At 41.7% G+C, this 72,089-nt stretch overlaps 1 protein-coding gene across 1 annotated transcript; it reads left to right on the forward strand.

Moving 5' to 3' along the window:
• Positions 1-25,588: 25,588 nt before the first annotated feature.
• PNPLA4 (patatin like domain 4, phospholipase and triacylglycerol lipase) lies at positions 25,589-36,016 on the forward strand (the record flags this gene model as incomplete). The annotated part of the gene is given in 8 exon segments (XM_079972146.1): positions 25,589-25,656; positions 26,617-26,803; positions 29,444-29,520; positions 29,522-29,530; positions 29,728-29,815; positions 29,817-29,864; positions 35,814-35,981; positions 35,984-36,016. Coding segments are annotated over 8 exon segments (678 nt in total).
• Positions 36,017-72,089: the final 36,073 nt, after the last annotated feature.

A 72,089-nucleotide genomic window follows, 5' to 3' on the forward strand; every position in this document is an offset into this window, starting at 1 on the left:
TAATAATTATAATTTTCCTTTCAACAGAGTTATCTGCTCAACTTCAGAATGACATTTGAAGATGACACTTTATTCATCGCTGCCACTATTGCACACTAATTAAACTAACTGAGGACCTCTATAACTCTACACTGAATTCAACAGGAATGACTCCCCTTGATTATTAATGATCTTTTCATTTTCAAGGAAAAGAACAAAGTTATCATCAGGAAAAAACTAGTGATTAATTGCAAGTCGATTTGCCCAGAAGCAACAGAAAAACAATAAAAGGCACCTTTGCCAGATAGCAGCAAAGCTATTCTTTTAATGGTGTCAGGAAAACAGTGAAATGAAGACTTCTGGGGCTACAGATCCTCAAATGTCCATCATTCTACTCAGTATATTATTTTTTATGCTTATATTCTAGACCTTTCACATTTACATGTATTTTGGCATTTCTGTTATACTGTGATACTATTTCTCCAAAAATGAACTATTTAAATTCACTGCTGCTCTTCTAGGGTACAAATGGTTTTTTGTCCACGAACAGCCAGCAGAACTGCAGACAGATTGGACATTGGAAGTAATTACATAATTTCTGAAATTCAGTTTTGCGGGAGGAATACAGAAAGGGCAGCCACATTAATTCCTACTTTTTAAAAGACCAACTCCATAATAAGGTACATTGTACACGGAGAATGACCACAACCCAACATAAAAGTAAGAATGTTTAAGCCCATTGTAATGAATAGACTCAAGCCTGCTTAACCCTGTATTAGACTGTGGCAAGTCCAACGCTCTGTCTCTTTTCAGTTTCCAGCTTCAGCACAGACCAAAACAAATGCTAGATCTTGGCCTATTGTTCTCCTTCCTACAAAATGACATGGTCTCCAGACAAGTTTGGAGAGCTAGGGGAAAACCTACCCGGTCATTCTGGAAGCTAGTTATTCTTATGGCAATATGGCCAACTAATGTAGATTGGGTGCTTGGCTTGGGCTATAAATTTAACAAAGAGATGATTTGACCACTTCAGCAGTCCTTTCCTCTACAAACTGCAGCCTTACAAGGGCACAGGCTTGGTTAGGACCCACAAGGCATTAGCCAAACTAATGCCCTAATCCTATAGCGCTATGAATTTAAGGTGTGATTTTATAGAAAACTTATTATAACCACTTGGGAACCTATGAAAGTCTACGTGGTCTAAAAACTTTAGGATACAAGTTCAGCCTAAAGATTGACCCAAAGTATGGTAATCTTCATTTTATAATGGATCCCTCCAGATAGGAAGATGATCAGATATTCAGTACTGAGGTGATGATCTTCACAATTATCTGCATTGATAAATAATCAAGATCATAATTTGAGCTTCAGCAGGACAGAAATGGCGAGATTTCTTACTGGATCATAGGACATACCACACAGGAGCTGTCATTCATATCCTAAGATCCTACAGATTTTCTTTTTTAAATGTTGAATGTATATAAATATATGTGAAGAAAACACTGAAAAATGGCATTCTAACCCATATAATGCAGATGTAAACATTGTAAGGCATACACTAAATCAAACCCCACTGCTTTACTGTACAGTGGTACCTCGCGTTAAGTACTTAATTCGTTCCGGAGGTCTGTTCTCAACCTGAAACTGTTCTTAACCTGAAGCATCACTTTAGCTAATGGGGGCTGCCGCGCCGCTGGAGCACAATTTCTGTTCTCATCCTGAAGCAAAGTTCTTAATCCGAGGTACAGTGGTGCCCCGCAAGACGAATGCCTCGCTAGACGAAAAATGCGCAAGACGAAAGGGTTTTTCATTTCTTGAGTTGCTTCGCAAGACGATTTTCCCTATGGGCTTGCTTCGCAAGACGAAAACGTCTTGCGGGTTTGCTTCCTTTTTCTTAAAGCCGTTAATACCCGGGGAATCCGCGCTCCGCAAGACGAAAAAATCGCAAGACGAAGCAACTCGCAGAACGAATTAATTTTGTCTTGCGAGGCACCACTGTACTATTTCTGGGTTAGCAGAGTCTGTAACCTTAAGCGTATGTAACCTGAAGCATATGTAACCCGAGGTACTACTGTATTATAGACAAAAGAGGGACACAAATATGGATACAAAGTGATCTCTCTCTCTCTCTCTCTCTCTCTCTCTCTCTCTCTCTCTCTCAACAAATTTAGTAAGGCCAAAGGGAATATGCCTGCAAGATATAAATCCTGCTTGCTACTTTGTTAGAATATACTGGTAGTTTGAAGTTCTAAAACTAGCACAAACCCATTGCTTCCAGTCCGTGAATTATGTTCACTGTTTAGCGCTTTTGTATCCCACCCCTCCTCCACACAACTCAGGGCTGTATACTTTAGGGTAATCTCCGCTGCTGAATCTCATTTTATCCCCACAACAAACCTATGAGGTAGGTTGACAGTAAGTTGCCCAAAGCTACCTAATGAGCTTCTTAGCTGAGGAGGAATTTAAATCCGGATTACTGAAGTCAAAGTTTAGCAGTCTATCATCTATATCACATTCTCTTGCAACATGTGACTTTGTAAAATTCTTCTGTCAGCTACTCAGCAGAAGCATGCTACAAGTGCTTTTTACCTGCATTTCCCATATCGTATTGATCTCTTCAAAATGTTGTCATACGGTGCTATATTTTAAGTGAAAATGCTTCATCCCTCTTCACCCAAAGGAGACTGATAGTGAAAGGCAAAACTTCATCATCACTTCATAAAGATTTGGACTATAGGTTAGCACAAGAGTCTGAAAAGTGTTTGATTCCATTGAAATAAATACAAAATCCTTAGCATGAAATAAAACCTAGCTAGATTACTCATTCCTAGGCCGCTTCTCATGATGAACCAGTAATAAAACTCGAATCTTCCCCTCATAAGAAATCAATAGAGTAGATATTTACCTAGAAGGCTTAATTTTTATATAATACAGTTTAATTTATTTTGTTTCTGTCATGTTTCAATTAAAGTGTTTATCCATTATTATTTATTTTGGTTTAATTATTCCCTTACTCAATTTAAGGTTCGTTAAGGAGTCACATCTAGTGCACTTAAAGTGGGGTTATGGACTTTTAAGAGGTTGTTCACTGGAGATTTTCAGTAAGAGGTTTTCAAGTTGCCACGTAACACTTTCTAATTCTCTCAAACAGTTGGGGATTTCTGATAAGAAAAGATAAACTGGGAATGCAGCAGCTTTAGAAAACTATGATTTGTGTGACAGATCTAGTAGGGCAAACATGATTCTCACATCTTCAGAATACTAAATTGCTGGAACTGAAAGGCTTTGAGATCAAGAAAATCCTAGTCCTAGCTCAAGGAGGGATATTATCATGTAACACATAAGGTGTGTTCAAGTGCTTACCTGAACATGTGAATGTGAATCAGGGGCGCACGCAGAACATCCTGGTGCACATCATCCTATGTGCTCAGTCTCCTGCAGGAGAAATTCTGCAGGAGACTGACCCACATCTGTCTATGCAATCTGAGAATCTGATAAAGTGTAATCCCTAGTTGTGTGAGATGTTCCTCTCACATTTAAGCAGATATGAATGGGGACGCAGAAACTTAGCAAGAGATAGCTACCTTATTCCGAGTCAGACTACTAATCTAGCTCAGGATTGTCCACAGTGATGGTTATCCAGGGTTTCAGTTTTTCTGGAGATACTGAACCTCAAACCTGAGGCCTTTTGCATGAAAAGCAGTTGCTTGAAAAGCAGTTCTTCTGCATGCAAAGCAGCTGCCAAGCTGTTGCCAAACATATTGCTCTGCTTTCCTTTGAACCACATCTGTAAGGCCGAGAGAGGGAGGTCTTGTCATCTGGGCAGCCCAGGACCTTCATACACGCTGTCCATGCTTGTGCCTGGGGTAGGTCCCTTCTGTGCTACTAACACAGCAGTTTGACTTCACCCCTGGAAGCACACTCCATTGTCTCTTGAGACAGACGGATTCCAACACCTGTAATTTCTAATGGGTGTTATTGTAAATCACCTTGAGGTGTTTTCATAATTGGCACCATATACATAGGTAAACTAATTAATTAAATAATAGATGTGATAGCCAAAAGGTATAATCTTCATGCTCAGGAAAAGTTCACACCGTTTTAGCGGAAGTCGAAATAAGCAGGGGATGGATTTTGACACTGAAGCTAAGAGGAATGCGTCAAAAAATGGTTTCCCCCTTACAAAACATGGTTGACTTCATTCTTTTAGGCTGTTGCTGTTCACATATCAGGATAAGACTGATGGCCTTTTCCCATCCCGATGTTCTACCTGCTCAGGTGATCTAGCATCCTCCTGAAAACAGTACAGCCACACAGTCAAGAAACAAGATTGATTCATGCTTCTCTCCAAATAGATCACAACACAGAATAGAGAGTAGAAAGGTGAATGGCCTCTGAGCGTCTCTTCACTACAGCTAGCAGTATAAAGTTGTGAAACATAAAAGAACTGAGAGTCAACCCTCAGTCTACACTTCTGTGTTATATTATAAAGGCATATTGCATAACCTGGAGAAAATTGCACTGCTTGGTCCCAGCATTCTTTTATTGTACTACACTGCCCTCTGCAGGAGAAATCCAGAATATGTGTCACTGAAAATACATCCGTTTCATAAGTGCCATCCTGAAATGTTTAATGCTACTCAGTTTGTGATAAAATTATTTTTATCATATATGTGCCAGCATTTCATTTTAACTTCATTGCATTTATTTATTGCATGTTACTAAATCACATGCATAAATCAAATGATAATAGCATGTGTATGTTTATATAAAATTGATAGGTCTGGATTGTGTGTGTGTGTGTTACCTGTGCTGGGAAATGCAAAATCGCTATACTCAGGTAGAAAATAAAATATTTTAATCACCACTGTATTTCTTTTGTTTCTGCAAAAATAACCTAGAATTAATTAAATTATTATTGTATTTGTACAAATATCTTATAATGGCATATTTCCCCTCGGAGTTACACGATTTAAAAATAAACAAAGAACAAGCAATACAATTAACCATTTACCAGTTCTCACCAAACTGAAGAATCTGTGCCACTATGAATTTTGATATTTCAAATGCTTAACTGCAGATAAGGGCTCACATGATGGTTGAAACCAGGAACGGGGAGCCTAGCCTGTCCCAATGATCCATGGTGCCATCTTGTTTATATAAACTATTCCCACCTGTCACCCAGATGACATCACCTAATGCCACCTGTCAATAACCACGGAGACCCCCTGTGGAACTTGATGATCTGCACCTCACTGCAGCACTTACCAGGCTACTTCACGCCTAGTTTAAACACTTGTCTCTGTCATTTAGCATTCTATGTGGAGAATGAATGAATATCTATATCTATATCTATATCTATATCTATATCTATATCTATATCTATATCTATATCTATATCTATATCTATATCTATATATCTATATCTATCTATCATCTATCTATATCTGCATGCAGTGCTTTTTTCTGGGGGGGGGGACGCAGGGGTCTGCATACCCCTAAGCATTTTGTGAATCTAAGTTTGACCTGATTAAGGGGCAATATTTCAATATGAGTAGGAAAATGAGAGTACCACTAAACATTTTTTTATAGACAAAAAGCATATATATGCATTCTGTCATGTGAGGCCCTACCACCAACTTTTATTTTTTTATAAATTTTTATTGACTTTTCACATTTTATAAAGACAAACACATACACACAGACAAAGACAACACATATGAAGTTTCATATCCTTACTTTCCTAACCCCAGTTCTTGACCTCCCCCCACCCCCCTTCATACATCCTAATTCAATTAAATTAGCTCAGCAAGTTCATATCTCTCATCCTTTACATATTATTATTGTATATATATATATTTTTAAAGAAATACTTAATTCCTTTTACTTGGCCAAATTCCAGTTTTCTTATAAATATTAAATCCTTTTCTAAGGTCGACTCGAATTCCTTCCACGAATTTCCCTTCTATCTTAAAAATAGATCATAATAATCAAACACAAAAGTCATAAACATTTTTTTAAAAATTCTTTTTCTCCCCCCCCCGCCCCGGTTTCTGTCCCTTCCCAATGTCCCCATGTCCACAAAAACAGTCTTTAGCCTGGATTCCTCACATCTGAGGCCTTTAAGTCTCTGTCAGTCTCTCTCTGCCGATTTTGTTGGTAGCCCTCTTTGTTGGTCCTCGGGTCTCGAAGGAGTTCTAGCTCAGTCTCATCAAATTTTCTTCCATCCAAAGTACTTGGTACCAGCTGCTGCGAAAGGTCAGCTAATCCATACTCAAAGAGGAAGCCCCAATCATATTTCTTGTTTCTTTTAAATTCAAATATTCCAAGTGTTCCTTTTTTAGGGGCTTCCTCCCTCCTCTTTCGCATCTTTCGCAGATTTGTAATCCAAGGGTCTTCTTCTTTGTGTTCTGACAATGTAGGCTTGTGGTTGGTACTCTCCATCTGTACTGGCCCTTGTTCACTCTCCCCCTGTTCCGAAGTTATCTCTTCCAATTCAGCTGCAGATTTTTTCCCAGTCAAGTCCATTGTGCCTTCAGCAGAGTCACTTATTTTAGAGTTCAAGGTTATAAGTTGTTTACTCATAACCGTAGTCTGCTCCTGCAACTTTCCCACAAGAAAGAACATTCTTTCTATCTCTGCCTGTAATTTTCCATCTGTAGCCATTGTAGTGTTTCAATGTTTCCCCTAGGGGGATTCTGGTTACTTATTAGTCTTTTCCCACTAGTCCGTTACCTTGTTATTTCCCTACTTTGTTTCCAACCACTTTAGTTCAAATATAACAAATTTAGCCCAGAAAGGTGTTAAATAATAAAGTTTTTAACTTTCACTGCCCATTTGACAGCTCCTTTGACAGCTGTCAAACTCCTTGTTCCTTTTTCTCCAGCTTACATAGAGGACACTCCCGGGTCTGGGGGGGTTTAAACAAAAGCTTCTAAAGTTCCACTCTTACTCTCCAGCACAAATCTTCTTCTGTCAAATTCATGAAAAATTTATCTTTTAAAAAACACCAAAAAGAAAAAACTCTCCACCTTAGTTCTCCGATCCTTGCTTTAAATTTTCTGTAAGCAGGGGGGGTGCGGAATTCCCTTTAGCACATCCCCCGGTCGTGCCGAATTCAAGGATAGAAATTTTAAAGTCCAAGTTCCAATCTACTCACGGATTAATTAAAGTCCGAATTTCAGGGAAGAAAGTCAGCGGTCTCCGGCCATGGCTCGCGGCTTCGCTCCACTGCAGTAGCGGTCTACTCACAGCACCACGCCACTCTCCGTACCCTCTCCGTAGCCTTTAAAAAGGCTCTTCGTGGGTCGGGGGGGCGCTTTAGGTGCCCGCCAAGTCACCAAGTCCGCAGGCTTCCGCGCCTGCGGTTTCTGAGGGTCCCCGCGTCGCCGTCGCGGTAGAACCCTTCTCCAGTGGAGCCGATTCCCTCCGGAGCTCGGAGGGAATCCGCCATTAACCAGATCGCGCTAACCCGGAAGTCCCTACCACCAACTTTTAAACCTGCCAATAACTGTTATATGTGCAGGAATTAGAAGCAGTGGAAAGCTTCAATTGCTGCCCCCCCCCCCGTTAAAACTGTGTTGAAAACACAGGAGCAAGCGAGGCCTTTTTTGTTTTCTGTTTTCTGGCCACCTGCAGTCAGACATAGCTTTCCTGCTTCATCTGTGATACCAAGCCTCCAGTATTACGTGTTCTTGTGCTGCACCGTTCCTCTCAAAGGTTCCCAGGGTGGCTAACTATCGAAACAAAAGTACAGTCTTAAAAAGTAACTGTTAAAAACCCGGATCCACGATAAAATACAATTGGACAGCCAGAGGCAAAGTAGCAACCACTCTCCCTAGGTCCCAAACATCTGTGAAAACAGATAAGTGGATGTAACCACTTGGCTGGCTGCATAGGATCATGTCAAGCGGTGAGGAGAATTTTACCACACAGTTGGACACAAAGTGAGGGAAGAAAGTGACAAGGTTCTCTCCACACTGGTCTTCAGCCAGTGTTCGGTGGTGTTTGTTATTAAATCAATGCTTTCTTCACAGCCCTGATTTTAAAACATGAATCACAACGCCATTTGTGATGGAACAATAATTAGGAATGGAATAACAAAACAATGGGGGGGGGGGAATCAATCAATCTTGGCTTTGTTTTTGTGGAGATCAGACCCATTGCCCTCTCTCAAAGAGTTCCATGTCCCTTAAGAGTTCTTTTGTTCACGTATGTTGTACGTACACTGGTTCATTTAAAGGTTTTTGCTGTATTGAAAGTGTAGGCTTTAATTAGAAATTAAAACTGTTCTCAGCCCTAATACTGATCATTCTTGTTGTCTCAGGGCACAGTGTTCACCCTGTGCCACCACTGGGATCCTGGCACATGAATATATTCCTTTCTGCCTCAGGACATCCAGACCTCAGCTGTGAGGGTCTTTCTGTATCTTTCTGTTTCTATCTTCCTTCCCTCCTTGTTGCCTGTAGGCTCTAGCATACCAAATCAGCATTTAAAAACACTTACATCTAATCAGAATCTGAGAGGAGATAGGAGCTTTCCCCAGGGTTTTAATTTGTCTGTTAAATAACAACATGCTTGGCAGCAGAAATGTACCCTTTTAATCTAAGTTTCCCTTGGTACCATGGGAAGTGTTAAAATTAGATTTTTTACATTTACAAAGCCAACAGGCCTTGACTTCAAACTTGCGAATAAGTGGTAATTAGCATGACGCCTAGCTGAATTCCTGGGAGGATGCTATTATTTTAATTTACTGTTCTAATTTTAAAGTTATTATTTGAACTCCCATATCAAGGCGCTGTAAACAATTAATTTGGAAACTTGCCTTTCAACTACAATGGTACCTTGGTTTATGAACTTAATCCATTCTGGAAGTCCGTTCTTAAAGCACAGCATTCTTAAACCAAGGCGTACTTTCCCATAGCAGCGGGGCACTCAATTTACTAATGGAACACACTCAACATGTTCTGCTTCCAAGGCAAAGTTCACAAATCAAAACATCTACTTTTGGGTTTGCAGCATTCTTAATCCAAGTTGTTCATAAACTAAGCTGTTCTTAAACCAAGGTAGGTACCACTGTACTTGACTGGTGCTCATGTGCAGACTGGATTTGGCTGATAGGCAGGAAGCTCTGCTGTCTCCTTCCTTGTGGTCTTTACATTAGATTTCATAGAATCATAGAATTGTAGAGATGGAAGGTATGTGTGGGTCATCTAGTCCAACCCCCTGCAGTGCAGGAATCCTGGCCATAGTTGTCCCTGGCTGGGCTCGAACCACCAACCTCCTGATTAACAGCCAGACACACTACCAGCCCTATCTGGTATGATCTGGCCTTCTGCAGGCAGCAATTTCTGGGCATCATTGCAGTGCAATAAATTGTCAATTGCTGTCAATGATTGAGTAAGTTATTATACAGTATCTTAACCCACCATGGAGGTGAAATTTGATTCCCTCCCCCAGGCCCCCAAATATCTTGGGCTGTCATACTAAAAGTATTTAATTTCACAAAATGTAATTATGTAACAGTCTGCTAAAAGTTTATTACAGCAGGCAACACCCCCCACGACGTCTACGTGATTGTGGGATGGAGAGATGTTTGCACTGTGGGGCATCTGTTTTTTCTTCCCCTCTCCAGGCTCATGCAGACCCCCAAAATCTGCTCCATAGGCTCTTCTCCCAACACTCAGGTTTTAGGTTTAAGTTGCACACTTGCACTATGTTGGACGTCACAAGGAGAGTGTAAGAAACTTCCAGGAGAGATGTTTGAAAATAACGCCAGTAAATATTGAACTACAAGAGACAATATATTTCAGGTAAAAGGCAATGTCATAAACTTTGGCAGGTAAACTGTAAGAGCAAACAGCGGCTGGATGCTCAGAGATGACAAAGAAAACAGTAAATGCACTTCCAAAAATGATGGGGAAATAAGATAAATTTAACCTGTGTCAAGAGAACCAGCCATCATGGGGAAAAGAATAGAGTTGTAAATCTGCTGCATGAATGTTGAGGAACACATGAGTATAATGTTGTTCTAATCCTATGGTTCTGCTAACCTGGCAGGTGCTATGCCACAGGTACATCAGAATTTTGTAGTCACACAAACCCAGCAGCAAAGTTTTTTTTAAAAAAAACGGGATAGGAATATAGTAGTTAAAACAAGAGCTAATGTAACAGCATCATGCTAACTGTGCCACCGTCTGCCAATTACATAATTATGCATAATTATTAATTAATAAATTAATTAAATTTGTATACCAATCTTCATCCGAAGATCCTAGGGCAATTCACAACAGAACAATACAACATGAGTATACAAAACACATTATAAAACGAAAAAACGAAAACAAACCAATAAACCCCTTCCCACAAACACATTTTAAAAGCCACAGTGTTAATCAGCCTGGTTGAAGAGAAATATTTTTACCTGGTGTCTAAAGATATGTACGCAGGACACGGGTGGTGCTGTGGGTTAAACCACAGAGTCTAGGACTTGCTGATCAGAAGGTCGGCGGTTCGAATCCCCGTGACGGGGTGAGCTCCTTTTGCTCGGTCCCAGCTCCTGCCAACCTAGCAGTTCGAAAGCATGTCAAAGTGCAAGTAGATAAATACTTGCCTACCTCCGGCAGGAAGGTAAACGGCATTTCCATGCGCTGCTCTGGTTCGCCAGAAACGGCTTAGTCATGCTGGCCACATGACCCGGAAGCTGTACGCTGGCTCCCTCAGCCAATAAAGCGAGATGAGTGCCGCAACCCCAGAGTCGGGCACGACTGGATCTAATGGTCAGGGGTCCCTTTACCTTTACCTTAAAGATATGTAACAGAGGCACCAGGCGAACCTCCCTAGGGACAGCATTCCGCAAATGGGGAGCCACCACAGAAAAGGCCCGTTCTTGTGTTGCCCCTCCAGGCCTCTCGTGGAGGAGGCACATGAAGAAGGGCCTCAGCTGATGAGTGCAGGGTCTGGGTCGGTTCATATGGGTAGAGGTGGTCCTTGAGGTATCGCAGTCCTGAGATCACAGCCAACAATTTGAATTGGGCCTGGAAACTACCCACCCCTCAGACAGCCGCTCCAGATGGATAATGGTGGATGGTATTGAAAGCCATTGAGAGGTCAAGGAGAATTAGCAGGGAAATCTCCTAGGTGCTGCCCATTTGACCTCCTAGGCTACTGACCAGGTCTAGGTTCAATCAGCTTCCACTCATAATAGGTTACGGTAGGATGTATCATTCAGGAATGCCTGAAATGGCATTGCCACCACATTTCAAGGAAAGGAAGAATATAGGTCTAAAGTTGTCATATTTATCATGATCTGAAGTTGCAAACAAGGCTTTTTCCATATTCTCTTTGGGCTCATCCAGGCTTGCCCTTCTCTTACTGCTTTCCCCCTCAAAACCCACTCTTTACTGCTGAATCAGTGCAAATGTCAATTGGATTTTCTCTAGATTGACATTTGCTCAGATTTATCACTAAAGAGTGGGGTTTGAGAGAGAAAGCAGTGAGACAAGGGCAAAACTGCTTGGACCCCATGCCCAGAAAGTGTGGGACAACTGCCTGGACCCCTGCTTTCTAGCCAAGGGACGAGCACAAATCTGGATGAGCTTGTCCATGCAGAAGAATGATTGGCACAAATAATGGGAAAATACCCAGTGCAGTTTTTCTAGAAAAAGAGGTGCTGGAACTCACCATGAGCATGTCCCTCATTCTTTTATAATGGCAATGGCCACCCCCAAGAAGTGCTGGGTTCCTGTGAGTTCCACCTGAAAAAAAGCCCAGGAAATATCAATACACAAAGCCATCTCTAATTTGCAGAGGATAGTATGGGCTTCATTTGTGTAGAGCTCTAAATTGATAGTAGAGCCCTCGTATCCAGTGCCTGCCCAAGCAAAAAGAACCTAGTTAACTACATTTTAAAAGAAAAATATTCTTTCAGATATTGTAAGCTGGAAAAAAAATGCCTTGTTACCATCTAGAGCCAGGTGGATTAAGTGGTCTGAAAAACAATCCATCATCTTTTGCCATAAGCTTATTGTTATACTATCTCATTACCTGCCATCCTGATACTGAAACAGTGGAATAATACTGAGATGGTTTTGCTGCTTAGTTGCTTATGAAACCTCAAAGGTGAAACCTGATCTAAAAATACTTCTCTCCCTGTAAACACACATTAAAATGTCAAAGGCCTTCCAGTATAATCTGCCATTTTATAGCAGTTTTTAAGTGCGGGAAACGATGCTCGGCTAGTTTTGGCAGACATTTGCATTAAGTTCATGGGACCTAAATAAGCTTAGTGCTGTAATATTTGGCCGCCAAAAGCAATGCCAAGCAGATTTTTTTTTTTTATTCCAACTTAATTCCCAAGCTCTCATTCCCGCCAGGAAGTGTTAACTATAGAAACTAGGAGTGAAATAATGGCACTGTAAAATATACCATATGTGCAGACACTAATCTCTACTGTTTGAATTATGAAAATATTTCTTTGCTGACAAGTATGGAAGGCACAAAATGAGTAGTAGTAAAATCCCATAAATAAATAAAACTAATCAAATCCTTATATTGCAATGGCTCACCTCTCCAAAAGGGTATGGGAGAATGTGATGCTAATGACCGATACCAAGGTAAAGGTTTGAAAGGCTTGCGTGTTGAGCACTCTGCTTTATGGAAGTCAACCGTGAGCAACTTATACCTGGCAGGAGTGACACCTCCATGTCTTCCACATGCACAGAATCAGGAAGATTTGAGGCATCACATGGCAGGACAGAGTCTCAAACAAAGATGTGCTCTCCCAAGCCCACATCCTCAGCATGTTCACAATCCTGTCTCAGCGATGTTTACACTGGCTTGGTCATGTTCACAGAATGGAAGATGGTAGGATCCCCAAGGATGCACTGGACAGGGAGCTGGCTTCAAGCACCAGGCGCTTTGGCCACTTTTTATTTTAAAGTTGCTGAACTAGTAATGGGAGAAATTATTTCATTTCAGAACATAGGCTGGAGGCCACACGTAGAAAGCGTGAAGAACCATAGCAGCAGATTCAGAGGAATCCTGAAATTCAGACCCAACTACCTTCCAACCTTCCCTGTCACAAAACAGATTAAAACATTGGTTTTGCATTTCAGAGACCGAGAAGGCAGTGTATTGCCAAGTGGGAACCGTGCTTTGCCAGATCTACCGTGTGCTAGATCACTGTGATGGTGATGATGATTTAAATTCAGTTACTTGGCCAGGATCATTAGATTTGTTAGAATTGTACAAAGGTGCCCAGTGGTTTAGCTAAATAAGTAGTAAATTATGATGCCTTAAATCTCGAGACTGTTGGCTCCATTTTGGACCTTGTTAGCGATGCCTTAAGAACAAATTGTAACTGACACAAATAGGCACTTGCTGTGTACAAGACCAAGGCATATTGGCATTAGATCTCTATTTTTCTCTATTTCTTGTCAGTCAAATACAGAAAACAATAAGGAGCAGGACCCTCAAACTTCCACCTTTCCTACACATAACACAGTAGTAAATCCCACTTTCCACAGTTTTGATAGTACTGCCACATCTTTTAGAACTGCTATGCCTTCAAAAGATGTTTGGCAGGCAGAAATCTTATATATGATGAGTTCCCTATAATGTGTTTCTCCAAGGAAGTTCCCATGTTGAATGGAGCCCGGTTTTTTGGAAGGTGGGGAGAGAGGCAAGGAAGGTTAAAAAATAATAATGTAATATTCTCTTTAGCATCTGTGCAGTATATTTAAAATGGCAAAATACGCATTCCCAACTATATTGTTTATGCTGCTCACGGGAATAGTTTAGTTTTGCTCTTGTAGTTTATGATTTTTAAAGTGGTACATTCTGCTCCTGAGCAATTACTTGGAAGTAAACACCATTGTGGGTAATAGCTTTCAGAATAAAGTGTTAGAGCCTCTGAGGTGCATGCAGTCCTTTACACACTTACCTAGTAGGAAGTCCCACTGAACTCCAGAGCACTTCTGAGTAGACCTGTCTAGATTGTACTGCATGTGGCTCATAATATCTGTGGCTGCTCAGGTGTGAAGCTGTCTAAGTGGACCTTTTTTTTCCCTTTCAGAGGAAGCTATCCAAGAATAAATTAAGATGGATTTTAACTTTGGTCACCTCCAAGGAATGTTGGGATGCAAATGTGATAATTCCCACTCACCTCCTCCCAATGGGTGGGAGGAGTTTGCGACACCATGCGGGGCTTGCCTGGCTGGGTGCCACCCACCTGGTAACAGGGTGTAATTGGCCCACCCCTGCCAGGCAGGCCAATGGGCTGCAGGCAGGGGTGTGGCCTGGGACAGGTACTGGGGCTGATCCTTCGACCAATGATCATTCTTCTTCCTTCTTTTTCAGGCTCACCCACCCAACCCTCCCTAAATAATAAATTTGGCTTTGTTGTCACCTTTTTATTCTTTTGCATCTTAACCTTTTGAGTTCCAGGTCAGCGGGCGCTGCTATGGTTATAAGATGGTTGCTGTATTCAGAAGTGGGAAGGAATTTTTCCTGCATTGGCAGGTTTTGCCTTCCCCGTAGCAATTCGTCACAACTTTGGTGGTTTTTAGGGCCTTGTTAGGGATCCTTTAGTCTATCTTCGAGTTTGGGGGGAGAGCATCTTATGCACCCCCATGCGGCAGCGTCTGCAGGGCCCGATAAAGGGTGATTGCGGGATTCACTGGCCCTAGAGCGGTGGCAAGTAGGGCAAACTCCCAACTTAGGTGCAGTGCGTGGGCATGCTGTGTAAGTTCTCGCTTTGCAGTTCCCTCACACGGCACCTGTTTGACCCTGTACATCCTCAGCCCCGGTGAGCTGAGAGGGATACCTTCCAAGGCCAAGACCAAGGCTAAGGCCAAGTTTCCTACATCTGAAGTTCAATAAAGTTGTGGCCTAATGTGAACCCATACCTTGGTGTCTAGTCTCTTTCTTTGGGGGGCGGGGAGGCTCCAAGGACAGGGTTTAGCGCGTGGGCTCACAAATAAAATGTATAGCTATAGCAGATGAGACAAGTGAATGTAGAAAGATGCTGAAACACATCCCAATAAAATCCCACAAAAGTGCCTGTTAATAAACATACAAGTACAGTGGTGCCCTGCAAGACGAATGCCTCGCAAGACGAAAACCTGCTAGACGAAAGGGTTTTCCATTTTGGAGGCGCTTCGCAAGACGAATTTCCCTATGGGCTTGCTTCGCAAGACGAAAATGTCTTGCGAGTTTTTCCGACTTTTTTCCCCTTCCCCCCCCCTTTTGCTAAGCCGCTAAGCCACTTATCCGCTAAGACGCTAAGCCGCTAAAAGCCGCTAAGCCGCTAATAGCGCTAAGCCGCTAAGCCGCTAATGGGCTTGCTTTGCAAGACGAAAAAACCGCTAGACGAAGAGACTCGCGGAATGGATTCTTTTTATCTTGCGGGGCACCACTGTATTCATTTCTATCAGGATTCAAAATCATTAAAATCAGCTACCTTTTATCAATGACATGTACTTGCAAATTAATGAGAGCATATCTGCGTGCATACATACCTGTCTGCATGATACTAGTATATGGATTACAATAGACTGTGTTCACCTAAATAAAATCACATAGTGTTGGGTATTTCTTATAAGAATTCTTTGTTTATGCGCAGAAAAATATTCTATTCTGATTCCCTATGAAATGATAACATTTAGGGCCATTGCAGGTGTGTATGCAACACACTGTAAAAATACTAGATGGTAAAAGTTCTGTGGCAAAACATTGTACAATAGCCCAACACAGAATACAGGCTGAAGTTTCGGGGGTAAAGAAAGCCTGTTTGCTAGGAAGCAAATTTAGCAATTTGTTGCAGCTTCAAGATTGTTGATTTTAAAAAACAAAACCCAAAACAGTTGCCTGATTGCTTTGCTATTTTTTTATTTGGTGTTCTAGGGTATTCATGACCTCTCTTACTGCATGAATAGGTCTCACACGTTCAGAATGAATGGTTGATAATGGATATGGCGATAGGTGTCTAGGCAAGGCAATGCAATCAATAACAAAACACCCAAGGGACCATGTGATGGAAGATGAGATGGAAGGTATTCAGCGAACACTGATGAAAAAGTGTGTCACTTAAAAAACAAAACTGAGATGCCCAACTTTTTAAGGACCATGGATTTTTGAGTAAGTTCCAAGGTTGCCACCTCCTCTGCTCAGTTCCGTCTCCCTTGTTCTGAATCAGCACTCCTTCCCATCCATGTGACCATTAAAACTTTGATCTGGGTAAAAGTCATCTCTAGTAGAGTTAATATGCGCCATGAAAAGTGCATAGAGTTGAAAGTGGGAAGGACTGTCAGTCTTTCAACTTCTTCCGTAGTCTCTGTGTACTTTTCAAGGCAGAAAAAGAGAACCACATCAATGATCAGCAAAAGGGTGGGGTCACAAGTTTTGTGGGCACCAGGGAAATAGTTGGCAGCCCCACAGAGGGAGAGTTAAACAAAACAAGTGCCTCAGAATTCTGCTCCCCTGCCCCCGCAAAAAAGACCTTTATTTGAAATATTGGTCCAGCCTTATCAGGCATATTTGCAGCATTTTGTGTTTTAATGGCTCTACCACGCACAACCCTACTTTGAAGTCAGTCCCAATCAGTTCAGTTAGATTTCCAGCACAATCCTATGCGTGTCTACTCAGAAGAGAGTCTCCTTGATTCACTCCAGTTATTTTTGAGTGGGATGGGATTCTGCATGGATTGGACTGTCGGGCTTTGATCCTATACAAACTTATCTTGCAGTAAATCTAACTGAATTCTATAAACCTTACTTCTAAAGGGCTTTAATTTCCTTTTGTATCTGCAAATTCTTTGGGTTTCCTCTAAGCTTCTTTTCTTTGTCTTTTAGTTGTTCCAAAATTTTATCTTTTTTCTCATTCTGTGTCTTTTTCCTAATTGAATTTTGTTGAATGAGGAATCCTCTCATTACTGCTTTGCTGGCATCCACAATAACCCTAGTTTCCATTCCCTGGTTGACATTAAGTTCAAAATAAACCTTCAGGGCTTTTTGGGCTTTATTTACAATTGGAGTACTCCTCAACAAATCATCATTCATTCTCCATCTGAAGGAACTGTAATGGGAATTGGGGTTGCTTGTGCGTAAGCCGCAAACTGCTCCAGGCTGGGTTGTCAGGCTAAACCTTTCCCTGGCTGGACAGCCCTTACACCGTGGCTGTCTCAATCACTGGCAGAATCCGTCAGTGGGCGTTCCCTGAACTTCTTCCAACATAAAAGTTCTTTGACCCCAAGTCTCCGCCTAGCCTCCCTGCGCGGAAGCTTTCTGTGCAGAGTGGGCGTCCCTAGCGGAGGTCCGGTGCTCTCCCCGCTGGTCTCGGTGGAAGAGTCTTGGAGCCCTCCCTCCGAAGCCCTCTCAGACTCCCCTTTCTTCCTGGCGTAACACTGATTTCCTTCCCCAGAGGACGTGCTCTCTCTCCCCCTGCTGGTTCCCTCTCCTGCGTCATTGCGGAGCCTTACCTCCACTCTTGGCTCTGATGGCAGTTCCCTGACAGGAACCTTGTAAGAACATTTTCAGTTCTACAAAAACTGCATTATGGTCAGAGCAAGTTTAAGGGCAAATTTCAGTTTTTAGCACTTTAGGAACCAAGAATCTGGATATCTATAGGTGGTCGATTCTCAAAAATGATTGGTTTGCCTCTGAGAAAAAGTAAAGTATTTTTCAGTTGGATTTCTAACTCTCCATATGTCTGACAAATCAAATTTGTCAGTTATATATATATATAAAAACCTTAGGTAATATAAACATTACTTCTGAATAGATATGTATAGGATTCCAGCCTATTTCCCCACCACCATTTGCAACTTGATTTCCACCCCCAGCCACATTTCATATTTTATTCAATTACCCTAGCCTAGCCGTTAATTGACTCTTTCATGTAAATTCTATGGAAGAAAAGAAAAAAAGCTGGCTCAATATGCTGGATGGGTGGTATTGAGTAACCTGTGTGGGTCATGCTTAGTTTTATACGGTAATGCAATTGTCTTGTATTTTTAGAACTTCTTCAGAGTATGCTGAAGGCAAGAAAATTAGTCTCAATAGGTTTATTAGAAGCGCTTATGTTTTAATGCATCAACGGAGTAGAAATTCAGGGCTTTGAAGGAAAGCTATTGGCAGGCTCTTATCAATGCTTGCCAAGTTTTTCTTTTTGCTGTTTCCTAGATGTTCCTTGAAATTGATCACTATTTGGAAATCCTGGAATGTTGTCCCGATGCTGTTTACTGAACATTTTTCTTCTCAATAGACAATAGCTAGCTTTTTGTGTGTGCTCAAGGTGTTTCAAATACATAATCATCTTGCAATCATAGAATCATAGACTTGTGGAATTGGAAGGTACCCCAAGGGTTATCTACCGGTAATTCAGCTCCCTGCAATGCAAGAATCTTAACTAAAGCATCCATGACAGATGACCAGTCAACCTCTACTTAAAAACCTCCAAGGACGGAGAGTCCACAACCTCCTGAGGGAGACTTTTCTACTGTTGAACAACTCTGTCAGAAAGTTCTTCCTAATGTTTAGTCCAAATCTCCTGACTAAACATCAGAACAATCCTAAGTAAAGAACAATCTGCCACCTCCAAAACCTTCCTAGTATGGGAGGCCAGGTTCCCCCACCCACACCGCTTACCTTTTAAAGAAAGGTTACATTGGCTTCAGGCTGGCACACTCAAAGAGCCCAGTACAGTTGAGGAGCAAAGGTTTGGTGGATCCAGAAAACTCTAGAACATTCCAGATTTGGCTGTGCCATGGAAGCACTGGTGGAACTATATTTTTGCCCACAGAGTTTTCATGAGAGTATTTGGAGCCTTCAAAATGACTGCTCCCTGCTGGTGGAGATGTCCCTTTGCTTCTTCATAGCTCCCCTCAGCCGACATTTGGCATGGATAGGATTGCTCTGAGAGAAAATTGTCTTGTTTAGAAATGGTGTTTTGCCAGGCAATATTGTGCTTTTGGCTGCCCTGAGTCACAGTTCAAGAGAAGTCTGCCGTTGTGGTCAAGTGATCTTTGACCTTTCTTACTCAAAAATATTTTGTTTGACTAACTTCTCTGACTGAATTCATTGGCAGAAGCTGCACTCTAGACAAGTAAATAAATATCTTTTTGAAGATGGGAATTCTCTCTTTGATGGGTATTTCAAGGAAACAAAATTAGTCCTGATCTTTGTGGTTCTGTTTTTTGTTTCATTTCGTTTATCACCTTTCATTTTGCCATGATTTACTAAGTAAATGTTGCAGTAAATCCATCCTCGTGCATTCCAAGGACAGATGGTGGACATAGTTTCTGGATTTATGATGATTTGTATGATCAAAGTATTTAGCTTCCATTTTCTAAACAAGAGCTTGAGATGCTTACTAGGAAGCAATGGGTATTCAAATGCTGGATTTGCTGGATTAGATGAAAAACCTTCAGATTCAAATGTTTCAGTTTCTCTTTCAAGTCCAATGTTCTATTTTATGTTGAAGCTGTTTTTTTTAATTTTTTAAAATTTTATTCAATAAATGTGAGCATACTGCAGTACCACAGAGTTGTTGTCAGATGTCTACATTAGTTTTCAGTTTTCTTTATTAAAATATTCTGACAGTTTGAATTCCGCCCCCACTGCACCCCCTGTATCAATGAACTTAAAATTTGTATTTCCGTACCTTGTCAAAATATTGAAGATATCAGTCAGAGTACTTCTGGAGTGAATGCAGACTGACAGAATGAAATTTTGTCTTGATTAATCTTTTTAAAAAATTGTTCTTTGCTACATTTTTGCAACAAACTGTGGCCTAGTTCACTAAACTGTGATTTAACATTATGAGGACAAGATGTGGTTAGTGCCCCCGCCCCTCAATATGAGCACAAAGAGGCACTTGGAAACTTTCACTTCCAATTTAGACTAATAGAAGCTTATTATAACATCTCAAGTGGGGGTTTATATTAGCAAGGGCTGGTGAAAACTAGTCAGCTTCATAAACTATGGTTTGATGTTGGGTTGCTTCCACCAGCCGTAGTTAAGACTAACTGCAGTTTTTCTGGATCTAGATATCACAACAAGCTGCAGTTAGTTTAAAATGTAAACAAAAGCTTCCAAGCTCTGCTAGAGTAGACAGTATGGCTGCCTTTGGTTTGCTGTGGCTTGGTCCTGTAATGCTAAACCATGGTTTTACCGTTACATGCAACTGCAGTATCCATATACAAGTCTTAGGCTTGCTGAAGCTCTTCCCTTCAGGAAAACAAGAGTGGATAAACTTTTTCAGCTTGAGGGCTACATTCCATTCTAGGAGGTCACATGCCAGAGTCTGAGGACACATTCAAACCAGGCACAAACACTCAAGGAGGGTACAGGACACTTATGTACATTTTTAGATGTATGGTCCTTCTTTGGGATGGATAAGCACACATGTATTGTATTTTGTATATTGTAAATTTGTGGTTATTTTTATTGATTATAATTTAGTAATGATTTATTGTAATGGTTGAGAGTGAATTTCTGTTAAATTATTATTTGCTGTTATTTTGGGAGTTAATTTAATTGTGTACTATTATATTCTAATGGACTATTGGATATTATTTTATTTGATATAAGTAGTTTATTTTATTATTATCACTTATCTGTACTGTATTGGATTGTTATAAGATGATTTACCTTTCTTGTATATTCTGTTGTTCACCTATACACAAATTGTCTTCTATATAGCATTTTCAATTCTACAGTTCTACGATTCTTTTATTATAGAAAGGTGGTATACAAATTAAAAGTGAAATGACAATGAAATGAAACTCTACAATCCTACAATCTACAATCCTGATTAATCCTGATTAATGTTGCTGCTATTGGTTCCTCTCTTCCAGGACACCACAAAAGTATTCTCAATATTTCACTTTGCAGTGGAGAGAAAGACTATTGTAGGGACACGCTTGTATCCAGCAAAGCTACCTTGTTGTTATAGGGACTTTTGCCTGCAGAACTGGGCTTCCTCTCTTTGCATGTCCTTCCCCAATCTCCCCCTGAATTGCTCCAGAGGGTTGAGGGAACCCCAGAACAGATTCTTTTGAGGGGAACAGGGAGGTGCATGAGGGAGAGGAGAGGGCAAGGGAGCCTCCTACAGGCAAAAATTATTACGCTAATGGGACGACTGTTGGACACAGCTCTATGTCCCCACCATGGCATTTCCCTCAGCTGTAATGTGAGAGAGCCAGAATAGGTTTGTGTTGTCCTGTAAAAGCAGGCAGAAGAATCTGTACTCTCAGTCAGGACAGTAGTGGCTTCAGATGTGTGTTTATCCACCCCGAGGCAGGACTGTACAGCTAAAAATATAATGTGCAAACTGAACCTTATTGACAGGTTAGCCTTTGGATATTTTTCTTGGTCTTTTTCTAACTACGGTCCGATTTACTCAGTTTGTTCGTTGACAATTCCTTTTATCTTCTTAGCTTAATAGGCTGCAGTTTGCATGCAGAGCACATCAAGTTTTAATTTGTTCCCTGTGATATTTCTGCAGTCTTTGCTTTTTTGTTTTAAAATAGGCATTTCCAATTCCTTTTTTTGGGTCTTCTTTTGTTCCCCCCTTCTGTCCACATAAAATATTCATATTATTCCATTACCTCTCTCTTACATATTGCTTTACTTGCTTGTTACATGGTTAATTTAGTCTGCAGTCTGTCTCAAGAATCATGCCTATTAACTTATAAATTATAATTTCATAAGTGTTGCTTTTCGCCCTGACTGAATATACTGCTGTTAAACGTGAAGGGGGGTGGGTGGGCAGGAGGTGATGGACTTTATCATTTCAAACTGCAGGTGGAGGAAATGAATGTTTGCATCTTCCAATTCACCACATTTTCTAAAGAAGTGGTACAGCCCAGCAACAGACACTTTTTTTGCATGGGGACTGACTGCTTGTCTGGGTTTAATTCTAGATTTCCATAGTGCATTATTGTACAACTCTGTTTAGAAAAGAGCATGCTTCCAAGTAATTGTAACTAATTAATGTCATATAAATATTTCATCTTAATTAAGCTAGGAAAATGGTGGAAACAAGCAGTGGTATTTTCTGCTCCCTGATCTCAACTGTGTTTACATGGAAGCGAGTAATGGTTCGTTTCCTTTTGGAAGCTGATCTTTCTTGGGTTATTTTACAAAAATGATAAGCGATATCAGAATTCCTTTTTTTAAAAAAAATCAACATCTGTGCTTATTTACAATGTTGCAAAATTTTTGGAAGGGTATGCTTGCTCATTACTTCAAGATGAAGTGCTTCCTGTGAATTTGGGGCACATTTTATTTTTTGATTGATTAACATTTATACGCTGCCTTCTTTCTGTAATGGAACCCAAGGCAGAGCACCTGAAGGTGCTGTCAATGGTTGTCAGCCATGCAGACCATGACTAGACCCAGACCCTTAGCTTCAGCTGGGTGTTAGCTTTGTTAGTTTCTGTTTGCCACTGAGCAGCTGCTTAGAGTCACAGGACTCTGTTTACATTCCAGAGGCAGTCCAGGCTGTTGGAAGTCTCATGGGAGAAGGGAGACGGATGTGACATTAGTGGGTTTTCTGTTCCTTTGTTCCTTTGTTGCTCAGTTGCTCTCTGCTTTCATAGAGAGAGGATGTATATTTCTTTGCTGTCTGTGTAGTAAGAAATAAAGCATAGCGATGTAGCCATAAATCTCATCACTTCTGCTGCTTTGAAACTCTGCTGAATGGGGGAACATGCCTGAGGCCTTATCAGAGGCTCAGGTCGCTAATTATTCATCGGAGGGCGATTCTGAAGGACTCGGCGGGAAGATGAGCTTTATCAGCTTGGCCGAGTGGAGATTCCAACAACCTTCACATACCCTCAGATCCTGATATCATATAGAATGTAATGGATCATGTCAGGATAAAGTCTGTAGGTTGGGACTCTTTGGGCTCCCCCCCTTTAAATGCCTTAGCCCCATCTGTACCCTTTTAACAGAGATGCTGACAAAGCTTGCCTCTCTTGGGCCTGGATATCAGCTTTGGGGTCTTAGGCCCAAGCATTGCTGAAGTTAAACAGGTCTAGTGTGGTCAATGTCTGGATGAAAGACTGCCTGGGAACCACATAGGCAACCCCCACAGGATTCCAGGTTGGAAGAAAGGTAGGCTACAAGATGTACTAAATAAATACATGCAGAATGGTCTTGTGATTCCCCAAACTCGAGTACTGTGTCTAGTTCTGCACATCACAGCTTAAGAAGGATGTTGACAAGCTGGAATGTATGCCAAGGATGGTGACCAAGATGAGAAACAGTCTGGAAACCAAGCCTTATGAGGAATGGTTGAGGAAGTTAGGGATGTTTATCCTGGAGAAGACAAGACTGAAAGCCATCTTCAAATATCTGAAGGGCAGAGAGAGCAAGCTTGTTTTCTGCTGCTCCAGTGGGTAGGATCCGAACCAATGGATTCAAATTACAAGAAAGGAGATTCCAAATAAACATCAGGATGGTAAGATGGTAAGAGCTGGACTACCTCGGAAGGTGGTGGAGTCTCCTTCACTGGAAGCATCTAAACAGAAGTGGGACGGCCATTTGCCAGGGATTCCTACATTCATCACCATTGCCTTTGACTTTATTTATGCTGGTGAGACTTGGAGAGTCATGATGTGGTTGAGCACCCACACTTGCCTAATGTTGTTAGTGTAATTCCAGACAATTAATCTTGAAAACACAGTGCAGCCCCAAATGATTAATTTCTGCATTTGTTTTATATTACTTTTGGATTTAAAAAAAATGTGCAGAAGACAGAGCGGTAAGTGGATTACATTGGGAAAATTATATATTTTTTAAAGCTTATTATTCTAGTGGATTTTGGTAATACAAGCAGCAGCTTTCGCTACAGGAAATATAAAGATATACTTAATTAGATTTACATATCTTTTGTAGACTACTAAATTCTCTGAGCTAATGGTATCTGGAGACTTAGAGAGAAGCGTAAACCAAACGCTGCCTCCCTCTCCCCCTTCCTCCCCTCTCCCATCACAGTTTATATTTTTTGCCTTAATCCAAGTTTCTTTGCTGGTAATTTGAACTCACATGAATTAGAATAGGGAATGCCAACCTTTTCATCCATCTTTTTAATCTAATGAAAAAGTACACATGCACCATTTTTTTTATATTGTAAGTTTATGTTGAGAAACATCTATGGGAATAGGGCAGTATACAAATTTAATTAATTAATTAATAGCAATACTAATAGAAATACAGTGGTACCTCGGGTTACATATGCTTCAGGTTACAGACTCCGTTAACCCAGAAATATTGCTTCAGGTTAAGAACTTTGCTTCAGGATGAGAACAGAAATTGTGCTCCGGTGGCGCGGCAACAGCAGGAGGCCCCATTAGCTAAAGTGGTGCTTCAGGTTAAGAACAGTTTCAGGTTAAGTACGGATCTCCGGAACAAATTAAGTACTTAACCCGAAGTACCACTGTAGTACTGCAAGCAAATATAGATGCTCCAACAACCTTATACTGCATATTCCTAATTCTGGAATATGCAATGACTTTATGGAGACCTACAATACTTTTGCTCAGACATTTCAGGAAATTTTCACATTTTTTTTGATGAATGTGTTGTTTTTGAACTTTCTGCTATTTTGAGTTTATCTGACCCTGCCCCCACAAAATACTCCATTTCTAGCTCTTTCTGGCCAGCCATTCAATTTTTGTTCTAAGCTAAAGTAGCGGATCTTGTGCCTTAATGAAGGCCATTCTGTGACTCCTCCTCTTATCCTAATATTTTCTGATGTGAAATGCATGATGCTTTGTCATCGCACAAATGAGTTTTCCCACTGCCACTCCACACAATTTGCTGTCCCATCTTGCTGGGTGGGAATTGAAATATGACAGCGTAACACCATGCAGTTTGTATTGGTAATCACTATCAGTAGGAAGAGAGAGGTACTTCTGGTAGCTGCCCAAAGTCTACTTCCAGCCTGTGACTTCATTTTATTTGCTGTGATCCAACTAATGTTGACTATATGTTGGCTGCTTTTCATTCTTATGAATGGACAGCCAGTACCTGCACACAAGGACATTTCACTATTGACACAGCTGAAAAGGTTAGATGTTCCATGCTGCAATGAAAATGTGAATCAAGCCTCAAATCTAGATCAGTCTTCTCAATCTGGAACCATAAAGATAAAATTCTCATCAACCCCAGAGCTAATGGCCACTGCATATGTTGTTGTTGTTTAGTCGTTTAGTCGTGTCCGACTCTTCGTGACCCCATGGACCAGAGCACGCCAGGCACTCCTGTCTTCTACTGCCTCCCGCAGTTTGGTCAGGGTCATGTTTGTAGCTTCGAGAACACTATCCAACCATCTCGTCCACTGCATATGGAGGGCACCATATTGGGGAAGGCTGATGTAGGTGGTATCTAAAATGCAGAAACCCTAAGCTGCCTTGCAAAGATCAATACATAAAGATAGAAGTGAACCTCATTGTCTTCAGATAAGTGTCACTAAGCTCACTAGGACTTGCTTCTGAGTAAACATGCTTAGTGTCTCACTGCACTGCCAGTTCATTATAATTTTGTACAAGATGCTGATGGTAGCATTTTTTAATTCAAAGAAACATTATCATGAAAATAGGGCCATGGATGAGAAGCCACATCTCTCTATAGATGTGACATTCAGCACCCTAATATGTATCTTTACTTGGAAGTAAGTCCCATTGCATTCAGTGGGGCTTACTCCCAGGAAATTTTATATGTGATTGCAGCTTTAAAGGTAAAGGTAAAGGTACCCCTGCCCGTACGGGCCAGTCTTGACAGACTCTGGGGTTGTGCACCCATCTCACTTAAGAGGCCAGGGGCCAGCGCTGTCCGGAGACACTTCCGGGTCACGTGGCCAGCGTGACATCGCTGCTCTGGCGAGCCAGAGTCGCACACGGAAACGCCGTTTACCTTCCCGCTGGTCAGCGGTCCCTATTTATCTACTTGCACCCGGAGGTGCTTTCGAACTGCTAGGTTGGCAGGCGCTGGGACCGAGCAGCGGGAGCGCACCCCGCCGCAGGGATTCGAACCGCCGACCTTTCGATCGGCAAGCCCTAGGCGCTGAGGCTTTAACCCACAGCGCCACCTGCGTCCCTGATTGCAGCTTTAGTTGTTCAATATAAATGCTTAAAAGGAATTGAATGACCAGATGAATTACTGGAGTAGCTAGGGATTGTAAGCATTTTAGCCAGCACCAATCGCTCCGAAATATTGTGGGTAATGACAGCAAGTATTTACATATTTTTTTGGTTTAAGACACCTGCTTGAATAAGCAGCTAAGTGGTTGGAGGTATGAGTAAGAACTGCTTTAGTCTTACAGTAGAATAAGAAAGTAAATTGTCAGAGTGAATTTTAAAGATAGAAAATAAAGTTACAGTTAGAGAAGTAGGAAAAAAGTAACACTTTGTTAAATTGTATTTCAAAGCACCTTTGACAAGAGCCTCAAAGGTATTAATGCAAGTTTCCAATTATTTTTGGAAGCTGAACTTAATTGTATCTTTTTAAAGATTAAAAATGCCCTGATGATTCTAAGCCTTATGTCACACACCAGAGTGGAAAATTCTTTTTTTTTGGGGGGGGTGGGGGGGTTGAAAAATATTTCACAATCCTTTCTAAACTTTCTTTCCAGAGCAAAAATGAATCACCTCAGCTTCTTCTTTGCAGCTTGTCAGTTTCTAGAGATATACCACTTGGGGGCAGCATATGCTCTTTCCAAACATGGCAAGAAATTACTTGAGTTTTTGAAGGCCTTTGCAGGAGCTTCTTCAGGATCTGTGACTGCCACTGTTCTTTTAACAGTGCCAGAAAATATAGAGGTAATTGAAAAAGAACCTGCAAATCTTTAAAAGATAGCTTAAATCTACTCATTTGGGATGCTATCAACTAAAATCATAATAATATGACCAGTATCTTGCACACCTACAGTGCAGCTACACGCTTTTGCCAGCATATTCCAAATTAAACATTTTGGAGCAGTGATAGATTTATGAAAACATACTCTTATCTTTTACTGTCACCCTTTTGCCTACATTGTGTGTTGCAAGATTATATGTGGGGAAATGGGCAGTGACGGCGAATAATTTTTTTTGACCTATATAATTACTTTTCTAATTCTTACTCGGTTACTTTGTAGTATGTATGCAGAAGTAAGTATTTGTGACGAGCGGTCATGTAGTTAGAAATGACAGTCTCTCCCCCCCCCCCCCCGCCTTTTAAAAAATTACTATAGCCTGTTTAATTTTGTGTCAAAGGCAAAATAGGCTGACATAGCTAGTGGAATTGGCAATGGCCAATGTAGGCGCAATCTGTTTGTAAAAATAATGAAAACATTATTAGTAATTAGTAATTGTAATTGCTTATTCCTGGTAATTAATGATTTGTTATTTTCAGTTTTCCTAATTGGTAGCTAGAGATAACTAAGAAAGCAAAGCTATCTATGACATATATCTTTTGATTATGATGAATATATATATATATATATATATATATATATATATATAAAATCATCATCATCAAAAGATCTCAGGGTGGATCACAGATCTTCACGGTGGTGTGAAGGTACTCAAAGAAGCCAGGAAGATTAGAAGCAGGAATGTGCAAAACCTCTCACTTCATTTCTGCAGATTCTTCTCATTTTCTGCCCCACAACCTTGCATATACAGTGGTACCTCGGGTTCAGAACTTAATTCGTTCTGGAGGTCCATTCTTAACCTGAAACTGTTCTTAACCTGAGGTACCACTTTAGCTAATGGGGCCTCCCGCTGCAGCAGCGCCGCCGCCACACAATTTATGTTCTCATCCTGAAGCAAAGTTCTTAACCCGAGGTACTATTTCTGGGTTAGCGGAGTCTGTTACCTGAAGCATATGTAACCTGAAGCGTCTGTAACCCGAGGTACCACTGTACTTGGAAGCCAGCAGGGATGGAGAGCCTGTGGCTCATCCAATATTGTTGTATTGTGGCTCCTTTTGGGTCTGATGGGAGATGTAGTCCAACTGCATCTTTAGAACCTAAGGTACCCCACTCTTGCTCTAGTGTGAACCACCAGCTGGTCCTGCAAATTGATGGAGATGATGGAGAGAAATCAACCTGCAACTGTATGGATGATGCCAGTGATCGTAGCTAGCCAACTGCTCGCTTGCACACTGTGGTGTTCCATTGACCACCACACAATGCTTGTAGTAAGGGCAGACATTGTCCTTCTCACTCAAATGCTCAGTAGCAAAGCTGCTTAACATGCTGCCCCTTGTGTATATCTTTCCCTTAAAGAACTGCGGGAAATTGCGTTTAGGCATGCCAACATGGACTCTGCCTGATAAGCTCAATGGGACGCACATCTAAAGGAACATTTCGATTCACATCCTGATAATGCGACTTCTCAGTGTAAATCTACCCTAACAATCCACCAACCCCTGGAACAGAATATAAATCTGAATGAATCTGACATGAAGTGGGTTCATGATAATTATCTGCACTAGTGGAACTTCAGTATCTGCTTCAGAAATCAGAACTGCTAAATACAGCATCTATAATTAGAAGTGTATTTTTTAACAACACAGCAATTCAGTGACTCTGTGGAACGTGCTGCTTGTAGTACGTGCTAACAATGTTTGTGACTCCGCAGTTCAAGGCAAATGCCATTTTCTTTAAATTGCAGTACAACGAAGTTTCTGTTCTTCCCCTTTCAGTTATCTCAATGCTACTGCTGCTGGTTCTCGCTGAAGCCCAACAGCAGTTTATATCTGATCAGGAGTCATCTGTTGAACCTGCCATTTGATCTAAAAAACACACTACCACCCTTGGTTCTCTGTATCATATTTTCCCCAGGCCATTGCCACTACCCTTGGTCACACCCTTTCAAAGGCTTTTGCAAGTGGTGGGAAATCACTACTGTTTAACTAATTTTCTCTTAAATTTCCACTGCCGTGGGTATTGCCCATATGCTACCTGCAGCTGTTTAAGCTGTTTTTGCATTTTAATGAGCATTCATCTTAGTAAATTACAACTCCTAGTCTGTGGCATTAAAAATAACTGAAAATTGTCACCCACAGCTTTCTGTGATTTAAATCTGCATGATTCTTTCAGTCTATTCAACGATGTTCTTTGCTTGTGAAGGATCCGATAAGAGTTTCTCATTCAGTACGTGGTCTTTTGGCTGACTAGAATTTCAGGTGTCACTAAACATTTTATTAAAACAAAGGTAGTGATTTGTAGGTAAGCATAAATGAAATTGTGTCTGTTTGCAGATTAATTTGATCATGAGAGTCCTAGGAAATGTGGATTCAATGGTAATAAAAACAAATACAAAAACTGCCTAATCTTCCCCACTCAACTAGCTTATGATGGTACAAATGTTTTTATTTCAGAAATATGTTTTGCTTTGTAGGGTTTGTAAGAAATGAATAGAAAAATAGCATTGTACATAACTATATTTTTTAGGGGGGGGGGACTTTTTCAGGAGTGTACCAAAAATACCTATGAATTTGCAGAAGATCCTAGAAAACTGCACTTTGGACCACTAACAGCAAGCTATGACAAAACTTAGGTGGGTATTTCTTTTTACAAATATCCTCTTAAATTTGGTTTCATGTAAAGCCCCAGAGAAATGCTACTGAGAGCATTCTGTGTGGATGGCGTCTTGTAATAACTGTGGAGAAACAGCGCTTTCCATCCTTCCTAAATTATTTAGATGGTGTTTAATTATTAAGGCTGACTAATGTTTATCATTCTATTTTTCTGTAGGGGCTGCATTGATTCAATTCTTCCTCCTAATGCTCATGAGATAGCAGAAAATCGGCTCTTTGTATCAGTCACTAGTGCTAAAAATGGAAAAAAATCATTTGCTTTCAAATTTTGCCTCCAGGGAGGATCTTGTTAAGGTAGGAGAGCTGCAGATCACGTCTATAAATGGAAATGAACGACTGTCTCCAGGGTCTATGTGTTTGGTTTTTTATTAACTGTGTCCTGAGAACTCGCCATTCAGTTCAGTTGAGAAACTATGTTGCTTCAAGAAGGACTGTTGACCTGTTTAAAGTAAGAACTGCATGATCTAATGCTTCTGCAATGCCCACAATTGGCCCTATTTTATTCCTTTAAAAATAATGATTCCCCCTGTGATTTTGTAAGTGCGTAAAAGAACTGGTTCTTATGTCAGAACAAAATGCTAACAAAAGGCCAAGACAGGGCTTGATAATCATTCCAAGAAAGCAAGAGACATCTACCGTATTTTTCGCTCTATAAGACGCACCAGACCATAAGACGCACCTAGTTTTTGGAGGAGAAAAACAAGAAAAAAATATTCTGAATCTCAGAAGCCAGAACAACAAGAGGGATCGCTGCGCAGCGAAAGCAACGATCCCTCTTGCTGTTCTGGCTTCTGGGATAGCTGTGCAGCTTGCATTTGCTCCATAAGACGCACACATATTTCCCCTTACTTTTTAGGAGGGAAAAGTGAGTCTTATAGAACAAAAAATATGGTATATGTATCACAATGCTCATCCAGCTTGTAGGATGTCCCTATTTTCATCAAAGAAATGTTGGAGGGCATGGAATAGGATTTCCTCACTGCTATTTTTCTAGAAAAAAGAGATGTCACGAACACACCATGAGTGCCTCCCTCTTTCTCTTAGAATGGCAATGGCACCTACCTGAGAGGTGCCAGAACTGAGTTCTGGTGATTTCCCACTGAAAAAAAGCCCTGGATGTCCCTATTTTTGCAAGAGAAATGCTGAAGGGAATGGAATAGGATGTTCCTATTTTCATTTGACAAATGTTGGAGGGTATTAAAAAAATTGTCCAGTAGCACCTTAGAGACCAACTAAGTTTGTTCTGGGTATAAGCTTTCGTGTGCATGCACACTTCTTCAGATACATTGAAACAGAAGTCACCAGACCCTTATATGCGTCAGACCAACATAGCTACCTACCTGAATCTAGAATCGTTGGAGGGTATGTTCTTCTTCCCGATTTAGTTAGGAAAAATATATAGACTACTTAATCAGAAGAGATGCCCCTTTAGCCATAGCATAACTCTTGACACCCCTGTAGCTAACCTGGCTTGCTAATCTTCAGATATGGATGGTATTTTTAAAGTGGGATTTTGTTGCAATGGTCCTCTGCAAGGCTGGAGTGCTCTGCTGAATGATGGTTTAGAGGATGAGAAAGACAGACCTTTATTCATTTACCCATCCACTTATACTTTGTGTGGTTGATGAAGCAACACCAGGCCCTCTAAAATGAATGAGCACAGCATAGTTACATAGATTTAGATACCTGAATTTACTTGCAGGTGTATATTCCATTAAGCTTAGTCTTCATGCTTCATGTGCCTCTTTTAAGTGGATTTTAACTACACCCTATTTCACAATATCGCTCCTGCTTGTAATATATGTGTGTGGATTACGAGAAATAATGTCTCAAAATCCAATAGCCTATGAATTATTAAGGAGTGCGTTTGAGGGTCTGGTGCAGCAAGAGAAAGCAGAGTAAATGTTATTTCTGGGGGGATGAGGGAGCATCTTAAATGGAGAGTTAAGCTATCCCTGCTACTGTTGCAGCCACAAATAGGGAGTTTTGAAACACCCAAGGCTGCTTTTCCCTTCTTGGGGGGTCACCCTGTCTAGTTTCAGCTGGATCCCTGCTGGCTCATTAATGCTCACCATCCCTTCCTGAAGACTTTTGAAACTTCTCCTCCTGCAGCTTTGGATCTTTAAACCTGCAGGAGGACTCTTTTCTCATTCCGCTCTGGAAGTTTTGTCCTTGATCACATGGACGTCAAGAAGCCACAGATTGTAAACAAAGAGAAGAGGCATTGGGGAGTTGTTAAGCAATCCTGATGTAGGAAATTCTGCCATTCAGCTTAGCTTATGGTGATGTGTGTGGGATAGACTGTTGCCTGTCTTGCTTATATACTGCTCCACTTAAGGCTATCTATCGAACTTTAAAGTCAAAATAACAATAAAATAAATATAAATACGACCACCATCTCTGGGCTCCGACCTCTGATTTGGACCTGTCTGTCAGTTCTAATTTTTGGCTGCCTAGGAAGTCAGTTATCTTGCTAAACTCATTATGCTTTATTGGCACTGTTGGCAACCAAATCATAAAAGCTCTTGTTACTCTCTGATGGCTCCGAGTGAATCATTCACACAGCTTGCAGCACTCAATAGGTAATAAACACTTTCAGGGGCACCTTAAGAATGGCGTTGAGAGGATGGAGAAGGGAAAGTGGGGTAAAGAAGCAAGGTGTTCTTCACACAAAAAAAGGTTCATTTGGAAGTGCAGCAAAATCTTGTATCTGATTTTCATCTCCAAAGGGAAATTTTGAAGTTTAGTGACAGCAGATCCTAGATTCATGTAATTTCAAATAAACAGTTGACTGCATGGCATGCACTTGGATGATAGATCAACAGAAGACAAGCACAAGTAGAAAAATGAGACAGAGGTTGATAGAATGTATCTGGATGGTTTTTGTTTCCCACTTCAATCAATCTGGCCCTGCCCCTCTGCTTTTTTGTTTTGTTCCTTGGCATGTGTGCAAGTATTCCTCTGCTTGGAGATGCACGTTTCTTTAGAAGATCCTAGAAATGTGCAATAATCAATGTTATCATTCTCAGTTATCATCATGCTTTTCAGGTGGGGGAGATGGGCATCATGGAATATCCATTTCAATTATTCTCATTTTTTTCTTTCACTTTTTTAAAAATACTGAGATATTGTGCAAGAGTGATATCTACCTATCTGATTAAGGCTTGCACAAGAGGGATGGAGAGGTCTTCACAAGACCTCTGTATCAAAATACTTTTTGAGCCCCATGCATGTATTTTGATTGGTGTCTTAGCTAATCCCTCACTTCTACTATGTGAAGCTCTTAAGAGCACAGCTCGGCCTAACTGGATTGCTGAAATTAGAACATGCCTTAGCAAGTTGCCACTGGTGGAAATAGACGTTTGTATTGTTTGGGCTGCAAGAAATAAAATGGCTGCAGGGAGTTTGGGTAGAAGTAGGAGTGTAGTATAAAACACCACCCACTGGAAACATCACTATACAAAGACAATGTGCTAATGAGCTTCCACCCCAACACTGACCTCAGATTTTATAACAGGTTATTTTTACTTACTGAATTTTCTGCAATAAGGGAAATCTGGAATTTTTTTTTTGTTATGCTGGCATTTTGATGTTGTTGTGGTGTTGTCACTGCAAAAAACAAGAGGCAGTACCAGTTATTCCTTATTAGTATTGTTTTATTTATTAGATTTGTATACAAAGAACTTGCATATGTGAGGCAGTACTGATTCTACCATGAACTTCCATTTGGAAGTCCCTTCAGTCACTCAGATGCTGGCACAAGGAAGATGCAAGGCTTTAGCAAATGGGAGGAAACCTGATCATGACTTGGTGTGTGGTGTTCTGAACTGTCTATATACACAGAACTGAAGTGAAATAAATCCAAAGGGTACCTAAAGCCATGAGCTGGATCCAAAAAGATCAAGAGTTTGGGCAGAAAACAATGTCTTCATCTTTGAAATATTGTTGCTATATTTGCACTCTGTATGTTCATGGCATTACAAATTTGATGTTAATTTGAAGCCAAGACGTTGCACTCACTCAAAACAACACCAGTGATTAAGGGCTGACTTTGTCTTATTAGGAACAGACTGTTCTGATTAGAAATAACAGCGACAATTAAAAAACCTAGGAGTCTAGTTATATTATAATGAAGGTTTGCCAGTGTGGTACCTATGATGCTTCTAATCTTCTGAGTCCCTGCCCACCTCACTGCTCCTTTTGTTATTAGGTGGCAAGGATGGTTAGGATTTTTTTATCCCCCATTTGAAAATACATAGAGCTGAAAGAGACACTCAGAAGACTGATTATGTTTCTACTTCCTCTTTCAACTCAGTGTGCTTTTCAAGGCTCAGACTGGGACCTGAGCTGCTAAATTGACAGCAGAGAGTTGGGGGGTGGAGGAGACACAATCTGAGATGCTGTAGGAAGGGAAATGGTCTGACTGTGGGGAGGAAGAAAGAGGAAAGAATGACTCCACCAGTCAGGAGAAAGAATGGAATACCAGATAGATAGATAGATAGATAGATAGATAGATAGATAGATAGATAGATTGATAGATGATAGATGATAGATGATAGATGATAGATGATAGATGATAGATAGATAGATAGATAGATGATAGATAGATAGATAGATAGATAGATAGATAGATGATAGATAGATTGCTAGATAGATAGATGATAGACAGACAGATGAGAGATGATAGATAGATGATAGATGATAGATAGATGATAGATGATAGATAGATAGATATAGATAGATGATAGATAGATATAGATAGATATAGACCGATGAGAGAGAGATTAAATCCATTAAAATGTGTGGGGTTTTTTTTGTTTTTTTGTTTTTGAAATTGCCTCTTTTTGCACAGATTTCACCTGCTCATCCATCATCAAATAACAGATCACATCTGCCCCCATTGACATTACTCTAAAAAGTGTAGAATTGATGCTTTCTACCAGTGCCATAGTGTAAAAACATGGATGTGAAACATGGACCTTTATAAATCAGAATTTTTACGTATGGCCTCCTGAAAACAGTCATCAGATTATAGTTCACCTCTGTCTCCACATTTATATTCTTGGTGGTTTTGTTGTCCTCCTATGTAAAACTCATGATATATGAAGATCAGTGCTTTTTTTTTTTTGGTGCTGACAAGAAGCACACCTGTGACATTTTCTTGTACTGTGTACCAGTGTAAGCTTTGATCTGATGGTGGGGAACACTTTCTAAAATCATGCAAATTTAAGAGGATCCATTTTAATCCACCAGACCCAGCTGTTACCAAGATTCCATGGTCAAGCAAATTGTGTGTTGCAAAGTGGGGGTGGGACTGAAAGAGGGAGAAGTGGCCAGGGAGAGGGGCCTAAGAGCCAACCAGAGGGGGCGGTTCTCATGGCATTCTCTTAAACATAACAAATCTTCCCATGGACCTCCAAAGGTTAGAAATCCAGGTCCAGATTCGTTTACAGTCATGACACTGGCAGATACTGATCAATTCATTAATGAGCAGGCAAATGAGGACTGTTCTGCTTTGGTGATCACTCATTGTCAGGGGTCAGGCTGGGGAGTACTACTCTGATGAGGAGTGACAGGAGCCCCTCTCTCTCCCTGCTCAGAACAAGGATCATGGGGCTCCACTTGAGCAGTACTGACCTGGTCACAGTTCGGAAGACGGGAGTTGGACAGACTCGGGAAGCGAACAACAAGAAGAGACAGAACAGGAGGAGAGAGAGTTAGCTGAATCTCCCTCGCTGGAAAGTATACAGCCTCTTAGTCCCAGGGCTAGAAGATTGGATAAGGTAACTTCTCAGAAGGCTACTTGTTTGAGAGATCGGGTAAAAAGGAGATGGGAAGACGGAAGTGACTAGAGGGAAGTGGGAGGCAGCGGTGGACCATATGCCCTTCCATGAACATGGTCATAATTGTGTGTCCATAAGTGCTTCAAAGCATCTATGGTTGGATGAGTGCAGTTGTAAATTCACAGCCCTTAGTCTTCTACTCTTAGGGTTGCTGGATTATTTTTTTTGTAATGATAACCAACATCCGTAGTATACAATCCTTAAAGTTGAAACCACCCCCATCTTTCTGGAAGGCCTGATTTTACTGTCATGCTGTTACTATGGTCACCCACTTTACTTTTAGAGGGAAATATGTGATAAAGCCCATTTGCCATGACTTGAGCTACTTGGAAGAAGGACCAGATAAATGATAATAAAACAGTAAGTGTTGGATACCGCCCTTCAAGAAAACTTACTATAGTTAAGGATATGTTACCTCAAAGGAAAACTAACTCAGACAAAAGAAATGGTCACGATCCTTCATTTGTCTTTTTCCTTAGAGAACTTCACAAGACTCCACCAGGCTCTTTTCCCACTAAGCCAGGAGAAGATGGTATCGCTATACCAGGAAGGATATGATGATGCCATACATTTTTTTTACTAAAGGAAAATTGGTTTGAATAGATTATGTGTGTCGGAAATTAACAAAGTCTGATGGCTGTCAGAGCAAAGCTACAAACGCTCCAACAGAGCCCAAGGGATTGCTGTCACAATTTCTGTTTATCTAAAATGAATGCCATAGGAATTGCATCTGTCGCTGTCAAACAAGTGTTTATACATAGGTGTATTGGATGGAATTTGTAAACAGGTTTGGATGCAATGGAATTGTGCTTGCATAGTAAGAGAATCTGTTTAATAGGGCAGTAAGAAAGAAAGAAAATCAAAGGGTTTTTATTTTTCTTGCCATGGAAATGCTCAAAAATGATTTGCTGACATTAATTAGATTTTAAATATATGTTCAGTTTGTGGCTGGAAAATATACACTTTCTACACAGAGCTGCAAACTCACGTTCTTTGCAAGTAATCCCATTAATTGACTTAATCATTTTCATTTTTATTGTTTTTTTCCTTGTGTACTCTGAAGCATGAACTCTAATTATAAAGAGGCAGTGGGATACAAAACAGCTTAATTGCATATCTTTTAATTGTTATGCATATGGATTTTGCTATTAGTACATCTTGTTCTTCAAATAAACTGCATAACTTTCTGCATTTGGATTTGCGTAGTGCAGTGCTTCAAATGACTAATCCTTGCTTTCTGTTACGTATAATTCTTTGCAGAAAAAAGGTGGCAGTTAAATTTATTTATATTTGCTAGTTAAATTTATTTATATTTGCTGACAAAGTTCCCCCAAAGGAGGGAATTTGACCAAACTGAAGTAGGAGTCATGCAGGGCTTAAGTTTCCAGTGGCAATTGTTCTCCCAGTATAATGTCAGAAGACCCGGCTTCCTGTGGTTAGCAGGGAGGGAGCCAATCAGCCTTCATGGTTGAGTGAGGCTGCCATTTTGTGACCCAGGTAGTCCTCAGGACCTGTCTCAGTGTGTTCATTGCTTCTGACCATCACATCTTTGGGGCACAACAGGAATGATTTTGCTCAGATTTATTGGATTATGAATAAGTTTCCGAGCACAATTCAAAGTGTTGGCACTGACCTTTAAAGCCCTAAACAGCCTTGATCCAGTATACCTGAAGGAGCATCTCAACCCCCATCGTTCAGCCCTGACACTGAGGTCCAGCTCTGAGGGCCTTCTGGTGGTTCCCTCACTGCGAGAAGCCAAGTTACAGGGAACCAGGCAGAGGGCCTTCTCGGAGTGGCACCTGCCCTATGGAGTGTCAAAGAGAAAACAACTACCAGACTTTTGGAAGACATCTGAAGGCAGCCCTGTTTAGGGAAGCTTTTAATGTTTGATGCATTGCTGTATTTTAATATTTTGTTGGAAGCTGCCCAGAGTGGCTGGGAAAACCCAGCCAGAATGTGCTCTGTCAATCATTCAGTTGTTTCCAATAGCTGGTTTGAATTTAAAGAACTCAATACAACTATGTTGTTTACACACTTTGGAGAATAATATGTACATCCAATGAGTAGAGCTGTGGACTGTTTTTCACTTTACATTGTAGTTTGGGTCCAGGGTTGTGTTCTCTCTCTCTCTCTCTCTCTCTCTCTCTCTCTCACACACACACACACACACACACGCTAGAGAGAGAGAGAGAGAGAGAGAGATTTCTTTTATAAATATGTATGTTAATTTCCCCCACAATTTAGCATTTTGGGAATGATAGAAATGGGACTTACTTTAGGAATATTTCGTTCCTTTCATCTCCCTGTTGTTTGCTCTGCTTCTCTTGAATGCTTGTTTAATTTCTAAAATTAATTCTAGAATTGATGCATGCATTTTTATTTTTTATTTTTGCTTAAGCTTCACCTCTTTCTTCCTGATCAAAATTCTTTGGGGTAGTGTTTTACTCAAGTTGTGATGTACCGATAAAACACCACACAAAATCTTATCATCAGATTTGGTGCAGTGTTTTAAACATGCATGGAAGGGCACATGCACAAAAAAATATACTGATGCCCATAGAAGGATTGATGAAACATTGTAAAACAGCAGTGTGCATTGATGATTAAGAGAAAAGGAGATAGACTAAGCTAGAGCAATTTCTATAGTAAGAGTATTCAGTCCCCACCCCCTAAAAAAAAAACAAGGCAAGTTTTTTTGGGGAGGGATATTTAAAGTTATTGTTGGAAGTGGTGAATTGTTTCCATGGTAGCTTTTCCCACTCCCCACACACCATTTTTTTTGTAGTAACTGCAAAACTAACTGCAGGTTTCCCCTGAATGCCACCTTGACCTGGAGTGACACTGCATTAAGAAGTTGCATCGTTCTTGGGGCAGGAAGGCCCCAAACTCTTATCGCTTTGGTTGTCGCTTTTTCCTCTGCCTTTTCCAGATCTGTGCTATATATGTTTGAAATGAAACAACCCGTGCTGTATCCTGCATTCTTAAAATGGCTGAAATGAAAACTGGTACAAAGAGAATTTTATTTGATGTAAAGGGCAAATTAATGAAATGGACTTTCTGAGGTGTGGCAGCGGTGATGTATAAAACTATGACAACTTGTGTTGAATAAGCAGTCAATAATGCCTCATGCTGCTTTGTTCTTTCAGATTTCTATTATGTAGTTGACAGTTCCATAGTTTCTAAAGAATAGTCCTAATGTGGTAGGTCATGACTTCAGTGCAAGACATTCCTTTTAAGCAGCTTGGCCTCCTTTTTAAAAAGGGTATAAAGACCTTGATTTTGACCTGATTTTCAATAGGCAGATAGCAGTGTAGGAAGATCATTGAGGTCATGCATCCTCAGTGACCTCTATTACTGAAAAGGTGACTACTGCAGTCCGAAAACAATGCTCTTCCAAGACTAGGGCATTCATTTCAAGATGGACTGCATGGAAACACTCACACCTGATTATTCACTGTCAAACTGCATGCAGTCTCTCATTGCTGAGAACTGATCTCATCAGGCTTTTTGTGTGCATTACCAAATTCACTTGAAAGAGTAAATAACAGATGGCTATTAACTGAGTATTTTTTAAAAAAATAATAATAATCCTCCAGTGATTTTATACATTTGGTACAATACCTGCTCAGTACAAAGCTTCCTGAATCCCTTCTTTTCTAGGCTGAAAAATTCCAGTTCTTTCAGCCACCTCTTTGAATTGTAGCTGCATTTTAGGTAATCACAAGAAAAGTCTTGCTGGATCAGACCAAATGCCTTTTTTTGTCCAGTTTCACACAATAACCAACCAGATGCCCCTTTTCAGGAGCTCACAAGCAGGGTGCTAATTAACTTTGTGCATGCAATTTGTACATGTTTACCTGAAAGTAACATACCCTCCAACATTTCTCTGATAAAAATAGGGATGTCCTACTCTATCATCCTCATCACCATCATCATATTTATACCCTGCCCAGCCAATGGGATGCCCCCAGCCAATTTGGGTGGCTTCCAGCATATATGAAAACATAATAAAACATTAAACATTTAAAAACTTCCCTATACAGGGCTGGCTTCAGTTGTCTTCTAAAGGTTGTATATTCTCTTATCTCCTTGGCTCCATACGCTTACCGCCTCTTTAGCTGGTAAGGGAGAAGACATTCACAACTTGTCTATAAATGGAATTGCCCATGACATGCAAAAACCTTTTCATGTAATGAAACTTCTTAGTGTAATGAACCCTATTTTTTGTTCAGTAACTGAACAGAATTTCAGTCCGTTTCACAAAGAAACCATGTTTCTCCACTTAACAACAGTCTTAGAAATGAAAACAAGAGGATGGATTTTCCTGACTACTTCATGAAAAGAATATTGTTTCTCAGCTTGCTGTGGTTCCTAAGAGCTAAGAGGTGGATGGGGGTATTTCTCCACTTGTGAAATAGATGACTTGTTTATTTCATAATCAGAACAATGCAGCTACCTCTTTCTCATCGAAGCATTTTGAGATATCAGGAAGAACACATGAAATTCCAGTTTGTTTTGTGACAAGAATGAGGAGCAAACAAAATTTGTAAAAATGCATGCAACTTATAGAGAAGATGGAGAATTGCAGATGCATTTTCAGAAGAACATCTATGCCCTGTTCCTGGTGACAAATCACTTGAAATGTGATTGTAAAACATCTGTGAATCAGTTTAAATAACTGATGGAAGCACATTTAAAACCACTGTCTTTCACACATGCACACCAGCCATGAGATTGTGGCTCCACATATTTCTCCCTTTTCTTCCTAATGTAACACTAATGTCTCAACAAATGAAACTGATCTGTAGAAAATGTAACTTGAAAAAAAAGAGATTGCACATACTTTTGTAAACCAAGAAATCTTTAATAAAAAATATTTAAATAACAACAACAATGCTGTAAGTGGCATCTGTGAGATCAGTCTTGCTCTATTTGATGAGACAGGTCAAAATCCAAAGAGACGACAAGCAAATCTAGTGGCAGCTTGGATGAAACTTTTTGTAATCATTCAAGATTGGCAGTCAATTGGAGCATCAAATTTAGTTTTTGTGCAAAGCATAATGTTGCATTTATGCATCATTTTGGCAATAAATCAGATTGTTAAACTAAAATACGGCAAGTAATCTCTTGCTCTCGAATTGCAGGCCCTCTAATGTCTATTGTTTGCCAGAGTAGGGAGAATATAGTTATGGAGGTGGAAAAATAGAAAACAAAAACATGTTCTTAATTTGTTTCCTCTAGCTGGTTTTGCTGAAATCCTGAAACTTTTACTGGGAAATTAAATTGCATAGATATTTCCCCCCTCAGTGTGCAAATAGGCCTGGATTAAATGTATAGAAAGGCCTACTCCTAGAATAAGCAGCCAAATCACAGTCTATTTTTTCCATGAATCATGTGCTTTTAGGCCTATTCGGGGGATGTGTTCATGCAAGCTTATTGGAAGATAAATTCTGTGAACATTTTTAATGACTCTGAATCTGCAATCTTGCAAAAATGAAGAATTTTTTTAAAAAAGTTTTTTTCAAAAAGCATCTCTACCTGACCCATTTCAATTTTACTATCTTATTCTTTGTAAGACATTCAAATTCCTATAAATGAACAAAGCAGTTGCAGAGATTGATCCATAGGTGCTGCTGTTTTAGACAATTAAGTGCCATGTTTGAAAGGATCTGGGTCTGGTGTCCACCAGTGATTGCCTGCCTACCCTGGTGTGCCCTACAAAGCATACCAGGAGGTAGACACCAATGAGTGGCAGCAGGAAGCAGTGGAGATTGCCAATAAATTGGCTTACACAATTGCAGCCAATACAACTAAATATCTAAAGGACTGTTACATGGAGGACGGAACAAGTTGCTTTCTCCTGCTCTGGAGGCCATGGCCCAAACCATTGGATTCAAGTTAAAAGAAATGAGATTTTGACTAAACATCAGGAATAACTTTCTGACAGTAAGCTGTTTGACAGTGGAATGGACTTCCTCAGTAGGTGGTAGATTCTCCTTAATGGAGATTTTCAGCAGAGGTTTGATGGCCACCTCTCATGTATGATCTCCTAATGCATTTCCTGGCTAGTTACCTTCCATTTGCTTGTTCAGAGACCAGAACAATCTTGGAAACCATGTGCAGTTTCTGAGTCACAGGAAGCTCATAGGTTTTTAAGGAAGCTCTGCTTTAAAAATAATAATTAAGCAGGATGAATAAATATTTGATTTTACATCCCTTTCTTTGATGAGCATTTAAAACCCTGTGTGTCACCTTTCATCTTCCAGTCATTAATCAAGGAAGAATGTTACTTGTTGCCAGCATGTTTTCTTGTCCTGGAGGAAGATGTATGCTAGCATTTTGCATAAACATATCTGAGTCTGACTCAGCAAGATGTTGGCCTCACATGCAAACAAAATCTTTAAAAAGAAAAGCAAAAACAGTAATATACCACTTATGAGGAGAAGTGTCAGGCAAATTGAAAGATTTCTGGCCAAGTTTCAGGCCTTGTCACTATCTCCTGTCAGGTTGAACCTTCCTGCTTTGAAGTGCAAAATATATTTTCTGTCACCATTTTCTGTTGTCAGAAGCTTCAGAACTCACAGTAAGGTTCCCTCCCCAAGCTTCCAGAAGACCTCTTTCATGTAGCATAGTAGGTGACCAGCCATGTTTGTCTTGTCAAATTTGTGGATGAGACACTTGGAATATGAATGAGTGTCTTGCAGAACAAAATTAACCTCCCTCAGTTTGTGAGTATATAGCTATAAAGCAAAACTGGCAAATAATTTTCCTTCATGCCAGATGTACTTAAGCTATTGTCAGTCAACTGAAGCCAAGCACAAATGATTCACAACCTAGGAACCAACTAGAGAGTTGAGGACCATTTAAAGTTCAAGGATGGATTTGAATAGAATGCCGCTGAAATTACTCCAGGCTCAATTTCAATATTTGCTTTGACACGAAACACAACCTTCAGATGGAGTTATTCCTGTGCAAAAGGATAACAGTGTTGTTACTTGTTGCTTTGTATGAAAATTATGTCAGTGCTGCAGATATGCACTGTAGCATGAATCTTTAGGGCCTAATGGCTAACCTACACCTGCAGTAGAAAAATAGGATTTTCCTGGACTGTGTTGTTCAGTCTACAGATGGGGCGGAGGTATAATGTGTCTGAATACTCCTTCACACACACACACAGAAAGATTTACTCCATAGTATATTTACTAGCCTGCATAAACTAGCCTGCTTTGACAGAAAACTCAGAAAGACCAGAGTCTGGTGATGCAGTGCAATGGGATTCCACCAGAGTAGAAGAGGTTGCAAAGTGCTGAGCTGGAAAGCTCACTCTGATTAGATAGAGCAGGTGGAGACAGCACTTTGGGAGTGAAAAGAAAAGCAGTTGAGAGTCTAGGTTAGGGTTGCCATATTTCCAAAATTGTTGAACTTTTAAAAGACAAAGTTGTTGAACCATGATTTTTCGATTGACCTGCCTAAGATCCAGGACAAAGCACTGCCTTTCTGAAATCCCGCCCCCCAGACATCAATTCCACCTTTGAAATTCCGGTAATATCCAGGAAAATCTGGACATATGGCAGGTTCTTTGTGTTCAGCTGGATAGGGATATATCTCCTGAGTGCTGTGTGTAAGATCCACTTTGTGGAAAATATCTGTAGCCAGAGAAGGAAGTCCCTGAACTTAGTTTGAAAGACAGTGATTAGTGTCTTTTGGGAGTCAGCGCAGTAGCTAGCAGTTCGGGTGCCCTGGGTGGCGCAAATGCCCTGAACCAGGGAGTGGGGCAAGCCACCCTTGAGGCAGGGCAAGAGGGGAAGAGCACGCTGTGTGGAACTCCCATGGAGTCCGCAAGCCCCATGTTGCTGTTTTGGGCAGCGCTGAGCCTACAGGTGCCCGAGGCACCACATCACTCCACAGGAAAGATGTGTGGCTCGGGCGCACTGCAGGCCAGGCCCTGCGGGCACCCCCCTCAGTGAGTGATGACACCCTGGGTGGCCTGTACCCCGCACACCCCCATTCGTACACCACTGTGGGGAGTACAGTGGTACAGTGGCACCTCAGGTTAAGAACTTAATTCATTCTGGAGGTCCATTCTTAACCTGAAACTGTTCTTAATCTGAGGTACCACTTTAGCTAATGGGGCCTCCCGTGGCAGCCCCACGATTTCTGTTCTCATCCTGAAGCAAAGTTCTTAACCCGAGGTACTATTTCTGGGTTAGCAGAGTCTGTAACCTGAAGTGTCTGTAACCTGAAGAGTCTGTAACCCGAGGTACCACTGTACCTTGGTTTAAGAACAGCTTAGTTTATGAACAACTTGGATTAAGAACGTTGCAAACCTGGAAGTAGGTGTTTTGGTTTGTGAACTTTGCTTGGAAGCAGAACATGTTCCACTTCCTGTTGAGTGTGTTCCATTTGTAAATTGAGTCCCCCACTGCTATGGGAAAGCACACCTTGGTTTCAGAACACTTTGCTTTAAGAATGGACTTCCAGAACAGATTAAGTTCGCAAGCCAAGCTATCGCTGTATACAGACAAGAGAAAAACCGGAAAGTTGAATTGGGGACAGGAGAAGTAGAGTTCTTTGGTAACACTCTACTTGGGTCTCAGTTCAGTAAGGAGGGGATCGAACAAAAAGAAGAATCCCATACCAGTTGGAGGGGTGTGGTGATCCCCTGGTCTGATATCTGTAACATCCACTAAATTGTGTGTGTATACATATTATTTAGGAACGTGGGTGGCGCTGTGGGTTAAACCACAGAGCCTAGGACTCGCCGATCAGAAGGTCGGCGGTTCAAATCCCCGTGACGGGGTGAGCTCCCATTGCTCGGTCCCTGCTCCTGCCAATCTAGCAGTTCGAAAGCACCTCAAAGTGCAAGTAGATAAATAGGTACCGCTCCGGCGGGAAGGTAAACAGCATTTCTGTGCGCTGCTCTGGTTCACCAGAAGCGGCTTAGTCATGCTGGCCACATGACCCAGCAGCTGTACGCCAGCTCCCTCGGCCAATAAAATGAGATGAGCACCGCAACCCCAGAGTTGGCCACGACTGGACCTAATGACCAGGGGTCCCTTTACCTTTTACATATTAAAGTAAAGGTAAAGTTACCCCTGCCCTTATGGGCCAGTCGTGTCCGACTCTAGGGTTGTGCGCCCATCTCACTTAAGAAGCCGGGGGCCAGTGCTGTCCGGAGACACTTCCGGGTCACGTGGCCAGCATGACGAAGCTGCTCTGGCGAGCCAGCACCAGCGCAGCACACGGAAACGCCGTTTACCTTCCCGCTATAAAGCGGTACCTATTTATCTACTTGCACTTAAGAGTGCTTTCGAACTGCTAGATGGGCAGGAGCTGGGACCGAAAGACGGGAGCTCACCCCGCCGTGGGGATTCGAACCACCGACCATGCGATCGGCAAGTCCTAGGCATATTATTTTACATATTATTTACACACAAACAAACAAACACACACAGTTTCTTGCAAGTTTTCTATCTCCTGACACATCTTTTGTTTTACCAACTTTCTTCTGTAAATTAAGACTTTTTTTTCCTGTTTAACTTCCTTAAGTCTCCAAGTAACAGAGCTTTTTTTAGAAAAAGAAGAAAAGAAAAAGAAAAAAAAGCCAGTAGTTAAGAGGAGGCACCATCTCACCTCCATATACTAGCCAGAGAGCTATATAGCCTAGAATCCTTCTCCCAAAGATGCTAGCAATCCAGTATGACTGCTTTGTTTAAGTGTGTCTTGAAAGTGAAAGATTTGTGCAAAGGTGAGAAGTAGGGCTAGTAAATAGCCACCTCATTTGAAGCAACAAGATCAGATTTAAAGCAGCAGTAACATTTAAAATGACAGTAGTCATTTTAATAGCAATAGCAATCTAATTAGTAGGGTGATGCAGAGGATATCTGATCTCATCTGAGGCCCAATTCATCTCTGCCTGCATTAAAGTCCTTAGGAAAATCTCATTGTTTGCATCCTTCATAAATTGTTCTGTATTTGTGGAAGCATAACATTAATTAATATACAGCAAGAAATGAAAAAATCAAGTGTTTGAGTAGCAAAAGCATATTAAGTGCCTCTGTGTGTGTGTTTGTCCATCACTCTGCACAGAATTAGAGAAAATTGGAAAAATATTTCTAAATATGCAGCTGTAACTTAACTTATCTTGAATAACTTAACACAGGCTTATCAAGCTGGATAATTTATCATATGAATTTTGAATTGCCCAATAAAGGAGACAGAATAACAGTCAACATCATTTTTTCCTCATCTTATCCCTTTCCTATCCCTTATAAAAATAACCATATTTCTCTGTTAGCCTAAGGCTTCTTCTCGCATACACAGACCATTTTTCTTTTTACCACCGGCAAGCTGATGAAGAACATCTTCATTCTTTCTATTAAAAGAGGAACAGATGAAACATTTTTTAAAAAAATAAAAATAAAATAAAATTGCATCTAAAAACCCTTATGTGTGTCTCCAAGGCTCTATATTTCTTTCAATCAACATAACACTTCAAGTACTGGCCCAATTTCTAAAAAATTTTACAATAACTTGTGACTGATTCATAAACAAAAACAGTGATTCACTTGATGAAAAGTGGGGGAAAGGGATGAGACTTAGAAGGAGGAATCTTGGTGTTTTGAATAGGGTTCTTTCCCTGCTCCTGCCATGCCTGGGGGAAATGGGGGGGGGAGCATAGCTTTAGTGCTGTTAACCTATCACCTTTCTTCTGCACTAAATTCAGCTTAAAATAAATGAGGCCTTGAAAACTAGTATCATCCTTTCATGCATTCAGCTCTATAAATATGTCCTCAGCTACAAAATCACAGATGTTCAGGAGTACCAATTGAATATCTAGTTTCTGTCTGTGTAAGGAAGCCAAGACGAAGCTAAGAAACAGATGGTCCAAAAGCGAATGTAATTCAGATTCTTTAACATGTGTGTCAGAGTTAAGTAAATTGCAAATAGCTTGGCTCTCTCTTTTTCCTTGAGTGTATATAAGCTCATGTAAACAGCAAACTTGTTGCAATGGTTTAGTCACAGGAGTAATGCATTGGTTCTCTCGCCGTCACTAAATTAATTCTGTTTCAAGCGCACCAGACTCATGTGAATTTGTTACCAGAGTCCTTCAGTGATGCAAAAGCTGAGCTGGATTGCATGAGAGTGTGGTTTTAAATGTTTAAATGCAAATGAAACCTACATCACTAACAAAGGAGTATTTATTGCAGCAATTCAAGGTTTAAAATTATCTCCAATGACTGCTTCAGAACTGCAGTGACCCAGAACTGGATTCAAATATCGCCTGAACAGAATTCAAAGATGCAATGGAGGAAGGTGTAATACTACAGTGGGTAATGTGTGATTCATCCTGTTATTTTGTGCAGGTACGATATATTGTCAGCTGAATCCATGATGCTGCCCAGGTGCAGCCCTGGAAACCTACAACCCCTTATGGGTGCACCTGATCTTAAGGAGCTGTTCATGATCAAGCAAATGAATATCAACCTATACTCTTCCTTTGCTTCAAACTTTCACTTCCCTGATATCACAATTCCTTTTGTTTATCTTTTACGGATGCTGTTACTTTATCTACTATCTCCTCTTCACCCATATTTTCTATTGTAGTGCTGTGTGGCAGAGAGACCTTTGTACAGTGGTACCTCAGGTTACAGACTCCGCTAACCCAGAAATAGTACCTTGGGTTAAGAACTTTGCTTCAGAATGAGAACAGAAATCATGCTCCGGTGGCGCGGCAGCAGCAAGAGGCCCCATTAGCTAAAGTGGTGCTTCAGGTTAAGAACAGTTTCAGGTTAAGACCGGACCTCCTGAACGAATTAAGTACTTAACCTGAGGTACCACTGTATTGTCATTCCTCAAAGGATTCCCATGGCAGTTTCAAAAGATGGACATGTCAGAGTAATGCGTTGGCCTAGTGACTATTTGGCACTTTATTTAACCCCAAGGGGATTATTTTCATTGACAAACCAGTGATCTTTGTTTTGCATCATAGGATAAGTTGTTTTCTCAGAAAACAGAGGTTTTTAATGTATATTTTATAATGAAATACCTCTTTAATAATCTAATCCAAAGGACCACCTTAGACTTCTACACAGGTGTAGCTTTTTGGTTTTCTCATTCTGGTTTCTGTAAGCATCTTCAGACCACATGTCTTAATGTGGCAACAGATGACTTGAACATACATTAAGCAGTATAGAGATTTATCCCCCCCCCCACTTCTACCTTTAGAAAAGTCTTCGGTTTCTTGAGTTAATGAGGAGTAGCCCGGTGAAATGCAAGGTCTTTGGAATAGTGAATGAAAAGGAGATTTCCATTCATTGCACCCAAAATGATGCACCTGACCAGTGATGACACCTGGCATAATGATGCATCAGCAGTTTAATACTCCCAAGTGAATATCCCCAAAGGGTGGCAGATGGTGCCTAAACTAGCTGTCAGATTCCAGTAAATAGAGGTCAGAACAACATCTGCCTTGGCTACTATGCTCTTGTTGACACACAATGAAGATTGTTTAAGTTTTCTGTTCATTCTGTAAGATGCTGTCTTGTGATGCAGATCAAAATCATTCATTGCGAGTGACTACTTCCTCGCCCAAATTGTGATTGTCATTGAGCATATGGCTTTTAAATGATAGAGTTGTGAATGCTGTTGGGATGTGCCGTGTCAAATAATCCAGTGCCTTCCTGTTAGTTCTCCTTAGCATCACCAGGGCTTTTTTTCAGGGGTAACTCATAGGAACTCAGTTCTGGCACCTCTCAGGTGGGCACCATTATAAGAGAACAAGGGTGACATCTATGGTGAGTTCCGGCACCCCTTTTTCTAGAAAACTAGCACTGAGCATCGCAAAGGAAATTCCAAAAGGGTGTTAATAATCAATGAATTTTTTTCTTATGTATAGAAGAGCCAAGATATCCAGTTAGATGTGTCAGCCAATGAAAACTTTTACAAATCATTATATAATTGATATTATAATCCAGCACACATACAAAGAGTGTAGGGACATAGAAAGCTATATTATATTGTGTCAGAATGGTGATCCATCTTGCTTCCCTAGTTAACAGCAGCTTTCCAGGATTTCCCTCAGAAGTCTTTTCTGGTCCTGCCTGGAGATACCGGGGCTTAACATGGTACCTTTAGCATTTAAATCATGTGCTGTAGCACTAAATATATGTAACTGGACAAATCTGTGGTCCTTGTTGGAATTAAGACTGGGCTAAGACATTTTGCTCACTGGAAGGACAGATCCTGAAGCTAAGGCTCAAATACTTTGTCCACCTCATGAGAAGAGAAGCCTCTCTGGAAAAAAAACTCTGGCGTTGGGTAAGACTGAGGGCACAAGGAGAAGGGGATGATAGAGGACAAGATATAGAAGTGACCAACTTGAATTTGATGAAACTCCGGGAGGCAGTGGAAGACAGGAGTGCCTGGCGTGCTCTGGTCCATGGGGTCACGAAGAGTCGGACATGACTAATCAACTAAACAACAACAAGAAGAAGGCATTTTGGGCCAGAGGCAGAGAAAATGCCCTCTCTGCAATTCCACAGACAGAAGAAAACCAGCAGAATTTTACTTTATGACTGTTAATGGCATGACAGCATCCTTCACTGCACCTGAAAGCAACACACTAGCACAAAGAGAGAGTGAGGGAGGCCATTGGGCTCACAGAGCTCTGCCCTTCAACATCTCACCAGTACTCCCTGCTCTCCAGTATCTGTCATTGAGGCAGCCACTGTTGATTTTGCAGAGTCCCGAGCACAGCGGAAGGATGAGGAGTACGTGCCACATACTTTACTTTCCCTTACTTTATTTACACTTCAATGCTAAGAGCTTACAATCAAGCATCTTGCTTCTGCAAGGAGCAGAGAGGCATCCTCTCCCTCTGAAGCACGGAGAGAACTGTGAAAAACAGGAAACCAGTGTACGTCACATCCAGTCTCTTTTCCCGTGGGAAAGCCCAACAGCACGCTGACTGTGGAATGTAAACACCTGTCTTGTGACAAGCACTTCGCTGCACAGTGAAGAGAGCAGAAACCAACATCCTCCCCCTTTCTGTGAACACCACTGGGCAGCGTGTTCGTACAATATCAGTACAAACCCAACTTCTGCACATAGGTACAGTGTTGATCCCTTGATACAATCTTGGACAATACATCAGCAGGAATTTCATTACCTGGCATATAGGACACCGTTACGAGTCCCTTCTGAATACGTTCCCTAGCATGTTGCAACTTCAATTGCAAGTGCTTCGTGCTTTGCTTACAACCTTCAGAATTCAGCAAAGCCAAACATGCTTTGTTGTCCTGGTAAACCTGGATTGGACATTTGACAGGAATTTTCATGTCTTTGCACAATTGTAACAACCATTCACAATCTTTGAGTGAATAAGACAGTGCATTCAGTTCAGCTTCACAAGTACTTAAGCTAACTGTTGTTTGCTTCTTGCATGACCAATCAAATAGACCCTGATTGTACATATAGCAAACTCCAGACGTACTTTTCCTGTCTGTAGTGTCACTTCCAAAACTTGCATCTGCAAATATCTCAAGACCACCAGACTTCTGATTGTTAAATCTCAGTCTGTAATGCATAGTGCCTTTCAAATAGCGTGCTATGCGTTTCAGAGCTTTCCAATCCTTAACAGTAGGATTGTTGACTTGTCTGCTTAGCAAATTACAGCTAACAGCAATGTCTGGTCTTGAACATCTGGCAATGAAGTTTAGCTTGCCTAGCACACTTCTGTACAGTGTAGTGTCAGAAAATGCTTCTTCAGTGTCATCTACCTGATAACCTGTTGTCATCGGTGTGTCTACAGGGTTAGCATCCATCAGGTTTAGTTTGTTTAATACATCAGCAATTTTCTGTGACTGGTGTACTAGAATGTTACCATCTTGATCTCTTTCTATTTCCAGAGATAGGTAGTTGTTTACCTCACCAAGATCTTTCATGTCAAAGTGCTCTTTCAGTTGAGCTAGGGCGTTATTGTACATTGTGGCATCATCCCAAAAGAATAAAAGATCATCAACATAAAACAAGCAATACAATTTCTTTTGCCCCTCCTCTTTGACAAATACACATGGATCAGCTTTTCCTTGCTTAAAACCTAGAGAAAACAATACCTCTGTGAGTTTTGTGTGCCAACACCGTGCACTTTGTTTGAGACCATAAAGGGACTTTTTCAGAGCACAAACAAATCCCTGTTTTACCTGTACGCCATCAGGTGGAAGCATATAAAGAGATTCACCTAGAGATCCGTACAGAAAAGCTGTATTCACATCGTGGTGACTAATGTGTAAATTCTCCTCTGCAGCTAGCTTGAGCATAAGCCTAATGCTCTCATACCTCACTGTGGGTGAGTAGGTCTCATGATAGTCTTCACCTGGTACCTGTGCAAAACCTCTGGCTACCAATCTGGCTTTGTGTCTGACTATCTTGCCATTTTGATCAGTCTTCGCTTTGAAGACCCATTTGCTTCCAAGCAGTTTCATTCCTGGAACTACTGGAACAAGCTCCCATGTTTTGTTCCTTTCTAAGGAATCAAGCTCAGCCTTCATGGCATTTAACCATGGCTCAGCTTCCTTTGAATCCAAATCCTGGATTTCTTGGAAACCTGAAGTTTCAAATACCTTCTTGGAGCTTTTAACAGCTGTTACTGCTATCTTAGCAAACTCATCAGCAAATCTCTTTGGAGGTCTACCTTTTGTGGCTCTTTGTGACCTACGAATTAGCCTTAAGTCTTCAACACTTTCCTCTTCCTTTTTAGGAGAAAAATGACCTATTGTGAACAATGGTTCTTCCAATTCTTGATCAGAGCTTTCAGAGGGTCGCATAGAGGCTTTCGCACTCTTGAAATCCTCTGAATCACCCGATTCAGTTTCAGACTCAGAATCAGAACCTTCATCAGTGGGTGTGGGTTGCTGTGGCTGCTTTTGACTATCCTCAGTCTCATCACTGTCATCAGGATAACATTGGAAAATTCCCACATTCTCCCCCCACTTGGCATTGTACTCAACACTTCTTGTGAGCTTAATTGTCTTAGAGTCAGTCATCATTATTCTGTAAGAACCTTTCTGATAACCTAGAAAGATACCATGCAATCCACGCTTGTCTAACTTGGAGCTTTGTGGTGAGTGAACCCACATGTCAGAACCAAAAATTTTCATGTGTTTGATGTATGGCTTCTTGCCAAACATCTTCTCATAGGGGGTACAACCAATCGCTGAAGATAACCTGTGATTATAACTGTAAGTAAAACACGAAAGAGATTCGGCCCAATAACTCTCTGGAAGATTGGCATCATGCAGCAAGGTTTTTAACCCTTGAAGCAATGTTTGATTTGCCCTCTCGCAAAGTCCATTCTGCCATGGCGAGCGAGGACTAGACAAATCGTGTTGAATTCCTTTCTCAGACAGAAAAGCTTCAAACTGCTGAGAAGTGAATTCCCCCCCGCGATCAGTGAAAAGAATTTTTATCTTCTTACCATGCACATTTTCCAACCAAGCACAGAATTCCTTGAACCTTGGAAAAGCCTCTGATTTCTGCTTGAGATTGTACACATAAATATACCTGGAAAATGCATCAATGAGAACCATGAAGTACCTGTTTCCACCCAAAGAGGGCGATAGTGGACCAACCAAATCAGCATGAACAACCTGGTATGGTTCTGTAGCTTGCCTACTAGACACCTTACCTTTCGCAGCCATTTTCACCTTGTTTGCTGCGCATGCCTTGCACTTCATGTGGTACCTGCAGGGTTTAACAGTCATACCTTCAACCAAGGCAGGCATTTTAGATACTGCCTCAAAATGCAAATGACCAAATTTTCGATGAAAATCGTGAATACATTCTGCATGCAAACTTTTGTTAGAACCTCCAATGCAACAAGTTTCATCCTGCACATCATCATCAAAATACAAAACATACAAACGATCAACATATTCAGCATGCAATACATAATCATTTTTCTTTGTGATGATGCACTTTTTGTTCTTAAAGGAAACGTCAATTTTGCGCTCATTCAGCTGTCCAACGCTGAGCCGATTATGTTTGGCATCTGGTACGTAAAGCACATCTTTTATCGATAAGTCCAAACTGTGAAGAACAACAGTTCCGTAGCCTTTACTGGGGATTGTGTGGTCATCCGCCTGGTGAATTGCACCTTCCTGCGGTGTAAAAGACACGAACAGTCGCTTATCGTTGCACATGTGGTGCGTTGCAGCCGAATCAACAACGAAGAAAGATCTAGACATCTTCTGGACCTTTGCAACCTCTGGAGTGAAGCGTGAGACCATTGCCTTGTGCTGCGTTGTCCTGGACACCGGACCTTTGCCTTTGCTCTGGCCTCTTCCACGCGATGAGCTTCTGCTGCGCTGCTCTGTCTTGGCCCTGGGATATTTGCATTCCCTCTTCATATGGCCTAGACGTCCACACGAGTAGCATTTCACTGCCTTCAAAGCTTTGGCGCCATCTGGTGGTTCCACTGCACTCTGGGATGACGTCTGTGAAGACTCCCCCTTACCCATGCAGCTATCACCCTGGCGGTCTGCTTCATTCTGAATCATGGCAGTATCACAGGCTACTGTGAGTTGAGCATTTGGCTGATTGGCATCAGATTCCCCACTTGCATCAGCCAGCCTTCTGCAGCTAGCCATCATGACTCTGGCATTAGCCTTCTGCGTCATCTCTGCTGCTTTAAATCAAGCTGCTTTATACCAGCTGCGTCACTGCTGCTTCAAACCTCATTCCAAAAGCAATTTTAAAAGGTACTTTCGGTTTCCCCCAAGCCTAGGAGCTTGTGCCTTTGAGCCTTTGCCTGTGCCCGGCAAACGGCTCTAAAAGTTCAAAGTCCAGCCATAAAGCCACTAATTAGGAGCTGGCAGGCTGCCCGGAGCATGAGCACATACCTCTCATCAATCAATTTGACGTGCAGAGATATCGTCCAATCCGTCTTTCTGTTCCTCTGCATTCCGATCCTTCGACCCCTGAATTCCATTCTCAAGATGACTGCGTTTTTCTGGGCCCCATAACCAGGAATGTTGATTTTGCAGAGTCCCGAGCACAGCGGAAGGATGAGGAGTACGTGCCACATACTTTCCTTTCCTTTACTTTATTTACACTTCAATGCTAAGAGCTTACAATCAAGCATCTTGCTTCTGCAAGGAGCAGAGAGGCATCCTCTCCCTCTGAAGCACGGAGAGAACTGTGAAAAACAGGAAACCAGTGTACGTCACATCCAGTCTCCTTTCCCGTGGGAAAGCGCAACAGCACGCTGACTGTGGAATGTAAACACCTGTCTTGTGACAAGCACTTCGCTGCACAGTGAAGAGAGCAGAAACCAACAGCCACCTCAATATGCAGAATGATATGGTCAGCCCTGCTAGGGAGCAGCTTCACACAAATGCAGTGCTCATAGAGTTCATTTTTCTGGCAGTTACCATGCCACTCAAGCTATGAACTGGGCTTTAAAGTGGTGTTGTCTAAGCTGGCGGACACCTCAATATAATTTCCAGTAGATGGGCACTTGGCACCCATTTTATGTGAACACATGGCAACTGGTGTCTTCCCTCTATAGCAGCAATTAATCAACCTCCAAAGTATTAAATGAGCAGCCATTTTATTCACTAATTGAATGTTTTGAACAATTTCCCCTGCCCAGAAGTGACACAATATCATTATATTTTTCTTCATTGTAAAATGCTTTTCAGCCATGGAAAGCACCGAGCATCTGTTTCTGTGGGAAAGTTCCATACTAATCTCCAGTTAATTGCACATCAAATATTTATTTCTCATCCAATTAATGAAGCAGGCTTGCAGTGAGGAGGGAAAAGTCATTGGCAAACACCTATAAATATATATTGGCGTGTATAACATTTTTTTGGCAGGAATCCTTTAAGGCGGAATTGTAGCGTTTCACTGGGGATAGTGTAATTCTTTAATTGCAACTTTATTTTGGGTTTCTTGATTATAATAAAGAAAACAATCACTTTTCTCTAATTATTTTCATGACATGTCATGGGTGAAATATAACTTTCAAGGATTAAAGAGATTTTGGAATGCAGTCGGTGGGCCAGTGGGGTTAGGAATGATCTGTGGTGCAAATAGTATATTGGATGGGTTTGATTTTTGTTTTGAACCTAACAAAAAATTATCTTGGGAAGGCTTAAGAACAGTCTGTTTCTTTCTTCATACTAAGCTGCCCAACTGATTGCTATGGCAGGAATGTGCTTGTGTGGTCCTATCAATCATTTGCCTTCTTTTATTTCACAATTATGTGTATCTCCGGAAAATATATTTGAGCCGAACTAGATATTATCCTCTCATCTCTTACTTATATGTCAATAGGCCAGACACATAAACAAGTATGGCTGGCCCCAACTTGTCTTGAATGCCTCTTGGTAGAACAAAAGGCTATGGACATAGGACCCATTTGCTCTATAAAACAGTAATGTGCCATTTTGAACAGTCAAAACCCAAAACAGTCAAAACCCCAAACCCAAAATTCTGGGAACAGTAGCTTGCTAAGGGTACTGAGATGTTGGAAGACACATATTCACATGAGAGCTAAAAATTCCAGAGTGGTTTAACAGATTATTCCTCTGCCTCTGCCTCCCTTGCATTTAGTATGGAAATGTTGCTCATGTCAATATCTTTCCTGAAACTCTGTGTATTCTTCAGCCAATAAAACCTTTCTTTTTTTAAAAAAAGCTGCACTGATTTAATATCTGAACAGTAGCCATGAGGCTAGAAATATGAATTTTCCTGCAAAGGGACAGATGATTTTCAGTTTCCCATTGTAACATATGACACGTGTCCTGACTTCTAAGAGGGAGAAAACGCTTAAGCTTATCAGGCTTTTAGAGGTTTGGAACTTTTATGTTGAAAGGGTACCCCCAGGTCATCTTTGGCAGTCTATTAGTTTTCATTTTTCTTTTCCTGTACAGGAGAGATAATGGTAAGTAAAGCATTTGGCATTACTCACCAAAGTAGGCCTAATATAATGGTCTCAATAAAAACCTGAGGCATGAAGCTGTGGCTTCCCTAACTGAATATTATAACTGTCCTAAAGCTACCTCAGTGAAGCCTGCAGAATACAGAAAAAGCCTACAGGAAGAAAAATGCATGTGGAATGGAGAGCACAAGTATATCGCAGGCTGTTAGTATCTGTATACGGAATGCACAGAGCAACTCTGTTTCTCCTTAGCTGAAGAGAGGTTAATATGTGAATCCTTTTCAGAGATGCTTTCCCTGAACCTTGCTTCCTTTGTAGTCCGTTGTCATGGTGATGTACTTATGAGATCTGTGCCTAATCTTACTCAGATACATGAAAACTCACTCTCGTAAAGCAGGCATTCAAGGGAACATAAAGGATATAAAGAGCAAATCAAGGCAGGCAAATAATTATATAATTACCTTTAGAAACAAAAGTGGTAGAAATCCATGAAGTACGGAAATGTTTTCATTTTAAGAGAGCTTCTGTTTTTAATCCAAAAGTGGTTTGGCGCATTTCTCTAGGATTTATTTGCCTTTCGGTTTTAAAAAACATTCTTTTTGGTACAAAACCTATCTTTTTAAGGACAGCCTTGTTTGTTTATTTGAATGGAGAAATGAAAGGTCTAATTGTAGAATGTATTTTCAGAAGCTTTTGAAAATATTTTTAAATTTATATTTAATATTGAATAAATATTTAAAATATTCTGGACAGAAGCTCATATAAGACAGTATAGGAAACTTTCTATCCTTAACCATACAAGTCCTTGTCAGTGGCAGATTTAGGGCAGTGCGAGTGGTGTAGCAGCACTGGGTGAGCAGCCATGGGGGCACCTTCTCAAAGCCCAGTATGTATTTGCCTGGCTTTGGGAAGGAGACATGAGGGCTCTGACAGGGTCCTAAAGTTCTCCTTCCTGCTTCCCAAAGCTGGGCAAGAGCTTACCAGGCTTTGATAAGGAGTAGGGAGGGCTCTAGGGCCCTGTCAAAGCCTTGCACCTCCTCCCCAAAGCTCACCAACTTTTTTTACAAGCCTTAAGCCAGCATTGCGAGGGCTGCAGGGAGGGTGTCAAAGTTGGCCTTGCCCAACATTTCTCCCTATTCCTTGTGTCTGGCCTCTTCTAAGACAGTGGAAACCGAACCATTAAGATGAATAGAACATCAACCTCAGTCACCCTCCCACTTCTCTTCCTTCTTACTTTCATCCAGTCCCAGGGGTGGAATTGGCTGTCACTTTCATCCTCCTTATCATTAGGGTTGCCACCGTATGACTCTACAGGGAGGAGAATGGGGTCAAAATGAGAATTATTTGAGCGTTTCTGTCACTAGCTCTGGCACCCCGCACTGTTGACCTCCCTCTCTTCTGCCCTTCAATTCCCAGTGTGTACTGGGCAGCACTGTGTTGTGGGCCAAACTACAACGTATATTAAATGTGTGATGTGTGAAAGAAGTGGGATGGGCTTCTTCTCACCATGCAATAGTCTTGATAAAAATCCCCCCATTGGATCCAGATTATTGCTATCAACCTATGATTTTAAAATCCCACAAAAGGGGGGTTCAGATTAACCCCTTCATACATTTGAAGTATGTGTATGGGGGCTGTGGGGCTATGTGAGCAAGTCTCCATCCCCTGCTGGTGAGATGTCCATTGACCCTGTAACCCACCAATTGTAAATTTGACTAGTGGTGCATGCTCTGGTTATCTCTCGCTTGGATTACTGCAATGCGCTCTATGTGGGGCTACCTTTGAAGGTGACTCAGAAACTACAACTAAGAGAACAAGGGAGTGGCCGCCGAGACCATATAACACCAGTCTTGAAAGTCCTACACTGGCTCCCAGTATGTTTCCGAGCACAATTCAAAGTGTTGGTGCTGACCTTTAAAGCCCTAAACAGCCTCGGCCCAGTATACTTGAAGGAGCGTCTCCACCTCCATCATTCTGCCCAGACACTGAGGTCTAGCGCCGAGGGCCTTCTGGCGGTTCCCTCGCTGTGAGAAGCCAAGTTACAGGGAACCAGGTAGAGGGTCTTCTCTGTAGTGGCACCCGCCCTGTGGAATGCCCTCCCACCAAATGTCAAAGGGAAAGATAACTACAAAACTTTTAGAAGACATCTGAAGGCAGCCCTGTTTAGGGAAGCTTTTAATGTTTAATAGGTTATTGTATTTTAGTGTTTTGTTGGAAGCCACCCAGAGAGCGGAAACCCAGCCAGATGGGTGGGGTATAAATAAATTATTATTATTATTATTATTATTATTATTATTATTATTATTATTATTAGACTAGTGTGATAAGGGACCCCATGAACATACTGCATGCATGCTGATGTACACATGTAGAGCTCTTTCACATGAGGAGAATCCTGGGTCAATCTGGATCCCGTTCATGAGAAAGAGGTCTCTATCTATATATGTTGGTATGAGCATAGGGACTCTTCTCATGCTTGCTGAACAAAACCTGGTTGTAATAGGGGCACAGCTAATGTACAGTAATAGAGGTTGGGGCTGATGTGCTTCCCCTTGCAATGCACATGGGTTTTTTCTTTGAGCAGCCATAAATAAGGCAAGGAGTTAAATAAAGCCACCAGACATGTAGCTTGAGTGAATCCTGCTATTAGAGCAATAATAAATGCTGTAAGAAGAAAATGGGATACTTGAATATCATTTTATATGGAAATGTGGTACAAAGAAGAGAGGTTGAATTTTAAAGCCCAATTTAAAATGGAAGCAATCTGGATTAGCAAGAACAATGTAAACTTTCCCCTTATTTATTCTATGGTTTTGCATGCCTGGAAGAATCCATGCACTGAAATTTATCAGCTCACGCTTAGCCTATTCTCCCTACTTGTTGATAGTGAAGAATGAAAGAAAATGGAAGTTTTCAGGCTTCACAGAGCTCTTCGGGCAGTAGACAAATTTAGGAATAAAAAACAGAAGATTCAGCCCCCTAACTAAAAAGCACCCAGCCCACACACAACCAGTGAAATAACCTCAAGCATGCTTCTGTTTTCTTACTCATAGCATGCATAACAATAGCAACAGTGCAGACAACAGAGAACAAGAATCTGAGCTAGCAGTGATGTGTATTACATGGAGATTAGATGTACCAAAACAGCAGATAAGATCCTTGTCAGAAAAGTTGCGCATGGAACCAAAACCGTGGCCCTCTTCAGGCATTCCCTGTCACATAGTTACCACTGCATGCTGGGGACATACTCTCTGGCCCCACCACTCAGTGGCATTGCAGTTCCTCCCCCCATTGTATTCGGCATGTTGAGGACTGGACTTATTTTCTAGATGTGTAGGCTGTTTGTAAATCATGCAGTGAATCCTACATGGGTACAGCAACATCTCCAGAACATGAATCCACTACAAATGGGTGGAGAGCTGTGGGGCCACAGAGTTCACCCCTCCATGTGAACAATGCCTGGGGTAACAATGCCTGAATAAGGCTCTTCCTTTTGGGGGAGTTCTGCAAAACTAGGAACCTGCAGTTCACTATGCCAAACTAATTTATTTTTAATGCACACGCCCAGTATGATAAACTGTAAAAGAAGACAGGCCATTACTTCATTGATTTGTCCTTTTCTTCTTTGACAGCTGAATCCCCCTGCTTTGTTGTACCAATCTGTGGATGCCCGACTCTTCCACCACCTTCTTTTGTTACATGAGTTGGCGTTCTGTTTACAGTTACATAACTAGAAAGGGGATGGAGGTGAATGCACCACTCCTGATAATGCGGAATCTCAAAGTTCGGGAAAATTACATTGTGTTTTGAAACAAACGCGAAAAAGCAGAGAGCTTTTCACTACAAAGGAGAATCACAGGTGGCTAATACTGGGCTTTTTCCAGGCAAAATCAATCACTTTGAAGTCCCATTGATTTTAATTGAAGAGCTTTAAGCACATGCTTAACTCTCTCTACTAAAATCAATGGGACTTGAAATTGCTTAACTTTGCCGAAGATCATATGCACTCAAGATTGCTTCCATAGCTGTGCAGGAGTCTCCAGCCCTATCCATGTCTATTCAGAAGAAAGTTCAATTAAGATAAGTGGGACTTACTTCTGAGCATACATGATCAATCTGGAGGTGGGAAAACAGTGCGACAGAAATGGGAACAAATAGGATTCGAAAATGGAAATGGTTTTTGGTTGCTAGTAGCTGAGAACTCCAATCTCCATTTTATTGTTTCTTTAATATTGATGTTTTAAATCAGGGCTGGGGAACCTCAGTCCCAGAACCAACTGTAGTCCTCTGGACTCTCTATCTGCCCCTTTGGACTCTCCCCAAGCCACTCACCACGTTGGTGGTGCTTCAAACTCTCCTCAAATGTTTTTGCCTGGCTGCAATGTGTCCTCAGACTCTCAAAATGCCTGGAGGGAGGATAAAGCAGGGTGTGTTTGTAGAAACTAGCCTATTGTACATAAGTGAAATTTAGCTTCATTGCTCCATCCACTTTTGTCTTTGGCCCCACCCGACACTGACATGTGTCCCCACCCCCCACTCTCAAATATTGTCCAGAAAGGAATGGGATTGTTGGACTGAAAAAAGGCAAGCTCAAGATTTTGGATATTGGGGGGAAAGCTTATAATGAATATCCTGGAGCTTGCTCATACATGCTGATTCACTTGGAACAAATTGCACGAGAACACACTGCGTTGATGTATAATCACTCTAGGCAGCATGAATCATCATAAAGGAACTATGGCATGGAATATTAGCTGATACCCCCTTCTGCTAACATGCAATGACACCTGACTTTATTGCAGGCTGTCTTTTATCCTTGCTTCTGTTGTGGCATTCACTGAATTTTGCCATGGGAAAAGCCCCGGCCGAAAAGGAAACACTAAGTAGACCTACAGGAGTTTAGATTTCTGAAACCAGCGCTGGGCAAAATTTCCACATGTAGTGACTCTGCAAAAGATAGGCATAGGCAGTGCTTTTTCCCCTTAAACACTGTTTAGGATGCTCTCATTTTGACTCAAGAAAATCACCATTTTATAGTACACATTGGGAAAAATAAATACAGTAAATTGACAAAAAGACAAAGATTCATTATATGTTTAGGGTATGCATCCCCCTGTATCCCCCCAGGAAAAAACAACACTGGGCATAGGGCAGTGCATTGCAACCAGAACTCATTCTAATTCAGATATCACTGACACAAAAGCAAACAAACCATTTGAGAACATAAGAGTTGACCTTAAATTAGACTGGGAGTTGTCATTTTTACACACACACCCCTTTAAAAAGTCATGCTAATTTTATGTATGAAAACAGAGCAGAAGAAATCATGCATAATATACCCTTGCATTAAAATCTTTATTTAAAATTCACACAGATATATTTCTGCTCCCTGAATCATCTACCATGTAAGGACCCATCTTGTTCTAGAGGACAATGTGGATTACAGAGGGAATTAATAAAAGAGCCTCTGTTAATAATAGTTTTACACTAATATAATAAATTCACTGGGCCAAATCATGCTCTCAGTTGCACAGTATAGTATAAAGCCATGAAAATGAAATGTGCAGTTAAAACAGCAGCAAAGGGAAGACATGGTCTTACTATATAATATATCAAAGAAAAATTCTTTTTATACTATATAATGCATTCTGAATTCTAGAGATACTGGTAAGTAGAAGTACCAGCAAAAGTGAGCACACTGCTCAGGGATCACAAGCAGGCAAACTTAAGTCTGGAGAGCAATCTTGGCCTCCCCCTTTCCCTGCTCCAAGAGCCAGGAACTTAGCCAGAAAGGAAGGGAAAGTGTGGGCATGCCGCGGTTTCCAGTAGTGTTCCATTTTTTTTGCATTGCCCTTGGACTATGTGTCATTTCTACCAGGAAGGCCTTTGGAGGGCCTCCTCCTTGGGAGAAATGATGTGCATAGTTGCCAGCTTTCTGCTGAGGATCTTCATCCCAGTGGCAGTAAAGATCAAAGACTTGGATACACCTCTTGCCTTCCTTTACCCTGCCTAAGGTGTGTTTCTCAGCCTTGGGAAAATGGGAAGGCACCAGCAACGGCTCGCTTTACAAGCGCTCAGTGTGATCTTGCTAAGCCTTCATTTGGAATGCTCACAAAAGCTCCACAGACCATTTGGGGGTCAAACAGTAGGATGCTTATGCATTCTTATTAGGAGCTTAGAGCTACGCATAACCACTGGCGTGTTGCTGTAAAAGAAAATCTGTTTGTTGATGTTTTTAGTATCTCCTCCTTTCCTCCACAAGTCCCCAGGCCACTGGCAATTACCATAGTATGCATTCATCATGGCAACTTTCTTTATAGTGAGGGGAAGGAAGACTGAGGGCTGTATTCACCAAGGTTACAATTCTATACACACTTACTTGGAGTAAGTCCTATTGAATTCAATAACACTTACTTCTGTGTAGATATATGCCTTCTTTCTGCTTCTTCTTTGGCTATTACTCGTAGCCGAGTAAGATTGTCTTCCATAAACACGGTTTTAACAATGAGTTCATAAGTGACTGTGGAGGCCAATTCTAGATCCACACATCCTTCCACAGTGGGGACATTGGTTTCTGGGTGGGAGTTGATCACGGTGTGGATTTGCCAAGCATGCCTTCCTCTTAGAATGTTTCTCCCTTGCGTCCTGAGTTCGAGTGTCTTCAAAGCCCATCACACCTTTGGTAAAAGCTGTTCTCCAACTGGAGCGCTTGCAGGCCAGTGTTTCCCAGTTGTCAGTGTTTATACTGACCCAAGGTTACCCAGTGATATATGCACACACATCACATTTCCAGTAGCTTAAAAAATCAATTTGCCTATCTTGTCATAACCAAGAGAAGCATCTACACCTTGTTTCCAACAACCATGTTTCTGTGTATTTGGGATGTTGAAACATAAGAACTGTAATATGCACATGTGTAGTGTAGACACAGCCAGTGTGGTGTAGTGGTTCAAATGCTCGACTAGAACATGGGAGACCAGAGTTCAAATCCCCACTCAGTCAGGAAACACACTGGGTATCCTTGGGTCAGTCACTCTCAGCCTAGCTTTTGCACTACAGAGTTGTTGTGAGGATAAAATGGATAGGAGGAGAAGCATGTATACCACCTTGAGTTCCCTTGGAGGAGAGGTGGGATATAAATGTAATTAATATTTCTTTTTTATGTTTTACTACCTTAAGCATTAGGGACGTGGGTGGCACTGTGGGTTAAACCACAGAGCTTAGGACTTGCCAATCAGAAGGTCGGCAGTTTGAATCCCCGTGATGGGGTGAGCTCCTTTTGCTCGGTCCCTGCTCCTGCCAACCTAGCAGTTCGAAAGCACATCAAAGTGCAAGTAGATAAATAGGTACCACTCCGGTGGGAAGGTAAACGGCGTTTCCGTGTGGTGCTCTGGTTCACCAGAAGAGGCTTAGTCATGCTGGCCACATGACCTGGAAGCTGTATGCTGGCTCCCTCGGCCAATAAAGCGAGATGAGCGCCGCAACCCCAGAGTCGGCCATGAGTGAACCTAATGGTCAGGGGTCCCTTTACCTTACCTTAAGCATTATAGGGATGGTAGTGCTCTTAAATCCACCCAGAGTTAGGAAAAGTATTACATAGGCAGAGCTGGACCCACCAAATGAGTGGATGTTGGAAGGTGTGTGTGTGTGGGGGGGGGGAGTTACTAGCTGCCACTGATGATTTAAACAAGAACATTCCCTGTTCTAAAACCAACAAACAAAAACCCCTCTCATTCTTGAAGTGGAAACTGCCTTGTGAAAAATAAAAAGGCATGGTTTTTACAAAAAGCTAGAGCAAAATTTGTAAAATCTGTGCTCCAGCTTCGGTCTTGGTACTCATGGCCCAACCCTGACACAGCCTTAGGGAATATGGAAGAGAGATAACTGCATTCAGCCTCCAGTTTTTTCAACTAAACCTCAGCCAAACCACCCCATTTCACACACACCCTGTATAATAATGGTTATGTTTGAACTACAGATTGTACTTCAATCTCTTATGCTTTTGTGCAGGATTTATTTGCAGAATAAAATATAATAGAAAATATATCTAATTCCTTGAGGAATCAGATCTATGTGCCCATTTTTAGCTCGTGAAAGATAAGGGAGATAATTTATTCCACACTGCTGCTTTTAACAATATTAATGGCTTTAATAATTCTGTCAAGCAGAAGAATTTGAAACTATATCTTGAAAATACAGAAAGTCACAGAGTTCTTTTTTCAAAGGAAAAGTAAAGACGTGTACTAGTAAAAACAGAAAACAGGCATCTGCTGATAATATATATGTGTGAGTGTGCTTGGGTGCTCTGAATTATCAGTAATCCTCATAGCAGAATTTTTCTTAATTAGGGATGTACCAGATTCTGGGAGTTTAAAATGAAGCACTTTCCAGTGAAAAAGGAGAAATAGCGGATAGTTCAGATTAATAAAGATGCCCTAAATATTTAAGTTGTTCTTTAGTCTACTGCCAGAGTGAAAAATGTTCTGTTGGATCTGACTTCACCATCTCGCTGGCCTCAGTGGAAATGGGTTGTGACCTCCAACCTGTTCTTTTGATTTCCTGTTCTAGCTGCAGAGTGTTCAGGATGAAGTGTAAATAAATTGGTGCACCAGAGCAAAGTTATACCAGCATTGAAGGACATTATGATGGTATTGCAGATACCTTTGCTAGTTGAAATGATTAAAATACAGGATTATATGCGTGTAGGATTATATGCAAGTTTAATTAAACCAATACCCGGTATACAAAAAAACCCAACCCTTTAAATTCTTTTACTAGGAGTAAAAGAATGTAATAAATTACTGCAAGTAGATTTTTATATTGCACCAATTTTGTGCTTAACTTCAAACCTGTGAATAACTGAACTGAACTATTCTTTAAATATAGGAAGAGGCCTTCATTAGAGCCAGTGGAAATTACGTTCACAACTACTGAATGATAACTGTAGCAGCAGGTCTACCAGGCTTGCATGTTGAAAACACTGTTTTATGGAAGGGAGTCATGGGCAACTTACAACTGCTGGAGTGATGCCTCAACACATTCCACATGCTCTGCATCAGGGAGACTTTGGGCATCATATGGCACGACATAGTTTCAAACAAAGTTGTGTTCTCCCAAGCCCATATTCCCAGCACGTTCACATTCCTGTCTCAGCAACATCTACTCTGGCTTGGTCATGTCCACAGAATGGAAGATGGCAAGATCCTCAAGGACATGGTCTCTGGGAAGCTGGCTTCAGGCACCATGCCTGTTGGCAGACCAACTCTGAGTTACAAAGATGTCTGACATCTGTTGTGTATCCATAGCAGTGACCAGAGGAGGAATGACTGTGAGAGGAGCACAGAGAGAAGAAATGCTATGGTGCATCTGCAGCAACACAACCTTCATCTGCCCCAGCTGCAACAAAACATGTCTATCCCATATCAGTCTCTACAGCCACAGCAGATGCTGCAACTTTCTAAGAGTTTGACCTCACCATCAAAAGCACACTCTTCCATTGTCTCCTGAGACAGGTGGATGCCAAAAACAGTAACCCCTTTTCTCCATGGTTGTGTTTCCTGAGTCTTCTTTTGGTGTGTTTTTGTGAGAACATTTAAAAAATGCAAGATGAGAACTCTCAATATTGCTTATATGATATTTGTTGGGAAGAGATCTCATTCAGCTTGAAGTTGTGGAAATAAAAACTAGTTTGAGAGTTAACCTCATGCATTATAAATATAACCATGGAAATGTGGTATTTTAATGTGTTGAGATGAGTTTTAGTTGCTGAAGTATTATGATCATCTTTTATGGTCTCTGAATGATGCCTTCATGATGGCTGAATCAATTTTTATGTACAGTATCTTTAACTGCCTTCATATACAAAAATGAATTACAATGTGTCAAAGAGATCGTTTCAAACAGAAAAGCAAATAGAAAAGCACTCCTCTCAACTCCCTCAAGTAAGCAGTTCTATGCCCACCTATCAATCAAGATACCACATTTTATTTGTGTGGAGCTGGTTTCATGACATCAGGGATGGGGTGTGGGCAGCAGTCTGAGGAAGGCCAAGAAATGGGAACCAGGAACAAGCCAGAATGTGGAAGAACAAGACAGGCTGAGTGGGAAAGCAAGCTGGAAATCAGGATCCAGATCGATGCCTGGTTGACAATCTTGCCAGAAGTCAGGATGGAAGGCTTAAACCAGGAGTCAGAATTTTGTTACTGTTGTTGTGGATGGAATGGGAGGATATGTAAACTGCTTCAAGATTTCTGTTGAAATTTGAAGTGGCATACAAGTGTTGTTGCTGTTGCTGTTTTATTTTTTTAAGCAGCCCATGAGTCAGAATCAAGGAGTAAGTCAAAAGTCAGAAACAAAGCACATACAAGGACATGCCTGAGCTCAGAGAGACCTCCGGGTATAGGGCAGTATATAAATTCTAATAATAATAATAATAATAATAATAATAATAATAATAATAGTTGGTTAAGTATAGTTCAATTGGAAAAGGAAGCCCCTTATAGTCTTTTCTGCCCCAGTTTTTTTTAGAAGAGGAAATGTCCCTGTTTAGAAACATTAGTGGGAAGTGCTAATTCATTCTCCATGGTAGCATTCCAAATTCCACAATTTTGATTAGTCCAGCTCCACTGAGACAAGACTTTAGGCAGATTATTTTAAATTTCTGAGAGGTTTTCAAAATTTCCAACAACACAACGGTATCTAATAACATTTCCAAATGCCCCACATGCCTTCATCAATACAATAAAAGCCCACCCCACCCCCCAATCAGCAGGGAAGTATTCAAATAATTCAGACAGTCAGACATTTGTATAAATGTGAATGTTATTCCTATAGGGTTCCATTGATGTGAAGCTCCATGGGACTCTGTATGAAAAGTCAAGCAAGGATTTGGCTAACTGAGCTTTCTGACAATGAAGGCATATATAGGGGGGCTTCTTACAGCTAGATTTAGAACTCGTGTCTTTCAGGAATATAAATAGCACTTGAGCCGGCATTTCCAGTTCTTCTGTGGAACTTGAAAAAAGGAATTAAAACGATTCTACATGTTTCAGTGAATCTCTTGATGCCTACAGGTCACAGCAGTAATCCTCCTGTCAGATTATGATGCACTAATTATTCTGCTTTCTAGGCTCTATTTATCATTGGGAAATAGCGCTCCAGGCACAGAAGACCATAAAATAGTCTTTTCAGCATGGCTTATAGATTAAATGTATCGCAAATGTTATTTCTAATGGCAGCTGCTGAACAACTCCATAGGGGAGGAGAAGTGCTGGGTTAAATTTATGCCAGAGGGTTAGCATGTAAATCCTAATGCTTCTGAGGACTGTGGCTTGAGCTTCTGTGTTGCTAATTGAACTGTGCAGCTCTGCCAGCAGATGAGTTTGCAAATATTTGCCCTTCTGGGCAGCAAGGCAAATTTTTCAGGTTGGGAGGGACAATGGCAGAGTTGCAATCTTGTACTGTGGCGCCATCATCTCATTTAAAAAGACACACTGGAGCAAAAAGCATTTAGACACCAACCATTTTAATCACTTGGTTGATTATTCCTTTTTGGAGTGAACTAGAGGCCATTTCGACGTGCTGGCACTGTGGGTAAAACCTCAGCGCCTAGGACTTGCCGATCGCATGGTCGGCGGTTCGAATATAATAATATAATAATAATTTATTATTTATACCCCGCCCATCTGGCTGAGTTTCCCCAGCCACTCTGGGCGGCTCCCAATCAGTGTTTAAAACAGTACAGCATTACATATTAAAAACTTCCCTGAACAGGGCTGCCTTAAGATGTCTTCTGAATGTCAGGTAATTCTTTATCTCTTTGACATCTGATGGGAGGGCGTTCCACAGGGCGGGTGCCACTACCGAGAAGGCCCTCTGTCTGGTTCCCTGTAGCCTCACTTCTCGCAATGAGGGAACCGCCAGAAGGCCCTTGGCGCTGGATCTCAGTGTCCTGGCTGAACGATGGGGGTGGAGATGCTCCTTCAGGTATACAGGACCGAGGCTGTTTAGGGCTTTAAAGGTCAGCACCAACACTTTGAATCGTGCTCGGAAACGTACTGGGAGCCAGTGCAGATCTCTCAGAACCGGTGTTATGTGGTCCCAGCGGCCACTCCCAGTCACCAGTCTAGCTGCCGCATTCTGGATTAATTGCAGTTTCCGGGTCACCTTCAAAGGTAGCCCCACGTAGAGCGCGTTGCAGTAGTCCAAGCGTGAGATAACCAGAGCATGCACCACTCTGGCGAGACAGTCCGCGGGGAGGTAGGGTCTTAGCCTGCGTACCAGGTGGAGCTGGTAGACAGCTGCCCTGGACACAGAGTTAACCTGCGCCTCCATGGACAGCTGTGAGTCCAAAATGACTCCCAGGCTGCGCACCTGGTCCTTCAGGGGCACAGTTACCCCATTCAGGACCAGGGAATCCTCCACACCTGCCCGCCTCCTGTCCCCCAAAAACAGTACTTCTGTCTTGTCAGGATTCAACCTCAATCTGTTAGCCGCCATCCAACCTCCAACTGCCTCCAGGCACTCACACAGGACCTTCACGGCCTTCACTGGTTCTGATTTAAAGGAGAGGTAGAGCTGGGTGTCATCTGCATACTGATGAACACCCAGTCCAAACCCCCTGATGATCTCTCCCAGCGGCTTCATATAGATGTTAAAAAGCATGGGGGAGAGGACGGAACCCTGAGGTACCCCACAAGTGAGGGCCCAAGGGTCTGAACACTCATCCCCCACCACCACTTTCTGAACACGGCCCAGGAGGAAGGAGCGAAACCACTGTATAACAGTGCCCCCAGCTCCCAGCCCCTCTAGACGGTCCAGAAGGATGTTATGGTTGATGGTGTCAAAGGCCGCTGAGAGATCCAGCAGAACTAGGAAACAGCTCTCACCTTTGTCCCTAGCCCGCCGGAGATCATCAACCAGCGCGACCAAGGCGGTTTCAGTCCCATGGTGAGGCCTGAATCCCGATTGGAAGGGATCCAAATGGTCCGTTTCCTCCAGGCGTGCTTGGAGTTGTTCAGCAACCACCCGCTCAATCACCTTGCCCAAGAATGGCAGATTTGAGACTGGGCGATAGTTGGCCAAATTGGCCGGGTCTAAAGATGTTTTTTTAAGAAGCGGTTTAATGACCGCCTCTTTCAGCGGGTCTGGGAAGGCTCCCTCACAGAGGGAAGCATTCACCACCCCGCAAAGCCCATCGCCCAGCCCTTCCCGGCTCGCTTTTATCAGCCAGGATGGGCAAGGATCAAGGAGACAGGTGGTCGGTTTCACTCATCCAAGCAGCCTGTCCACATCCTCGGAGGTAACAGATTGGAATTGATCCCATATAACAGGACCAGACAGAACTCTAGCACTCTCCCGCCCTGGCCCTGCTCCCACTGTGGAGTCTACCTCCTTCTGAATCTGAGCGATTTTATCTGCAAAAAACTTTGCAAAAGCATTGCAGGAGATCTTGGGGTCCCTACCAGGCCCCGGTGGTACAGGTGGTTCCGATAAACTGCGAACCACCTGAAAAAGTCTCCTGCTGCTGTTTTCTGCAGATGCAATGGAGGCGGCGAAGAAGGCCCTCTTCGCCGTCGCCATTGCCACTTGGTAGGCTCGACGTTGAGCTCTAACCCGTGTCCGGTCTGATTCAGAATGAGTTTTCCGCCACCGGCGCTCTAGCCGTCTCAACGATTGTTTCATCACCCTCAGCTCCGGGGAAAACCACGGGGCTGTCCGGGCTCCATGCAATCGGAGAGGGCGCTTCGGAGCCAGATAGTCAATAGCCCTGGTTAACTCCGCATTCCAGCGTGCCACCAGGGAATCAGCTGAAAGGCCATCAACTTGGGATAAAGCATCCCCTACCACTCTCTGGAAGCCAATTGGATCCATTAAGTGGCGGGGGCGGACCATCCGAATCGGTCCCACCTCCCTGCGGAGGGGAAGGGTTGCGGAGAAGTCCAGTTGCACCAGGAAGTGATCTGACCATGGCACTTCTTTTGTTTCGCTTTTAGTTAATGTCAGATCACCAACATCCGTAGAGGTAAACACCAAGTCTAAGGCATGTCCGTGGCTATAAGTTGGGCCAGACTTATTCAGGGACAGCCCCATGGAGGCCATGCTTTCCACGAAGTCCCGAGCGGCCCCTTGTAAGGTCGTGTCGGCATGGATGTTAAAATCCCCCAGGACAACCAAGCTAGGTGTCTCCAGGAGCATATCCGCCACGACCTGAAGCAGCTCGGGCAGGGAATCCTTGGTGCAGTGGGGAGGCCGGTACACCAGTAGGAATCCTGTACTGCCCCTATTGCCCAACTTCCAGAACATGCACTCAGAAAACTGGGTCTTCCCAATAGGACGCCTGGTGCAGACTAATGACTTCCTAAAAATCACTGCAACCCCCCCTCCCCGCCCACATGACCTGGGTTGCTGTGCGTAAGAGAAACCTGGTGGGCAGGCAGCGGCAAGGACAGGCCCATCTGCCTCATCCAACCAGGTCTCTGTCACACATGGCAGGTCAAATCCTCCATCCACAATCAGGTCGTGGATGGCAGTGGTTTTATTCATCATTGACCTGGCATTGCACAGCAACACTTTCAGGTCATGTGGGTTTCCCTTGCTGATTACTGTATCCTTCCGGTCAGGACCAGACCTGGAGGCAGGGATAGTCCTCAAACAACGACTAAACCTGCCTCCTCGGTAATGACATGGTCTGGTCTTAGCATAACTCCTCCTCCTGCCCGTGATCACTGAGATCGGGTGTCCCAATACATCTCCCCCTGTGGAACCTGCCCCACCCAATCTATTGGCTGAGGCCCACTCCCAGGCAGCCATGACCCTTCCCCTTAAAAGGCAAAATACAAACTATATAATAATTTAACAGAATAATAATAATAATAAAACAAAACAGAACAAAACAAAACAAAACAAAGCAAGGAACAATAGTGCTGACTCAGTGCTTATCCCACCCCAAGCAAAAATAAAATAATGAAATAATATAATATTATAAAAAACAACAACCACCATTTAAAGTGCTGCAAATTAAAAGCGATTAAAACAGCACCTGCCAACCTAGCAGTTCAAAAGCACCTCCAGGTGCAAGTAGATAAATAGGGACCACTTACCAGCGGGAAGGTAAACAGCGTTCCGTGTGCTGCGCTGGCTCACCAGATGCAGCTTGTCACGCTGGCCACGTGACCCGGAAGTGTCTGCGGACAGCGCTGGCTCCTATAGAGTGAGATGAGCGCACAACCCTAGAGTCTGGCAAGACTGGCCCGAACGGGCCCGAACGGGCAGGAGTACCTTTACCTTTAGAGGCCATTTCACAACGAGGCCTTTTGCATATGCTAAGATGTTGGTGAAGTGCAGCGCACACTGCAGCAAATGCCTAGGAAAGGGTAATCTGATTACTTTTTCATGTGCTCATTTATGTTATAGGTCTGGTAGTCCAAGTACAGTACATAGTCCAGTGATCGTATATGCATCTAATCACATCACCAGTTGTAGTGTGATTTTTTTAGGTGGGATATGTTAGGTAGGTAAAAGATAAAGGACCTCTGGATGGTTAAGTCCAGTCAAAGGCAACCATGGGGTCTGGCGCTCATCTCACTTTTCAGGCCGAGGGAGCTGGCATTTGTCCACAGACAGCTTTCTGGGTCATGGCCAGCATGACTAAACCACTTCTCATGCAACAGGACACTGTGATGGAAGTCAGAACGCACAGAAATGCCGTTTACCTTCCTGCCACAGTGGTACCTATTTATCTACTTGCACTGATCTGCTTTCGAACTGTTAGGCTGGCAGAAGCTGAGACAGAGCAATAGGACTCACCTCATCGCATGGATTCGAACTGCCGACCTTCTGATAGGCAAGCCCAAGAAGCTCAGTGGCTTAGACCACAGCACCACCAATTGTCAAGCTGCCAGAAAAGCCCTGTCATCTTTTGGTTCAACACAGTAAGGAGAAACAGGCATGGCTTAACAGTAATTCACTGTAATGCCCAGTAACCAAGGAGACAGCTCACGACACATCCATCACCTAAGCAAGTCAGTTGCAGAAGCTAAACTTCCATCCTCTCTTGCCCCTTATTTATATCTCCCTCCATGCATTTTTTTTTGTTTTTTGGCTGTGACTCAGCTTTTCTTAACTGCTCTAGCCTTTTCTCAACTCTTCTTTCCTGTGTTGAGAGTGGTGGAGGGGAATGAGATGAATTAGGACTGTATTGCAGGGCAGGAGACATATCCCCTGCTCCTTGTCTGTCAGCATCTGTGGCAACCTCAAGTCTCTCCCCTTCATTAAGGGGTGTTTCTCCCCTCCATTAAGTTTGTCCCAATGGAAGAGTAATGAAATCCCCTCTATACAAGATTGGATCCAAAAGCTGACAGAATATGCCAAATTAGATGGTTTATCAGAAAAAAAATAAAGAATAAATCAAAACAGGAATTTGTTTCTAAATGGGAGGTTTTCAAAGAATATCTGAAAAATAAATATAGTAGTTTAAATTCTGTTGCAGCATTTGAGGAACTTCAGTAATAGTTGCTAGGTAGATAGAAGAAATTAGATTTATTGAGAATAAGTTTAATTATGAAAAAAATGTGTACTGGCAATAAGTAATATGAATTTGAAATATGGAATAGACGGGACGTTGGGTCTTTAGTGTTAAGACCAATAGATGTTTTACTGTTTGCCAAGAAAATTATGTGTCTATGGTTATTTTTGTAATTTGTGTGTAATTTGGTATTTGTTTGTGTGTGT

The sequence above is a fragment of the Podarcis cretensis genome (genome assembly GCF_951804945.1).
Source record: "Podarcis cretensis genome assembly, chromosome: 4".
Taxonomy (NCBI): Eukaryota; Metazoa; Chordata; class Lepidosauria; order Squamata; family Lacertidae; genus Podarcis; species Podarcis cretensis.